Raw genomic sequence first — 72,089 nt, forward strand, 5'->3', positions numbered from 1 at the left:
TGGTTGGGCTCAAAACCAATAGATCTAAACTTTTGGGTCAAGTTGGTGTTCACTGATGTGTATCAAACCCACCCATGGGCTCCTCCGGCTCCAACAAATGTAACTTAAGTGTTGGCATAGAGGTGATTGCCTCGAAAATTGTCTGGGAAATTTGAACATGAAAAATCTCCATGAAATATTTTCCTGATGCTTCTGATAATATTTTTACCATTCATGTTCAAATTCATATTATTAAATATTAATCATCACTTCTCTCCATTCAAATCCTAGAAATTTTAATCCATTAGACTTACTCTGATACATTTGAGAATCTAAGCAGCATATGGATGATTGAAGCCTAGGCAAAAAAAGTATTTCTGTCAACTAACTACAAAAACATGTACCATACATTCATATACATATTGTAGATAGTTTATAAATGTGTTGATTAGAATGTTCACGGTGATCCCAGAACACAAAAGCTGGTTGGAAATCATAATTGTGCAGTCTGTGTAAGTGTAGGCAGCACATACAACTAAAACACTCAAGGCAGGAAAAATAAACCATACTAGACAAAAATTGCAGAGGAAAAATATCTGGATCAAAAGTCAAAACGCATAAAGGCCTAAAACAAATAATGGACATGGAAGGCCAATAACACACAACCAAGCTACTCAATCTACTGCATTCCAACCAGGGAGGGAAAAAAATTCAAAATGCTTTTTCAGTTTGGCCAATATTTTCTCAGAAAACAAAGGGAGCATATGCCAACAAGAATCCAACCTTTGGAGGACGAAGAACCACACTTTGCACTCGCACTCTTGCCTGTTCTCCTTCTCTTTAAGGAAACAGAGAATCTCCTCTCCAGCTTCTGAACCCCAACTCTTTTCTTAAATCCACGCGCAATTTCCTTACTTTTGCGCGTCTTCTTACCGCCAGACCGAACCCCAGTTTGATCCGAAGACCCTTCACTCGAAAACCTAAAGATTGCATCTTCTCCCGTTGCAGAACCTTGCTTGTCAGAACTCAAATCGTTGGATTCGGCAGGAATGCAGGGGATCAAACTTTCGAGGTTTGAGGACTTGCCGCGACGTACTCGCTTCCTGCAACGCTCGCGCTGCCGGCTCTGTTCCGGAGCAGCATCGGTGGCAGAATCGCCATTGCCATCGGCGTTGAATAGATGCTTCGCAAAGAGCCCCGATCCTGCTACTGCTGCAGCGACCAGAACTTGCCACATTCTAGAGAAAAAGAAAACTAGGGCTTCTCCTGAAATGAGCAGAGAGAGAGAGAAAGAGAAAGGATCAGAGCTCACACCCCCATCAGGACTTGACAGTCAACAGAATGTAAGAAGCAGAGTAGGGGGAGAGAGAGAAGAGAGAGAAGAGAGAGACGAGTAGGTGGTAGTGTGGGAATGAGGTGCATGGGAGCAGATGAGGCCGCGCATCCAAGCGTTCAATTGTTTGACCGGTGAGCCAGTGGCATATTTCCCGCCCTCCAGCAAGTTTTCAATTATGGGGGAGTTGGCTCGGCTCCATTTGGTCTGCATTTTTTACGTTGACAAATTAGTAATTACAAAACGACAGCGTCTGAGTCTTATCATGAGAGTTGATGCTGGGGCGTGATCAAAGTTGTGATTTGCCAGTTAATTTTACTTGATTTAACGTATAAATAATGATAATTCCAATAATCACTGCTATTTAATTCTTCAGCAATAAAAGTTTTGAAGTGCTTAGCAAATCAGGCTTATTGCTTTTTAAGAATGTCTTTTTGATATAAATAAGCTCTTTCTAAAATTAATATGCATATACACACATGGTGAGAGTAAAGAGAAAACTTTCATATTTGAAGTTTTTTATTTTAATTAATTTTTAAGAAATTATAAAACAGATGTAAAATAATAAAACCCTTTTTTATTGTGCACCTAATACTTAAATATTTGATTTATAATTTATTTTAGTCATTGGAAAACTCATACGGTACTGGACTACACAACGGGAAGTAGTTCATCTATTATCTTATATTCCTTCCCACCCTTCACAATACTTGAATTTACAAATCTCGAATAAGAATTGTTGCAGCCAAAAATTGAACGACCTTCACGATCCCTGATCACGACCACCTAAAAAGAGATAAATAAGCAAGACTTGGAAGACCCGGGGTGTACTATAGGGGATCGCTCCGATGCCTAAGTCAGGGATTGGCTTGAAAGGTTTTTTATGCAACAGTAAAGTAGAGTTTAGAATGAGATACCTTAACCTCTTCTCTGAATCCCCATTTATAGTGATGGAGTTTGACCCAAGGGTGATGTGTCATTTATTAGTAAATTATGGTGCAAGTGTGAATCACTCCGGTTGTTATAACGTTGGCATAGATTGTTCTAGTCATCATAAAGCTGGCGTCAATTGCTCTTCCTGAGCAGTTAACTTAGGTGGTAATTGCCCTCATCAATGTTGGGCTCTAGTCTCCTTTGGATTTATGATAAGTGATATATTTAGGGTATATCAGTTGTCCCCCCTTCAGTTTCGAATTTTAAAGGCTGGCTTCCAAAGTTCGAAAGTTGTATTTTTATTTTTATTTTTGTCGAGCAGCTCTTCTTGAGGCATTTTGGACTGCTTGTGGCTTCATGAGTCGTGCTCTTCTTTTTTGTCGTTTCTGGCATAATAAGCTATGCTTATATTTTGGGTTGTTTCTGGGCCTCACGAGCATTGCTCGTCAGTTGGGCCGATTCTTCTTTGCCTAATGAGTTGTGTTCATTTTTTGGGCAGTCTTCTGGCCTCAAGAGTGTTGCTCGTCAGTTGGACCGATTCTTATTTGCCTAATAAGATGTGTTCATTTTTTAGGCAGTCTTATGGCCTCACGAGCGTTGCTCGTCAGTTGGGTCGATTCTTCCTTGCCTAATGAGTCGTGCTCATTTTTTGGGCAGTCTTCTGGTCTCACGAGCGTTGCTCATCAGTTGGGCCAATTTTTCTTTGCCTAATAAGTTGTGCTCATTTTTTGGGTAATTTTCTGGCTCAGTTGGGCCAATTCTTCCTTATCTAATGAGTTGTGCTCATTTTTTGGGTAGTTTTCTAGCTCAGTTGGGCCGATTCTTCCTTACCTAATGAGTTGTGCTCATTTTTTGGGCTATATCTTCAGTAACATTTTGATAATTTATGATGCCGGGATGGTTGTTCAATTCAACAGGTTCTTGCAATTTTGATTTCATTGGGGTTAAAGATGTGAGTTCTATTACTTTCAATATCAGTTAGGATTCTTAATTGGTTCAGGATGGATTTGTTTCAAAGGGTTTGGATGTGTATGCACAAAGTGTTTGATCATTTGTGGCAAAGGGAGCTGCAAGTAAGCGTGCAATGTTATAGATTTCGTAGACTATTTTTGTGTTGTATGTGTCATATGTGGGGTCTATAAACTCAGATTATTCGACTGTATCCCAGTTGATTCGTGAGTCCCATGTTGGATGAGGTTGTGAGTGCAGTGGCAGATTAAAGTTTAAGATTGAGATCTGCGAGATGTCTACCATTGACGACGGTGATTTTGTTACTGTTTGTTTTGATTATGGTGTGGATTATTCAGCTAATTGGGCTCTAGGTGCTTGACTGAATGTCACTAAGAAGCTCAGTTTTGCTATTTGGGGTTTTGCCGATTGCAGTTGCTACAATTTCAGTGTGCATTGCAATTTCAACTCAAATTTCCAATTGTAATTTCAAATTCACTATTTAGAGCATTGTTTAGTGCACATGAATGTGCAAGAGTCATTATTGCTGATCCCATGGTGCATTCGGCTAACCCATTGAAATTATAAAGCTTGGCTTTGTTTATTTGATTGACAGTGTAGCTGTCATGACCCCACTATGCATTTAGTGCATAGGTCACTGTTCAATCAATTAAATATCTTGAACATCCTATTAATTATTATTAGCCATTAAGGTGGAGCTCTTCAAGCGTTGAAACTGTGGCATCTATTTATTTTATTTTTTTTAGAATTATTATTGTATGATGGAAAAAAAATCATACCTTGAGAATAGGCATGATGGCTACATAAATCTTGTGCATAAAACATCAATTGTAGTCAGATTGGTATTAGATTCGGAATTTCCCAATATCGCAAGCTGGGTCCCAGTTATTCGTCCGTCAATTTTCTTACTTGGCTCCTTCAACACGAGTAAAGCGCCATTGACATGCTTGAATGTAATAAACTCGTACCCTTTACTTTTCCCAATGACCTTGCTAAGAATCGTGACGGCCTCTTCGAGGTCACTGTAGGTGGAGAAGAGATTGTGGAGGTTCTTGATGGTAGTGTCCCATCCAATTCCTCGAATGAAAAGTTTGCACTGGGTAGGGTCCCAACTGGCGATGGATCGGACGGCGTCGAGTACATCTAGGTGTTGGATGGTGGCATTTTAGACGATCTTAATTGAGCCAATGCATCGACCTTCAATTATCTGATGTAGTCATGATCAAGGATTGAAAGAGAAAACCTCTCAAGAAGTTCCCACAGACGGCGCCAACTGTTGTAACCAAAAATTGAATGACCTTCACGATCCCTGATCACGACCACCTAAAAAGAGATAAATAAGCAAGACTTGAAGGACCCGGGGCGTACTCCGGGGGATCGCTCCGATGCCTAAGTCAGGGATTGGCTTGAGAGGTTTTTTATGCAATAGTAAAGTAGAATTTATAATGAGATACCTTAGCCTCTTCTCTGAATCCTCATTTATAGTGATGGAGTTTGACCCAAGGGTGATGTGCCATTTATTAGCAAATTATGGCGCTAGTGTGAATCGCTCCGGTTGTTATAACGTTGGCATAGATTGTTCTAGTCATCATAGAGCTGGCGTCAATTGCTCTACCTGAGCAGTTGACTTATGTGGTAATTACTCTCATCAATGTTGGGTTCTAGTCTCCTTTGGATTTATGGTAAGTGATATATTTGGGGTATATCAAGAATATCTCAACTTCTATTCTTATTTTTCTAAATATATAAAAATCACCTGACTGAAAAAAATGGTGCTGCTCAAACATGGCAATCACCTATTTTATAACTAAAAAGGATGGTAGTTGCTCTAACATGATAATTACCTAAACATTACGTGCATAGTCATATGGAAGGGTACCTGTTATCTCCAACTTTTCCTAAGGTTATGAAAGTTATGAAAAGCAATAAATGGAAATTACATTGCACTTATTTTTAGTCGAGGCCTTCCGATATATGCATGCGTATATGTGCATAATGTCGATTTTAACAAGAACTTCAATTTGTCTTTTTGTGTACCTAGTTTAATAAAAACGAGGTGATTGGAGTTCAAGTTCTTGATAAATCCTCCAATGTTAAAAGCTTGAGTGAATGGATGTGGGTGGTGCTTTATTTCGTCCTGATCATGCACCTTGATTTGGGGTTCTATTGAGAAATATTTTCAGATTAGTTATAGGTGGTTTTTCAATAACTAGTTCAATTAAAAAGTTAAGACAATAGTTTGAGCTGCAAATTAGTGGATGGCTTAAAGATAATTAGTTTATATAAGCATCATCATTCCATGGTGGTTCCACATGTCTCATTGAGATTTTTCTAAATTAAATATTCCTTTAGACTATTTTCATTTTGGTGGGTTATGCAAGGCTAAGGACTCTTAGCCCATGTTTAGTGCAATACTCTAGTGCTATAGATTGGAGAAGAAAGGATACTACTTAGCCCATATATGTGGTATGGGATTGGTCAACACACCCTCCCACCAAAAAAAACAAGTCAATCCAAATAAGTCATTATCACAACTAAAAGAAGAAACTTCAACACAACCACACCCCTTGCTCAAGCTCATACATAGCTAAAACAATATACAAGTTTTAAAACTTTGATAAATTTCTGTCCACCTTCAAAGACAAATCACCTCCCTACTTTCAAATCAAGAAGAAGGGTGCAAGTTGAACTTGACTTTGATGAATGAGCCAAGATAATAGATAATAACATATGTGTGTGTGTGTGTGTGTGTGTGTGTGTGTGTGAGAGAGAGAGAGAGAGAGAGAGAGAGAGAGAGAGAGAGGTTGATTTTAATAGATAAAGAAGTGCCTAACAACTTTTGAGAGTTGTTCACACTTCAAGATTAAATATCAAAGGATGAGACTACTAAAAGTATGTGCAATTTTAAGATGAATGAGAGGAGTGTTCCAAATGTCTACAACATATTATTTAATTTAAAGACAGCCAAACAAAAAAGTATAAGTGGGAACAAGATAAAATTGCTTAAAAAATTTCAAGGACGAAATTTTTATAAGGAGATGAGAATGTAGTGATTCCAAAAAAAAGATTAAAAAAATTAAAAAACTAAAAAATTAAATAATTAAATAATTATTATTAATTAAATAATATAATATAATATAATATAATATTATGATATATATATATATATATACACAATCCTGAAGGATTCAGATCCTTCAAGATTAATTCTTGAAAGCAGAGCCCCCCCTTTCATTCTTGTCATCTCTCTCTCTCTCTCTCTCTCTCTCTCTCTCCTCATGGCTTCATCTCTCTCGCCTCTCTCTCTCTCTCCTCAATTTCCTCGACCAAATTTGCATCGATTGAAAAACAAAAAATATCCCTGGGTTCCATTTTCCGCCACTGACATATTAGCCAAAGTGGATTTGTCATAGGAGCATCGTAGGCACCACTCTTAGAATAAGGTAATCTCTTTATCTCTTCTCAATTATTCTCAAATATTTAGCCAAATCGACGATCGAACACTACATGGGGTAATAGTGTCAATCCTCGTCATTTTAGTCGAAGCAGATTTTTAATTTGGATTTCTTAGGCACCACTGCAAGGCTATGGTAAGGATAATGAAATTATATCCATTAATTATTTTTAAAGTTTAAATAACCAATGGGAGTGTGTGAGCTTAGGAAATACTAAAATAATTATTATTCTGGGGTTGAGTTTATTGAATTGAGGAAAAATGATTTCAAAGTTTTGAGTTCCGAACGCCGTGGGCGTGGAATTAAGAATTTTAGCAAGCCTCTTAGTAAGTCAGGTAAGGGGAATAAATTATAACAGTTATTTTTAAAATTAGTGGTTGAGCAAAATATGTGAAAATGCGAATTTGGAGTATAGTTTTGGGAAAACAGTGATATGAATATTTTCCTTGGAAACTATATATTATGATATTTTCCCTGTGAATATCAAACGAAATTGTGTGGCATGAGGAATGTGAAATAATATTTTATAGTGGGATTGCAATAAAATGGAATGTATATATATATGTTATATGGAAATGTTTTTATATAGACATGTTAATGTGACAAACCCTGATATGTTTGATACAGACATGAGATTTATATGGATATAATGTATACAAAAATAATGAAATATGAGATATACAATTATGTTTTACAGAGATATGATAAAATGTGTTATACATATATGTTTTAGTGGAAAAATAATATATGTGATATACACAGAGCTGTTATAAACAGAAAATGTTGAGTATATTATTGATATGATGAGAATGATACAGAAAATTCTGAGAATATTATTAATATGATGGGATATACAGAAATGATGAAATATGAATACAGAAAGGTGAAAATGAGAACCCTGATGGACCATAGTATTCAGAGTACGGTACCGTTGCTAGCATTGTTTAGTGCAACCACACGTGTGGTACAAAGTGTGGCGAGACAGTCGATTGGGCCTGAGAAGGGTGGGGTTACCCCTTGGGGTCCGGACCAGGATTTGGTAGGCCAATCATAATACAGACGTGTTTCCTGTTTTGATCTAATCGGGCAGGCCAATCGCGATTAGGTCCAGCCTTCGGGACGCACAACCCGATCATATGGGGTGAATACATGACGATATAAATATCCTTAGGGTAGCCATGAGCTACAGACACGGCGTGTATTACATACTAGTGGATGCTCATAAGCTAGAAAATGTTATGAAAAGTGAAAAGTAAAATGAACAGTTGTGTGTTACAGATGCGTTGTGTTATAGGCTGGTGGATACCCATGGGCTAGAAAATGTGAATATGATCATGAGAAATGAAAGAATGTGAAATTGATATGAGAAATGAACAGTTGTGGGTTACAGATGCGACGTGCTATATGCTGGTGGACACCCATAGGCTAGGAAATGTGAATATGAATGTAGGACATGAAAGAATATGAATATGAATTTGAATATGAGGAATGAGAAAGTATGTAAATGATATGAGAATAAATGAGTATGTATATGACACGAGAATAAACGGGTATGTATATGATTTGAGAACTGGAAGTATATGTATATATGATTATGAAAATAAAATGAAAGCTTTTAAAACTATGATACACATACTTATGTGATTATGAGTACATATATGTATATATTTTTCCCAATTGATATATTTATTAAAATGGAATGTATTATGATATAATTAAACTCATGTGCCACACACTGTAAACAATTTATTCCATTTTACTGAGAGGTGTCTCACCTAGAATCTAAACATTTCAGGTAATTAGGACAGACGAGTAAAGAGAGCTCCGAGATAAAGGGAAGCTGGTACCCTGATAGACAAGGTAAGTGTTTTGAGTTAGGAGATGTGATTTGTGAAATTCCCTGATATATTTGGGTGGATTCTTGGAATTGTATATTTGTATGTATAAATGGGCAGTACTCTGGTATTGTATTGTATTTGGTTGGTATTGTATATTGGGCTCAGTTATGATATGTATTCCGCTACATAAGTATTGTGATTCTGGATGGGCTGATCACTCGATAACCCACTTCAGGTCGGGTCATATTGACATATGGTATCAGAGATGTTTGTGATATTGATTAATTATTGTTGTTTATTAGAAAAAAAAATGGTAGAAAAATCAGGTCGTCACATATATTATCTGTCAGGTAAGAAGTAGTAGATCTAAATCTAGCCATGATTTCAAATTTTAACATTAATGGATATTTTGGTCTTTTGAATGAGTAGCCTATTCAATGGATATCTCAATCCAAACAAGGGATGGAATAATATATGTATAGCCAATCTAGTGTTGTCATATCCAATCTAGTTTTGGTCTTCCCATTATATTCCTCTCCAAACTCCAAGTATAACACTCAATCCAACCTTGATGTGGTTATGTAATTTATGATCGTGAGCATCTCATGTAGGGATTCTCCCTTAGACTAATAATCTTTTTATGACATTAGATAAAAAAAATTCAAAATAGTGATTATTATTTTCATATGTAGACACTCTTCTCATATTTCCTTTCTTATTTCCTATAGCATCGTACTATCACTGTAGGGACCCGAATCCGAAAAATAAAAAAAGAAAAGAGAAGGGAAATTAAAAGGGATAAAACAGCAGAGCTCGTCGATGAGGCTCCTTTTCTTGTCGACGAAGTCTCTTCTGAGCTCAACGACGAGACATAGGAGCCCGTCGACAAGAAGATACCGAGGGATTTTCGAAAATTCTGAAACCTCAAGCTCGTCAACGAGGTCACTCTCTCAACGACGAATGCCCTTCTTCGGCTCGTCGACGAGAACTTCAACTCATCGACGAGGCTGACTGGGTCAACCTAGTTATAAATATAATATTCATTGCTTCATTGCTAAGTTATCTCAAGTCTTTCTCTCTCTCTAGAACACGAACCAGCCCTCTCTCTCTCTCTCTAAGATTTCGTGTCGTTTGTTTCTGGAATCAACGATCCGACGTCGCTACATGGATTAGGAGGAGAATCTCTACAGTTATACTGGATCAAATCTTCGTTCTGAGGATTTTTGGGTTCCCTAAAATCGAGGTAAGGATCTGATTTCGTTTTTGGTTTGGTATATATGTAGTAGTTGAGATTATAATGAAGTATTGTTCTTTAATTTTTAGGTTTTGAGATCCCGTGTCATTGTTTTGGATCGATTCGTTCGCGTTTCAATTTTCGGGATTAAGGTAAGGGGATTTGTTTACATCAGTTGTTTTTGAAAAGTAAACCTGTAGAACTGTAGCCTATGCTATTATGTATGTTATGACTACTTATTTGCAAAGTTTTAACAGGTATAAATGTTGGTTCTTACAATTTTACGGTTTTACAGTTTTTGGCAAAAATGAGGTTTTTGGCATATAATCTCCAAATTTCTTAAAATTACTTTATTTGCACTAAAACTAAAAGTAGGAGATATTGAAACTCTTAATAGCACCAGAAATGATATTTAACGAACTAGTTTATATGAAATGTTTATTTGATCAAATAGGTGTGACTTATGTAATGAAATGATATGAAATGGAATATACTTAATTGTTTGGTATATTTATGAAATAAGGGCACCGAAGTTCCGAATGATTTTCAGGAAAAACAGGTGTCGGTTAGATATCGTGCCATATATGAAAAAAAAAAAAGAGATAAAACCGAGAGGGTATGTGTCAGTTTTTACCACAGTATGAATGGAAGATAGTATGTATGAAAGATTGCATAAATGAAATTGTGAAAATATTGGAAATGCATAGGTTAATATGTTTATGGTAAATTGTATATATGATAAGTAGGACCACAGCTTGTTACTCAGAGCATAAGAAGCTCAATAGTATATGAAGCCTTAAAAAGCTTATATTATGTAGGTGCGATACCATTGCCAGATAGATACAATGCAACCACGCGCATGTTTTTAGTGTGGGTATCTAGTAGTCGGCTTGGTACGAAGGGCCACTAGTCAAAAGGGATTAGGGTGGTGATGGCCAATTTGGGCTGCAGTATGTTATGATGCCTGACATTGCTTGCACGAACAGGCTCGATCAGTGTTTTCTTATCGCAAAACCCTTGCCACGGGGAGTTACTGGCATAGTTATGATAGTTTCAAAGCTGGATAGTGTTCTAAATATGCATATATATGATTTAAAAGCTTTATTAGGCAAAGTCACAAGTTTGAGTACCGGGCGAAGGGATTGTGCAGTGTATGGACCTGTACCCTACCCTAACCTCGGGAACTCTGACTTGTAATGATGTTGAGTTATTTATTTCTTGGGAATATATATATATATACCTTATGTATACTACAGTATTGAGAACTTGCAATCTATGTAACTGCTTTCAAACAGGAATAAAACTTTACAATCACACACTGATGTAATATCTTTCTCCTTACTGAGAAGTGTCTTACCCCAATCTTACAACCTTTATTTCAGGAGTTACAGGAAATCAGTCATAGTCTTGTAGAGAGACTATGGAGCGTAGAGTCTTGTTAGTTAATGTAAGTTTCTGTCTGAGTATTGGGTTGTTAGCCTGGTTAGGTTTTTAGGAATGTAAAACAGTTTATGTTTTATGTACAGATGGATGTATGTAAGGAACAATTAGATACTCTGGTAGATATATTAGAATCTATATGAATGTTTATGTTTTTCGAAATATATGAAAGTAGAGATCAGTATGATATACCCGTATGTCCCTGTTTAGGGCGAGTATTTGATGTATGTTATCTGATTGTACATGTTATGTATGTATAGTAGCACTCTGGGGTCGTACAAAGGGCTGGGGCATTACAATCACTATAATTAATTAGATGATTTTATTAGGACACATGTCAGTCATCTAGTGGAGGTTCATTGAACAAGGCTTGTTTAGTATCCTTTCTTCTTCTATTCATTTAGACACGAAGACATCAATGTAAGGATCTTAGGTCGTTGGTTTCTCCTTTTTAAAAATTTTTTTCCCTTTACATAGAATTCTTTATCTTCTCTAGAGTCCATCTCCTTTAAGGTTTTTTTAATGATCCAGTACTACTATTTATCCTTTGCCTTTCACTTTTATCCAATAACACTGTTGTAATATGTAGCTTATATATTGAGTGGAATGCATGTACAAAGATAACATCGTGAAAAAAAAAATGGAGAAACTGACTTGCAAGAAGAAATCGACGATGATTTGTCTGAAACCGTCGACGGTTTTGTTCGGGTGTAGAAGAGACAGTTGACGAAATTGCAGTGTTATATCGATTGTTTGGCCTCGACATTAAACCATCGATGGAATCGTCAACGGTTATTCTAAAATCGTTGACGCTTTTGCTCAGTTACTCAGCGTTGGTTTTCAAATTTTGAATTGGAAAGTTGAATAGGTTGGGTTTCGAGGGGAAAAACCTCTTGGAGCGTTATATATACAATGTTATATGTTATAACTCAATGTCTTTGGACACAAGATAGTGAAAATTCACGGTCGTTTGCTCTCGTGGATGTAGGCATTGTTGAACCACGTAATTTTTCGTGTCATTATTTTATTGCTTTCATATAATCTACGTGATTGTGTTTTCTATATATTTCATTATTGGTTGCTCCATTATGTGATTCGATTTTTTCGCTATGCATTGATTTGCACAACAAACACCTTCCTTCGCCTCTTTAATGGTTTTTTCATGTGATACATTTTCCTTTCTCAGTCGTTGTGTCTTATTCGCTACATGTTTGCTTCTACTTATATGTTTAGTTTTTATTATTCATCCACAACTAAAGAGTTTCTTTTTCTTCTTCTACTTTTGCTACTTCTTCCTTTCACCTTCACTCACTTCTTATTGCATGGAAAATTATCCTCAACTAGGGCTTCTTCTACTTGGGGATGGTGAGTGAGGTTTCCTAAGGGAACTTTTTGGCGAGGCCCAAAGGCTTAACCTTCTTGATCCTTGGGCTTCTCCTATGCCAATTGGAAAGGTTAAGACCTTTGTTAATTTCAAGGAGCTCTTGACAAGGAGTTGGAATGTAGTAACCCGAACCAAGAAAATCAAAGAAATAAATTAAAAGAAAAGAGAATGTTGGCCTTACAAGGCTTAAAACCTTGTTATCTTGTTTTGATGCTAACAAACAAGTGAAATTTAATGTATTTGTGTGAGTAATGATATTTCAGGGCTCATATATGAGAAAGCAAAGGTTAAAGTGCTCAAGAGGATCAAATGAAGCTTAAAAGAGTCCAAGCATGGATTTAAAGATGATATATTAAATCTTGAAGAATATGATGACATGAATGAGTTGTTGAAAGCCAAGGAATACTAAAAGATCCAAAGAAAGGCAAAGTGATAAAACTCAAAGAATATGAAAGCTTGAAGAAAAGATGGAAGCTTGAAGAAACAAAACATGAAGACTTAAGAATGAGAAAAGTTTTAGAAGTTTTCATGTAAGTACTTTAAATGTTTAAAATATCGTTTGCAATATTTTGAAGCTCTTAGGTAACTTCTTGGACCCAAATACCTTTTAAAATATCTGTAAAATAATTTTATAAAGTCAAAAATTATTTTAAAAGGGTTAGAATCATTTTTGAAATAAAAAGCACCAAAAAGGGTTTTTCTGTTTGCTGTCAATTTTTATACAGCCGTATTCAGGTGTATTTTTCACTATTCAAAATTCATTGTTTTAAAAAGTGATGAACACGAAAGTTTTAGGATTTTCTCTTATATTTCTTTTGACACCAAGAACACCTAATTTGGAGTTATACATAAATAGTTATGGCTAAAACACTAAAGTGGGATCACTGCTGTTAGTCAATTGAACACTGTTCACTGGAGGGACTTCAGATGACTGAACAACTGACTTCAGTCGACTGAAGAATAAGTTTAGCTGACTGAAGTATTTCCAGAACAGGCAGAAAGTTGCAGCAGTGAATTCAATCGACTGAACTTGTGACTTTAGTCAACTGAACACTGTTCAACGGGCAAAAATTTTAAAACTCTTGTTTTTAAAATATAGCCGTTTGAGCTCTAAACTTTTTAAAATTTTAGGAAACTCTCAAAGGAAGCTTTTGCAACATGGAAACAAGTTTGAAAGCCTATAAATACATGGTTTTGCAAATCAAACCACATCCAAGAATTGAAAAATCTGCTTGTAAAGCTGAAAGTATTCTTGTTCTTCAAAAGCTCTCTTGCCCACTCATTGAAAAATTCTTTTGCTGAGAATTCTGAAGTGCTAATTCTTTCTCCTCTGAATTTCTACTACTAATCTTCATCTAAGAAGGATATTGGTGAATTCTACACTTGAGTTTCATTGTATTTCATATTGATATTTTACATTCAAAGTATATAGTGCTGAAATTGTACTAACTTGCTCTTTGAGAGAATATACTTGTATGCAAATCTTATCTTGTGTTTCTTATAGTTCTTGAACGTTCCAAGGGTCATTTGGATCGTTGGCTAAGCAAGGGGACATTGCTTAGAGAGGCGGACTCTAGCTTATGTAAGGAGTGACCGAATGAGGGAATATCGTTTGGAGAAGGCGGGCTCTAGCCTTAACCAAGGAGTGTTGTAAGCGGTATTGTTCCACCCGTCAACGGAACTGAAATAGTGAATTCTTTGGTGGTTTGCCAAAGGCGAGGATGTAGGTTGGATATAAGCCAAACGTCGTAAAAAATCTCTGTCTCATTCTCTTTCCCTTACTCTTTATTTTCAGCATATTTAAATTGCGTGGATGGTTTATTTGATAATCATATATACTACGTAATATTTGGAAACCAAACAAACTTAAGGTTTAATTTTGGTTCGGGTTGCGGAAATTGAAAGGGAGTACGTTGGTTACACCATATCTTGCGGAAACCTTACGGGAGTACGTTACTTGGTAAGTAAATTGATTGTTTGACTTGAAGATATTGTTTAATTGATTGGTTGTTTAATTGTGTTATTGATTGGATAAAAGAATTAAGTTCTCGATTGATTAAAGAATTAAACAATCAAGTCAAGAATTGGTTAAAAGAAATAAAGGAAGTTTAAGGTATCTCAAAAGGAATTAAAAGAAAATTTTAAAAGCCAATTCACCCCCCCCCCTTGGGAAGCTATTCCTAATTTCAGAGAAGAAAAGAAAATGAAGGAAAAAGGGTTTGGCTAGGACCAAACCGTCGACGGTTTAGAGAGACCTAGAAAAATCGTAAACGGTTTTCCTACAGGGCAAACTACCGAGAGCATTATGCAGGCATTTAGGTTTGGTAAGTGGCCAAACCGTGCGGGCTGAGTTACTTAAGGGCTAAGTAACATATTTTTTTATCATAACTCACATTTACTCTGTCACACCCCGAACCCAGTATTGGGACCCAGGGGTGAAATAGTAACCTAACATGTCCCTATATCATACAAAATACCAATGACACAATAATGAATGAGGGTCCAACCCTATGGGGTTCCCGTACACCTTATACACATTCGCATACATGACATATACAGAGCGAAAAATATTCTTTCTATACATACATTGTACCATATCAGAGTCTATACAAAAGGAGTCTAAGATCCAATACACAAAACATAAACCCGGGTGCCAGCCAACACCCAAAAGACAACCCGATATAGTTCTAGTACTTACACAAGTACTTCACGCAGTACACCGACCACTGCACTCCCAACACAAGGATGCTAGTTCCGATTACTCGAAGGACCTAAAAAACATGTACGTGCGATAGGGGTGAGACACCTCTTAGTAAGGCAGATCTAGGTTATATTGGTGTGTGGCATATGAGTGTTATCATGACCTAAAACATACACAGTTCAATACAGTTCCAGTATTTTCAAAAAACAGTTTCAGTATAGTGCGCATCACACACACACACATGATCAAGTAACCCGATGTTGTCACACCCTTCGGCTCGAAGCCAGCCTGTATTACACGGCGTTCCTGGCACATGGCGTAGCCCTAGGCTCCCATGGCATCGTATTGGTACAACTAGTGGATCCACACCCTTCGGTGATCAGCCAAAAAGGCTCACGCCCTCGGATATAGAGTCGGACACTCTTGCCACTGGCAGGTGGTATTTCACACCCTCGGATATAGAGTTGGACGCTCTTTCACAACCTGGAACAATTCGGAACCCTGTTCCTATATCTTATTTCAGAAAATCACAACTCATGCATGTTCATATAACAATTCATTCCACACTCATTTGGTAATCTCAACAATCATGATTTTCAAAATACAGTTTAAATCAAGTCAAGGCATGACCATCTCCATAACACAATATATATCACAATATATCCATGGTTTTCCAATGAAACTAGAGATACAACCTAATGCCCCCTTTTTCCCACAACTGTAACGTGAAAATCCCATAATTTTACCCATTAGATTTCCCCAAATGAGTAGTCAAAATACACACAGGACCATGAACCACAGTTCTACCGAATTCGATTTAAAAAATAATCGATATAAACAGAATCCCCTTAACTTTCCTCAAAAATCCAAACCCAAACTCTATGGCTCCTAAACAGTGAACTGACTTCCCAAAACCTATAAATCACAGTATAAAACATACTTACAATTCCATTCCCTACAGTACTACCAAAATGGAAATGAAAACTGAGCCTTACCTTAGTTTCGGGTCAAATCCCAAAAATCCTCGAAACGAAGACCTGTTCCACAAATCTCGAAGAGAATCCTTCCCTGATCCTTGTAGTAATGTCGGATCGTTGATTCTAACAATGTACGACAAAGAAATCTAGAGACAGAGAGAGTGAAGTTTGAGTTCTTAGAGAGAGAGAGAGAGAGAGAGAGAGAGAGAGAGGATTTTGATATCTTAGCCATGAAGCAATGGAAAAAAAATATTTATAGCACCTTTGATTTGGCCAGCCTCATCGACGAGGTGGCGTCTTCGTCGACGAGTCAACAAAGGGAGTTCGTCAACGAAGCGGTGACCTCGTCGACGAACTTGAGATTTTTGAATTTTTTGAAACCTCTCGGTTTCTCCTGGGTCAACGAGCCTCTGCATTTCATCGCCAAACAACAGAAGGGCCTTCGTCGACAAACTCTTGCTTCGTCGACGAAGCCTACTCAATTTACTATTTTGCCCTTTCCTTATTTATTTATTCCAGATCTCATGGATTGGGTTCTTACAACCTCCCCTCCTTACAAAATTTCGTCTTCAAAATTTGTAATCTCCCATTCACGAACTCATTCACACCTCCAAACACAGACTCGACTCTAGAAAGAATCAGCGGCCACTTACAATGTAGCCCCATCACAATACATACATATTCTCACTTATGGCGGAGGAATACTGTAGTTACATACATAAAAAGTCTCTGGAGTTCACAGTAATACACACTCCCAATGAGTAACCACCTATCCCAATACAATAGTAGGGTAACATACACATACTCCCTAATTCTACTATCAAAACCATAACTCAGAACAACTGTGGATACTTCCGGCGTATCTCCGCTTCCAATTCCCAAGAAGCTTCCTCAACCTAGTGATTCTACCACAATACCTTTACTAATTGTATATCCTTGGTACGTAGTTTTTGAACTTTACGGTCCAGAACCTGAACGGGTATCTCCCCGTACACTAAAGTATCCCCAATTTCTAAGTTTTCGTAACTAATAACATGTGACAGATTCAACACGTACTTCCTCAACATGGATACGTGAAACACATCGTGGATCCTTGAGAGCGCTAGGGGTAGTGCAGTCCTGTAGGCTACCATACCCACTCGCTCAAGAACCTTGAATGGTCCGATATACCTCAGACTCAGCTTGCCCTTCTTCCTGAATCTCATCACCCCTTTCATCGGAGCGATCCTCAGAAATACCTTACCCTGACCTCGAATTCCAACTCACGGCGGCGAACATCCACGTAACTCTTCTGCCGACTCTAAGCCGATTTAATCCTATCTTGGATCAAACCCACCTTTTCAGACACCTACTGCACGAGTTCAGGTCCTAACACCTGATGTTCACCAACCTCATCCCAGTACAAAGGAGACTGACACCTCCGACCATACAAAGCCTCGAACAGTGTCATCCTGATACTGGCCTGGAAACTATTATTATAGGCAAACTCTACTAGTGGTAGAAACTGCATCCAACCACCACCAAAGTCTAACACGTAAGCCCGTAACATATCCTCCAAGATATGTATTGTTCTCTCCAACTGTCCATCGGTTTGGGGGTGGAACGCTGTACTGAAAGTAAGTTTCGTCCCCAGTGCTTCCTGCAAGCTCTTCCAAAAATGAGAGGTAAACCTCGAGTCTTGATCTGACACAATGGACACTGGTACCTCGTGCATTCTACCTATCTCATGCACGTACAAGTCTATTAGCCTACTCAAAGGGTAGCTAACCTTTATTAGTACAAAAAGAGCAGATTTCATCAACATGTCCACGATCACCCAAATGACATTCTGCCTATGAAGCGTTGGTGGCAATCCGTTCACAAAGTCCATGGAAATATGCTCTCATTTCCATTCCGGAATAGCTAAGGGCTATAACGGCCCTGACGGCCTTTGATGTTCAGCTTTCACCTGCTAACACGTCAAATATTGCTCCACTAACTGAGCAATCTGCCTTTTCATACCACTCCACCAGAAGGTCTCGCACAAATTCCGATACATCTTTATGCTACTTGGATGTACTGTATACAAAGAACGATGCACTTCCTCCAGAATCGTCCTTCTGATCTCGTCGTCGTTTGGAACACACAGCTTGGTTCCAAACCTTAACACACCTCCCTCATAGATGTTAAAATTCACAGCCAACCCATATTACACTTTCCCCATAGCCTCAACTAACCCCGCATCACTAGCCTACGCGGCTTTAATATGCCCAAACAAAGTCGATTGGATCACCAAGCTAGTAATGAAAGTCTGCTGATCACCGGCCACCAACTCTATACCACGACTTTCCAGATCCCGTCCGATATGATGCTGAGCTACAATTGCAGATAATGTCGCATGCTCTAACTTATGACTCAACGCATCAGCTAGCACGTTAGCTTTTCACGGGTGATAACCGATGGTGCAATCGTAGTTTTTTATCAGATCTAGCCACGGTCTCTACCTCATGTTTAACTCCTTCTGCGTGAAAAAGTACCTAAGGCTTTTGTGAACAATGAAAATCTCGCACTGAACACCATACAGGTAGTGTCACCAGATCTTCAGTGCATAAACTACAACAACCAATTCCAAATCATGCATAGGGTAATTCTTCTCATATTCCTTGAGTTTTCGAAAAGCATAAGCTATTACCTTACCCTGTTGCATAAGCACACATCCCAATCCCTTCACAGACGTGTTGCTATAGATCATAAAACCACCATCCCCAGAAGGAATGGTCAAAACCGGAGTAGAAACCAATCGTTGTTTCAACTCCTGGAAACACCGCTTACAATCCTCAGTCCAATCAAACTTCACCCCTTTCATGGTTAATCGTGTCAGGGGCCCAGACAATTTAGAGAATCCCTCCACGAACCGATGATAATAACTCGCCAATCCTAGAAAACTCCGAACCTCCTACACACTCTTCGGTCTCACCTAGTTAACCACAGCTTCGATCTTGCTAAGATCAACTGAGATACTGCCCTTGGACACCATATGGCCTAAAAATGTGACCTGATTCAACCAGAACTCACACTTCTTCAGCTTGGCATACAACTTCCTCTCCCGCAGAATCTATAGCACCAACCTCAAATGATTTTCATGCTCTTCTGAGCTCCTCGAGTATACCAGAATGTCATCGATAAACACCATTACAAACTGATCAGGTACTCATGAAAAACCCTGTTCATCAGATCCATGAACACTGTCGGAGCATTCGTCAACCCAAATGGCATGACTAAGAACTCGTAGTGGCCGTATCTGATTTGGAAAGTAGTCTTCACAACATCCTCAGATCTAACCCTCACCTAATGATACCCTGACCGTAGGTCAATCTTCAGAAAGACTTGCATCCCCTATAGCTGGTCAAGAAGATCATCGATATGAGGCAATGGGTAACGATTCTTCACAGTCACCTTGTTGATCTCATGGTAATCAATGCACATGCGCATCGACCCGTCCTTCTTCTTCACAAATAATACTGAAGCTCCCCAGGGCAAAACACTAGGTTGGATGAAGCCCTTGTCTAGTAATTCCTGCAACTGCTCCTTCAACTCCTGAAGTTCTACTAGAGCCATTCGGTACGATGCTTTAGAGATTGGTGCCTTGCCGAGCAACAACTCTATCGCAAACTCCACCTCATGATTCGGAGTTAAACCGGGTAAGTCTCCCAGAAACACATCCGGGAACTCGCTAACCACTCGAACATCCCCAAGCTTTAATTCATCTTGCAATGGTTCCCTCACACAAGTTAGGTACCCCTGACATCCATCCAAGAGTAACCTCGTTGCCTGTAATGCCGATAGAACCTAGGGCATCAAACGCACACACGATCCTACAAACTTGTTACCACATTCCCCGCAAGCTCAGCATCCGCTAGAGTAAGCGAGTATACCCTTGCCGGAGCTGTGTTCGCCTGATAAGTTCCCTAAGATACCTGATTACTTCCCCAACTCTAACTCGGAGCAGGCGTACCCCTCTTTGGTGCATGACAATCCCAAGCCATAAGACTTGACTAACCATAGTTGCAACAGTTACCCCCAAACGATTGGCATTCACCGCTATGCCATCTATGGCACCTGATACAATGATAACTCGACTGATTTACCAGAGAACCCTGATGCTCGATATTCTGACGGTAACCCGAGCCCTTGTTCTTCTTCTTCCATGATCCCTGGAGAGATCCAAATTGAGAATAATAAGGTACTGGCCTCTTCTTCGGTTCCTGGTCCACCTCATCCTCCCGGATACCGGTCTCGATCACAATGACCTTATCCACTAAAACCAAGAACTCACGGATCTACAGCATACCCACCAATCTGCGGATGTCTTTCCTTAGGCCATTCTCAAACCTCCGAGTCTTCTCGTACTCGTTCGAGATCAAACACAGCCTGAAACAGGATAGCTCTATATATTGAGCAGCATACCCCTGCACCGTCATATCTCCCTGTGTTAGAGCAGAGAACTCATCTGCCTTAGCATCGCGTGTGGAAGTTGGGAAGTATCACTCAAAGAACACTTCCTTGAAGATGCTCCAAGTCATCTCTATAGGACTGACTCTTTACTTCTTCAGCAGACTCACCGCAGTCCACCATCGCCCCGCCTCCCCAGACAACTAGAAGGTAGCGTAGAGAACTCTCTACTTATCTGTGCAGTGTAGGACCTCCAGAATCTTTTCGGTCTTCTCGACCTAGTCCTCCACTATCATCGGATTGGGTCCTCCTACAAACGTCGAAGGGTGCATACGTGTAAACCTCTCGATGGTACACCCCGCAGCAGTAGGAGAGCGTTCACGTCTCCTAACACTCCGCCCGATTTCTCGCATAACCTACCTCGTTAACCCTCGAGGCACAGAAGAAGACTCATCGCTTGCAGTCTCTTCGGAGCCACTTTCCAAGTTATTATCCTTGGACTCCATTCTGAAAATACGATAGGAATCTATTAGCACTCCTACGTCACGTACAGTTAATGCAATCATTTACAACTAATCATGTTCACTACCATCTCACAGGTCCAGGTCTGTTCTATCACACCGACATGAAATCATCAATGGTTTACCATGATTTTACTAAAATCATCATTCTAAGAAAAGCACAGAACACCACCAACAAGTCCCTCTCTAGACACAAAACCACCCTCGACCTACTCTACCCATTTCCTACATCCTATACTCTAGTATGTACACATAGCTACGCCTAACCAAGTCTACGAGACCTAGCAACCTGGTTAGCTCTGATACCAAGCTATCACGTCCCAAACCCGGTAATGGGACCCAGGGGTGAAATAGTAACCTAACATGTCCCTGTATCATACAAAAAACCAATGATACAATAATGAATGAGGGTCTGACCCCATGGGGTTCTCGTACACCCTATACACATTCGCATACATGACATATACGCAGCAGAAAATGTTATTTCTATACATATATTGTACCATACCAAAGTCTATACAAAAGGAGTCTAAGATCCAATATACAAAACATAAACTCGGGTGCCAGCCAAAAACCAAAAGACAACCCAATATAGTCCAAGTACTTACACAAGTACTTCACGTAGTACACCGACCACTACGCTCCCAACACAAGGATGCTAGTTCTGGTTACTTGAAAGACCTGAAAAACATGTACGTACGATAGGGGTGAGACACCTCTCAGTAAGACAAATCTAGGTTGTATCGGTGTGTGGCATATGAGTGTTATCATGACATAAAACATACACAGTTCAATATAGTTCTAGTATTTTCAAAAAACAGTTCCAGTATAGTGCTCATCACACACACACACATGATCAAGTAACCTGATGTTGTCACACCTTTCGGCCCGAAGTCGGCCCACATTACATGGCGTCCTTGGCACATGGCTTAGCCCTAGGCTCCCATGGCATCGTATCGGTACAACTGGTGGATCCACACCCTTCGGTGATCAGCTGGAAAGGCTCACGCCCTCGGATACAGAGCCAGACACTCTTGCAACTGGCAGGTGGTATTTCACACCCTCGGATATAGAGTCAGACACTCTTTCACAACCTGGAACAATTCGGAACCCCATTCCTATATCTCATTTCAGAATATCACAACTCATGCATGTTTATATAACAATTCATTCCACACTCATTTGGTAATCTCAACAATCATGATTTTCAAAATACAGCTTAAAACAAGTCAAGGCACGACCATTTCCATAACACAATATATATCACAATATATCCACGGTTTTCCAATGAAACCAAAGATGTAACCCAATGCCCCCTTTTTCCCAAAACTGTAACATAAAAATTCCATAATTTTACCCATTAGATTTCCCTAAATAAGTATTCAAAACACACACAGGACCATGAACCACAATTCTACCGAATCCGATTTAAAAAATAACCGATATAAACAGATTCCCCTTAAATTTCCTCAAAAATCCAAACTCAAACTCTACGACTCCTAAACAGCGAATCGAGTTCCCAAAACCTATAAATCACAGTATAAAACATACTTACAATTCCATTCCCTGCAGTACTACCAAAACGGAAATGAAAACCGAGCCTTACCTCGATTTCGGGTCAAATCCTTAAAATTCTTGAAACAAAGATCCGTTCCACAAATCTCGAAGAGAATCCTTCCCTGATCCTCGCAGTAACGTCAGTTCGTCGATTCTAACAACGTACGTCGAAGAAATATAGAGAGAGAGAGAGAGAGAGAGAGAGAGAGAGAGAGAGAGAGAGAGAGAGAGTGGAGTTCGAGTTCTTGGAGAGAGAGAGAGAGAGAGAGAGAGGATTTTGATATCTTAGCAATGAAGCAATGGAAAAAGATATTTATAGCACCTTTGACTTGGCCAACCTCGTCGACGAGGCAGTGTCTTCGTCAACGAGTCAACAAAGGTAGTTCATCGACGAAGCGGTGGCCTTGTTAACGAGCCTGATATTTATGGATTTATCGAAACCTCTCGGCATCTCCTCGTCAATGAGCCTCTGCATTTCATCGCCAAACAACAAAAGGGCCTTCGTCGACAAACTCTGGCTTCGTCGACGAAGCCTACTCAATTTACTATTTTGCCTTTTCCTTATTTATTTATTCCAGATCTCATGAATTGGGTTCTTACATACTCTCTCTCTCTCTCTTTCTTTCTCTCTCTCTCTCTCTCTCCCTCCCTCCTAAGCCTTCCAGATCACTCTCGGGTGCTTCTTGATCCTCTTTCCCTCCATCCGACATGTAGGTCATCGATCTTCGGTGGATTCAAGCAGTTAGGTTTTGTGCTTTTGAAGGTTTTAGGCAGTTTCTTCTAGAACATGTAAGGGGATTTGATTGTGTCAGTTATTTTTGGAATATGAACCGTTTAAATTGTTGTTTATATTTACATAAACAGTATTTATGATTTTCTGAATGAATCAGACATATGAAAATGGTTGTTTTGACTTTTATACGTTTTTAGGGAAAACTAAGGTGAATGGATTGAACGTCTCCTATTTTTAGTAAAATGTATTGTTCAAGTTAAATTAAACCCTGGAAATGCTCATACCCCTATGTTCAGTAACTTATATGTTTCCCAGATAGTTATGTATATTTATGATTTACCATATGAAAATTTGTGTCGCATGAGAATGATTTAAAATGGTATAAATGAACAGAATGGTTAAATAGTTATGATACGATAGGATATAATGGCTATTAGTCGAGATATGATGTGACAGCTATAGCCGATATATGTTATGCCAGTTAAACACCGAGACAGTTATGTTATGATAGACATGATATGATAGTTTAATTTTGTTTCCTGATATGATAAACTTTGCTTGAATGATTGGAAATTGTGAAAATACTGGTATGGTTAAAGTAGGTGAGGAAAAAGGCCTCGGGGGATGGCGATACGTAATGCCCCGATGATGATTATTAAAAAAGGTCTCAGAGGACGGCGATATGTAATGCCCCGATGATGATTACTGAAAAAGGTCTCGGGGGACGATGATACATAACGCCCTGATGATGATTATTGAAAAAGTTTTCGGGGGACGGTGATACGTAATGCCCTGATTTTCAGGATTTAACCCGAGAGCTTTCTGATGTGAGGGACGACGAGACGTAACGCCTCTCAGCGAGTGCCCGACGAGTATGGCTGGATTGAGGGATGGCAAGATGTAACGCCTCAATTTCGGCAAATGTGAACCTTGAATGGATCATGTAGAGTGTAGATTTATTAAACTGTATTGTACTATCTACAATAGATTGTTGAATATATATGCATGTTGGTAGGTTTATTATGAATTGCAATGATATGTGTGTCATGAATTTTATAGTTATGATTCAATTATATGGAAATCATATTTAGTAAGGATAACATAAGAAATGTTTATAGATAATTGTTGCAGTAAAACTCATCTGCCACACACTAACAATAGTTTAATTCACTTTATTGAGAAGTGTCTCACCTCATTATCCATCTCACTTTTCAGGTCCTACAGGGAACCATACCTAACTTACTTCGAGGCTGGGATTAGACTTTTGGGAGTGGTATACAGAGCTGGTGAGCCACCAGCTATTATGCTTGTTATTTTGGGTTGTATTATATTATCAGGAAGTCTAACATGTGTTTTGGGGACAGATAGAACTCTGGTAATATGATTGAAGTATTTTCTTCTGCCATATGGTTGTATTATTAGTATAACAAAAACACCCGGTTTTCCCTGGTTAGGGCAGGTGGCGGTATTATGGTATCAGAGAATTTTATTTATTTTATTTCACAAATAACACTCCTGGCTCATGTGGCGGGTTGGGGCGTTACATGGAAGGTTATTTGGCTAAGCCTAATGTCCTAATTTATAAGGATATTCCTTGTTTGCTTAATATGTTTCATTTTCTAGAAGTTTTATCCTTATTTTCTAAAATCCAACATGCAAGCCTATGAAAAATAGCCCTAAGGAGATTTGTGAGTATAAAGTTGCTCTTTATGATGGATTTAGGCTACAAGCTGCTCCCTTCCTTGTGGACATCCTTAGTCACTATAATATTTCCCTTTCCTTAATTTTTTCTAACTTTGTTGAAATCATTTGTCATTTTTTTTAATGAATGGGACATCTCCAAAAATTTGACTTTTTCTACTTCCTTTTTTCTTTGCATAACATTCGAACTTTAATTTTGCAAGTATTTATAATTTTGCGTCAAATCTAAAAATATTTTCAAGGCAAATGTTGTTACGTCCATCCATGATTAGAAAGATGAATTCTATTTTGTTGTATATGATAGGCAAGTGCCCATAAAAATTTAGTGAAGCGACTAGGTGAAGGACGTACAATTAGTTCAATCACCATTAGGCCAGGCTCAAAAGGCCTAACTCAACAAATTGTTCTAGATTTCAAACCCCTCTTTCTCCTTGTAGTTGATTTAGGAATTGTAATGACTCAAAATTTCTACCATTTTTTTTAATTTTTTTTTCCAATCTCTGATACCATAACTGTACGACCCATACCACATTGGGGTACAGGTTTACCTGTCCAAATCACATTTTCATAACCAAGCAGCGGAATCATAAACATAAAATCCCAAATACAATACTAGAGTTCTAATATCATCATATTTACATAAATACTCCCAAAACCTTATTACAAACCCACTACACAAAAACATGTCTAACTGTATACATGACAATTCTCACCATTACTTACTTTCGATAACACTATATATATACCCCACTCTGAAGTGCTAAACTCGATTCCCACGAGGTCTTGAAATGTTAAAATATTTGTTGGGGTGAGACACCTCTCAGTAAGACAGAATAAATTATTATCAGTGTGTGCAACATGAGTTTTAGTGTATCAAAACACATCCATTTAATCTTAACTTCAACTGATAAAAATATATATAATTGTACTCACGCATACGTACATGCGCGTGCACACACACATGCACACACACACACACACACACAAACACACACATATAGATATTTTTGTTAATACATACTTTTCTCAAAACACATTCTAACTCAACAAATTTCTCTGTGTAAATAAATCAACATATATAGATATAAGAACTTACCTTGTAGGGCTAACTAGCTAACAACATGCTTCCCCCCACGTCGGGTTGTGCGGCCCGAAAGTAAGACTTTACCATGGCTAACCTACCACTAGGTTAAGTCAACTTCAACATACGTCTGTAGTACTGCCTACCGCGGTCTAGTTCGGACTCTAGGGGCAGTCCACAACACTCCGCAGGCCAAATCGACTATCTATCACTAACACTATCATACCAGACCAGTGTGGTTGCACTCTCTGCCATTTCATTGTAGCTACGGTATGGTGCTCTATACATAATTGGTCCACTAGGGTTCTTAATTCATATATATTGCAATTTACATAGTATTATATAATAACAATATAACGATCTCCTTATATCCTATCAACGTTATATTGTTATTTATATAACGAACAATATAACGTCCTCCTCATAACCTGTCAACGTTATATTGCAATTTTCATAACCAACAATATAATGACCTCCTTATATCTTGCCAACGTTATATTGAGGTTTTTCATAATTTTATATAAAAACAATATAACGAACTCCTCATATCCTACCAACGTTATATTGCAATTTTCACAACAAACAGTAACATAATCTCATTTTCATAAATCTGTATAAAACTAGTCAAATCACTTTTTGTTATAAAACCATCATTTCTTGTCTCAGTATAAACCGACATATCATAACTTGGCAATATAGCCGTCATATCATAACTTGGCAATATAGCCGTCATATCATAACTAGCAAAATCATCATATTTAACCAAGCCATAAAAATCATCCTCATGCCACATAATTTTTGACTGATAAATTATAACATTATAACTACTCAGGAAAATATAAATTTTGTTGAAATAAAGTATCATTATCTCTAGGGTTTTTTCTTAAATTCAAACACCATGTTTTTCTCAAAAAAAAAATACGTATAATAATACCAAATTTCCATTCCCACATGCCTAAATATTCAGAAAAACATATATAATATTTCTATAAGTATATGCTTATCTTTAATTGGTTGAATTTCTGAAAATGCTTGACATGACCTATTCCCCTTACCTGTTTATCGAGAAAGTGCCTGCAGGGATCCTTAAACCAACGCCTGCGTCGTTTGGAGTACAAAATCTTGTAATCATATATTTTTCGTTTAATTAGCTAAATTTTGAAATAATTACTATCCTACTATCCCTAGGCTCTCACGCTCCCGTTAACCGGTTAAATTCTAAAACAATAGGCATAAATCATTTTTCTTACCTTAACTTTGGAGTGCTGCTTAGGATCCTCAAACTACAAATATGTTCCAATTAAAATGAAGAGGATCGAAATTAGGACCCCGTGGTGGTTTTCAATCGCTAATTTGGCAAAAGATTTAAGAGAATTTGAGGAGAGAGAGAGAGAGAGAGAGAGAGAGAGAGAGAGAGAGAGAGAGAGAAAGAGTATTTTTACAGCCCTAAGAGAGAGAAGAGAGAGAGAGAGAGTATTTGTTTTCAAACTAAATGAGCTTAAACCCTTTATATATAAGTTGCTGCACAGGAGAAACTGTTGACGATTTTCCTGAAACCGTCGAAGGTTTGGATTTTTAACTGAACCATTTTCTACTATTTCCCCTTTACTAAGCCTCGGTAAATTGAAACTGTCGATGGTTTTTCCGAGACTCCCCCAAACCGTTAACGGTTTGGTCTTGTGTCAAACTAAATTTTCCTTTTTCCTTATTATTTTTATTATTCTATTTTCCGGGTCTCTACAGGAATTGCCTAATAAGATCCCCTTAGAAGCAGGGATCTCGTTAGAAAAACCCTCCCTCGGAGCTAACACGGGCGAGACTTGAAAAGCCCATTGTCTTTTGTAAAATCATAGGGGCACACCCCTTTTAAAAATTGAGAAAATATTTTAAGAAAATAGCTTCCTTATTATTTCAAAATTTTTTGGGGATTTTTTCAAGTATTTATAATATTTTCCAAAATTTTTGGGAGGTTGTTGAAGTTTTTTCCCCATTTTTCCTTGTCAAAAATGAATTAAAATATTTTCTTGACCTTAAAATTTTCAAAATTTTTTTGCGATTTTTCTACTATTTGTACCTATTTTTAAAATCAAATAAATAATTTAATAATGAAATAATTAAGAAAATAAAGAAACCGATTTAGACCGATTTGAATCGGGTCAACCGGTTCAGGAGAAAAGGGGCCAGGTCAACGAAACGGGCCATGTGTCAATTCCGGGTGAAGACACGTGGTCTAACATGAATATATGTATCACTATTAAAGGGGGCAAGAGTGGTGACGTCACAACAATGTCACTTGGCCACATGTTGACAAATGGATGGATGAGAGTTGGTGTATGTGGATCAGTGACATGGCACAATCCGAACCGTCCTAAGGAAACACAAATCGGACAGCCAAGGATTGACCACGTCTCATCAACAGGCGCAGCTGAGGTTTTGCCACGTTGATTGAATATGTTATTTCCAATATAATAATAGCATACCCATTTATCAATGTATATTGGCACCTAAAATGCTTAATGAGCATATAAATTCTATGGGTCTAGCCAACATTCTTTAATTCGTATGGGCACATATTATTGGAATGAAAAAGATAAAAAAAATAACTATGGTGTTTTGACATTATTATGGGATTAGTGTATGTTATGAACATAAGTGAATAATTCATATTCTTCTTTGTATAACTTATCTAAATGAATGATAACCATGTGATATATGGAAGAAATTATGCCAATTATTGACATAAAATCACTATAATCCATACTAGTTATTTATTTAGCTAATTATATGGTGAATGCTAATCTAAATAAACGGTATACAATTCTTAATGTGATCGTATGATCAAGTGTGATCTTCATGATGATAACATGTCGTGTGTATGTATATATAATTAATTAATTAAGAATTAAGTTATATCTTAATTCAATAATAGATAATAGGTACATCAACCAAAATGAAGTAGTGTGTTTACTGATGAGTAAGATATAATGACCAAAGTCATGTATCCTTAATGCATGGTTACTGATTTCATAATCAATGTGTCATTAAAGAATGAATCAGATTAAATCAAAGAAATTAAAGGCACATTCATATTGAAAGAAGAAAAACACAAAGTATATATTTATGACTTTTGATGGATTCAGTCATAATATATAGAATTATATAAAAGCTCTTGATGAAACGAATAAAAAAAGAATAAGTGTTTGCATCAAATTTCGATTGCCTTAATGAAAATTAATTAAGCAATATCATCAATTACTTTCTATATCCTTATTTGGCAATGGTTAATAAAATAAGCTACACTTTCTTATGGAATTTTTCTAACAAAAGCACCATAGGTGGGTTCTGATATGCATATCTGTGTACAGGTAGAGCTAGGCATGGTTGAAGGGTTACTCGGATGGTTGCTACTCCCCCATGGAGAGAGAGAGAGAGAGAGAGAGAGAGAGAGTTGCTTCTGCAGTGGCATTGGAAGGCCATAGCTAGCATGGTTACCAGCAAAAGGTAGCGCGGCGTTGTCGTTGGCAAAAGGGTGGTGCGGTGTACGTCGACTCTTCATGCGCATCCCTACTATTTTTACCCCGCAACACTTAATAAGCGGTGGTATTTAGATATCACCAATTAGAGGGGTTATTAGTTTAGCAAAATCACTTTGAGTTCATTCAATGATTTTTTTAGACTTTCTAATTTTTCTTGTGATTTCTTTTATTCAGTCAAATTGTCATGCTTACATCTATTTTATGTTTTACATATTGTCGACATGTTTTTTGTTATCTAGGTTGTGCAAAATATGATGTTTTCTTTTTGTTAGTTGTTTTCCATACACGTTTTTTCGTCCATGCCCATAGCAAATCCTCTTAAAGACCTTTGGGTGTATGTTTTGTGCATGTCTTTGGGTCTAGAGGTGAGGAGAGTTTTTGTCTTGTGTAGGGCTTCCAAAATTAATAAAGATAGTAAATTAATAAAAAGAAAGAACCAAAATTTTGATGAATTAAATTTGAAGGCGACCTTAGGCTAATTAAATAGTGCTCGGGGGATGGGGGAGTTTGTATCTTTCCTTCGCATAATTGTACTCCTAAACCTAATCTAGTGACATAGATCTTGACTATTGATTTCCTTAGCCTTAAGTTTGACTTCAAGACATTAGTAGTAATTATCTAACCATATTTAAAAAAATAAAATGTTAGTAATGATTTAGTGAACTTTACAGATCCCGCTTCCTATAGTTACATCATTTCCATGCATATTATGCCCATTTTTCACATCAAGAACACCATGCCTCGAGTTGAAATATCCAAGGCTTGTAAATAATTCATAAAAAAAAAAAAAAAAAGTTGAGGGAGCTACTCAATCATGGTAAGGTAACTTGCTGTCCTAAGATTAGGAGAACCATGCATGTTGCTTCAATAGGGATAATAAAATGGGACAAGGGATAGTAAAATGGGTGAGCCCGTTTATTTAAATAGTTTCAAAGGAGTAATCCATTTATATTCATGTCGAACCCAACCCAATTAACTAATAAGTTGTATTGGCGAGTTATCTATTTAAGATGCAATCATTTCGATTTTGAATGGCGAAATTTTTTCCACATATTTGATAGTTGAGAAGTAAAATTTGGCAATAGTGGTATTAGTACATTTGGTTATTTGCATATTAGAGGGGATTGTTAATTTTGAAAAAAAAAATTAACTTTACATTTATTGAAATATTAAGGGGAAACATAATACATAGCTAGGTGTCATGTTTTGAAGTACAATCTTAACTTAAGATATTATAGAGAAAAATAAAAAATTGGTATTTTTATTAAATTTTAACTCATGCCTTAAATATTTAAGAAATGATGTAAAATAAATTTATTACCAAATATTTATCCATAATCTCTTAACTAATTAGTTGAATACTAATAACTCGATCCTACTGCCCCATTTTGTACCTTATTCACATCTACCATTCCAATTTTCATAATGGGACTTGCTTTAAATTGCTTATGTTAGGTCGAAACCAAGAGGAAACTTCATGCTATATTTGGTTTGCAAAATAGAATGGAATAAAAAAGTAAAGAAATGAAAATTTAAATGAAGAGTATGGTTGAATCAAGTGATAAATTCAATTATGCTCTCATGTGCCAATCATGTTACTAAGAAGCTTCTAGTGAGATAAAAATGAGAGGAGAGAATAAGTGTTAGTTGATTTGCTTGATCAGTTTCCGCTCGCCAAAAAGATTAGTTCTTGGTTTGTATTCAATCCAAATTCATTAAAGTCCAACCCCAAGTTCTAAACTGGAGCTCCCAAACAGGGGAAAAGAATAATAGTTCATTAGACCCTAAGCACATTAAAACTATTTTTGGAACTTGAAAAACACTTAGAAAAGAAAAGTACAAAGAGATTCATATTTTCATGTTTGATTTTCAAGGAAAGTGATAAAGAAAAAAAAAACATCAAATCTGTGAACAAAATTTTGATTATACTAAACATTAATATATGATTTTTTTCATATTTTCAATCATATTAAAATAAACTTTCATTTTCAATAGTATTTAACAAAAAAGGATAATATAATGGGAAATGAATTTCCTCCTCTTTTTCCTTTTCTTTCCTTTTCTCAAGTAAAATCCTTGACCCAAACGGACCCAAAGAGAACCGAACCACATAGAAGTTCATGAATTTGGCACCCATAAACAGATCATAAAATGAGCCCAGATGAAGTCGTGTTGTGTTTGCATAAATGGCACAACACAGATTATAGAAACGCCATATATGTGATTGAGAACTGGAGAATATCTTTAACAGTTAAGAGTGTATAAAGAGAGGCAGATAGGCAGATTTCTTGCATCTTTCTTTGAATACAAACTTATGATGTATAGAGGGGCAGATTTCCTGCAGCTGTTCTTTCAATAGAGAACATCCAGGAGTATCCTCCTAGTTTGCTTTCTAATTATATCGTACCTCTAATCCTTCCAACATACTTCCTGAATGATAGTTCTACCAAACAAGTATGGCACTCTGAAGAATCCTGGATCACAAATTCAGATAAGTTCACCTGTAAAAGTCAGCATGATAAGTATTTATAACCATGAATACACAGATAAAAATAAGACAGCAAAATGAAAATAAATAAATAATTGAATGCCTTCAGTCATCTCGGTTAAGAGGCTTGAATAAAATTATTCATAAAAAATTTAAAATCATATTCAAATAGAACCAATTTAAGACAAGAATAAGACAATTTTTTTTTTTCGGAAACTTGGAATGCTAAAAATCACAGAACTCCCGAGTCCCAAGAGGAGTTGCAACTAGTGGCTACAAAACCTTCAATTAAATGGTAAAACCAAAAACTGCAAAGCTTTAGTGCACGGATGGTCAGGCATAACATGTGCTAGAAACCAAAATTCATTAAAGTGCATAAAAAAGCTTTTCTTTTTTTTTCGTGGTAGCATAATATGACAAGGTATTGTGTGTTGATTGCTCAAGGAGATAGAAATTGAGTTCTCTTGATCACTGTCGTGGAAGGTCAGCTAGAAGTAACAAAAAGATTGAATATCACCGTACAAGAACCTAGAGCCTCAAATTCAAGGCCCATGGGTCTTATTTCTTGCTCCTAAAGATTTGAAGTACTGAAGATTTCTGGTACAAGCCTTCAACTCCATATGAAAAGGAGAAAAGGCAATGTTCCACAAGTTTAAGTCATCAAAGCAACGAATGATTTAAGTGACATACATATGTAAGCATCAAGGTCACCTAGAACATAAATCATTATGGTACAGGGAACGAGAACAAAAACAAAATTGGTTCGTATGGAACATAATATGGCTAAGGTAGAGGCTCCTTTCAGCCTGCTTGGTCGAAATTTACAAGCTAAATCCACTACAAAATGTAACCAACTATCGTGTCATGGTGTCACAAAGAATGACTAAATAAAATCAAGAAATTTCACTATTTCCTTTCCTCCTCTCATTTGTCAGCACATCAGCACATGTATCCCATAAATCTCATCAAATGTTGACTATAACATTTCAAATCGCTAATAATTCACATTATAGATCAAATTCTTTAAATAGCAATTCACTAACTCTATGTTTGGAGAGACCTTGAATTTGGAGTTATATTCAATTTGAATAAGATGTAATATAAATTATATTAAATTTGTTGAAAACCACCCAAGTACAAATCCAAGATCCAAAATCCATGCTCCCAAACTTAGCATAAGGGGATAACAAATTATGGCAGAATAAGAATTTCAAGTCCATCAACCTTTTAGAAACCATGAAGAAATTGAGACCACATGCCAAGATCGGTATAGGCTTCATGAGAGAGAGAAAGAGAGAGAGAGAGAGTAAATGCCCATGAACTAGATCCATAAGCTAAAAAGAAGATATATTGTCATTATACACACACATGCACATACATATAAGGATAAATTTTAGTAATCAACTTTTGAAACTTCCTTTTTTTAAAAATAACTGGAGTAAGATGGATAGTTATTTATAATTACAGACCCTCTTAAAATTTTGAGTACTTAACTATTATATAACCACTAAACAAAATTGTGACGCCAAACTTTCAAATTAATAATAATAGAAATAATAATATAAAACTATTATTGTGATTAACATAAAACAAACCCCATTCCAGAAAGAGTAAGATCTCATTTCCAATTTTTCAAAGTTGGTTGCAAAGAAATTATAGGGGTATTAAAATCCATTTTGAAGCCGCTTTCAAGTAGGAAAAATATATTGTAGAAATTGTGAGAAAATATTGATTACAATATTTTTTTTTTTATAAATATATATTTTAATTGACTTCACAATATGTGTAATGTAAGTAAAATAAGTAAAATTTTAAATTTTAAAATCTTTTCAGATGATAGCAAACGTTTAAGAGATAAAATATCATGAGCTAAAAGTGAGAATATACTTGCGGCAAAAAAATAAGGTTGAGATGGAACAGTCTACAAAGCAAAAATTAATTATATAACTACATCCTACGAACAAATTTCTAGTATCTCTTGTTCAAGTTGTGTACAGGCAAACATTGTTCAAAGAGAGCTAAAATTGTCATTTGATTAAGCATTACTAACCCTTTTAACAGTGTCTTTAATCAGGAGATTAAGGAACTGAGCACATTAGTGTGAAAGGGTAATAAACCTGAATTGTCCCAGCAATTTAACCAGTAAAAACATTGGCCACTCAACTTCCCAAAACTTTTAACTCCCATTCCAGCATTCCCCAAAGTAATCCAATACATATATTTTATTATGCACCCAAAATAAGCTCATAAAACACATTTATTTTACCAAAGATCAAAGACACTATTTTTTCTTAAGAGACAAATACACAATCACTGAAAAATGACTGATTCACAAAAAATAGACACAAGATGTGTAACAAGAAGACAGCATGTCAGAGTATATCTCCCTTTTGAAACGTTGATTGACTCTCAGATGCAATGCTGAGTTATGGCTGGAGTTGAGAATTAAAATTGAAGGAGCTTGAAAAGAAAGAAATAAGGTTTACAAGTACTGTGGTTGTTTATTATGATTTTGGTTCATTTCCTTATTTGGTTTATATGGGCCAAATATTTCATAATGAGGTGAATGAGAGTGGGTAAAGATTTATCATGGTCTAACATTATCCAAAAAAAAAAAAAAAGAAACAAAACAAAGACAAAAACAAAAAAGAAAAATGCTATACATCTCTAACTAGTAAAGAGGTGTATGAGAATGGGTAAAGCTTTAACATTTGTTGATTTTATTCCCAAAAAGGTAAAAAGTGAACAACATCTCTATTTGGGAATGTGATGCATGAGAGAAAATTTGAAACTCTGGAACTGATTTTATTTTTATTTTTTTTAAACTCTGAGAGCTACAGCTCTAGACCTAAATATGCATGTAACTGTGTAAGATGCACTGATGCGCACTATAACTTCCTAGGCTTAGTTGAGTCGCAAAACACTTTCAGCAACCATCTTTAAAAGTTATTATTCTGATTGGAAACAATGCACAAAATTTCCTTGATCTAAGCACTAAGGCATAACTGATGTATCAACAGAACTCACATACAGGTCACATGTGACAAATGATTAACAAAGTAAGAAGAAAAATAAAAGCCTGTATAACTGTGGGAATGAAAAATTTTTTGGACCAACCCAAATGTCATAAGTTAAATTAAATGGGTCCAAAAGAAGCACTGTATTGCTAAAGATATCCCACTAATTTACATTAACGAACAATCCAAGGCTGTTATGTCGTTAAAGTAATCTAAATGAATGCTAGTGAGGACAAATAAAATTTTGCTAAGTTTCTGGTGCTTCGTTAAAGATGATGGAGTCAAACCAATAAATTAGCACCATGAATCATTAATTGATGCCTTAAGTCACATCATGAGACCAAGAAAATAATGTCATAGTCACTTAAGCCCTACATACGTCAAGATAAGTATCCTATTCCATTTATCTTTATTTTTTATTAAAGATAAGAAATAGATGAAGTTTTATAAATAAAATCAATGAGAACTAATTAACTGCTTATTGAGGAAGTCAAACCAAAATAGAATTTTCTTTTCCTCAAACCATTATTAGGGGGTGAGCAGCTGAGCATGGTTCAGTTGGGTCAGTCTAATTATGGAAGCAAAACTAAACCAACCATTGGCAGCTTCGAGAGATTATAAACCAAAACAAACCATAAATTAAACTGGGCATGCAAAACAAGTCAATATAAAAATAGAGCACTATAAAGCATATAGTTTATGACAAAATGCACGAAAATGTGTATATAAAAAAAATACCTTGTCAAAGATCAACCTAAGACAATACATCATAGAGTATAACTCTAAAAAAGTAAAATCAAAAAATCAAAAACATATCTCCAAACATAGGGAATAAGAAAAACAATATAACAACAAATCAAGCCTTAAGTTCCACTAAGTGGGGTCAACTACATGAATCATTCTCCACCAATTCACATGATCAAAGGCATTTTTCTTGGACAACTTAAGAGCTATTGAATCCCTCCTCGCTATCTCATTCCATGTTAATTTAGGTTATTCCAACCCCTTCCATTACCAGTAACAGTAATTAGCTCACTCCTCATCGTTGCACTATTTAGCTTGCGTTGCAAATACCCAAATCATTAAAGCGGACCCTTCCTTATCTTCTATCAATGCTATGTCTAACTTATGCAAATAATCTCCAAAACATGAGGGGGTAATGAACTATAAAAGTTGGTGCGATATAGACATTTGTGAGCACATAGTGTGTGTGTGCGGGCGTGCGCGCACTTATATAAATATTAACTACAAAAGTTGGTGAGTCAACACATACTAAATACACTGTTAGTTTGGGTTGATTTTTACATGCTCCAAACTATAACCCCAATTGAACCATTGGTTCGTCAAAAATTTTAAATCGTAACCCAACATTGACATTTTAAAACTAAGGGATTGTTTGGAACCATTTATTTAGAAGTGTTTTTTTTTTTTTTTTTAAAGAAAATGTTGAAATTAATAAGTGCTAATGATAAGTGCTAAATTGAAAAAGTGTTGAAAGTCATAAGTGGTGTTTGGGTGTATTTAAAATAAGTGCTGATTATAAGTGTTGATGAAATGGATGCTCACTTCTGTCATAAGTTAAGTATTAATTCATATTTTTATATTGCATAAATAACCATAAAATAAATTTAATTAATATATAAATATTTTCTATTAAGTAAAACAACATTTAATTATTATTTAATTAACAATAATATTGTAATTAGAGTATTTACATCAATTAAATTAACATCTTTACTTTAATATTAATTTAAATTAATATGCCCTTCAGATTTGAATATGCATTCTTAGATCCCTATAAGAAGGTGCAGCGGTGCCGGTGGAAGCAGCGGCAGCACTGTCGGCAACATTGATAGCTTGTGGAGGAAGAGCGGTGGCAGAATCGGCGCTGATGGCTTGCGCAGGAGGAGATGGAGGAGGCGGCGATGGGGTGCAGTGGCACTCTACAAGATTTGGAAAGTAAAGGGTTTGGGAGGAAAGAGAGGTGACCATGTTCTACAGATCTAGACAGACCAGTCGCAGAGCACCACTGGACGGTCCGGACGATCAGAGAAATCAGTCTCAATGATGGAAGAGAGAGCTTGGAGAAGTTGGGGGAGGGAAGGGGGAAGAGAGACATAAAGAGAGACAGCAAGAGGGAATCTGGAGTTGTGCAGTAGCCTGCGCAGAGAGAGAGGAGGAGAATTTTTAGATAGTTACGAAGTTGCTACAGCCTCTCGACAGCATCCACTTTTAAGTGGGCGAAAAGCAATCCAAGATGGCATTTCAAAATTCACTTAAATGTGCTAAAAAAAAGTAGTTGTACAGTACCACTTTTTACAAAAGCACTTATTGAAATATCAACCAAACACCACTTTTTAAAAAGTGCTCTAAGTGATAAGTGCCATAAGCACTTATTTTTTAAGTGCTACCAAACGGGGGCTAAAACAGACTAACCCAAAGTGCTTGGTTTGGTTAGTTTGTTGGTTTGACCCAAACCAATGCTAACCTCTATAAATAAAGGTGACTTTAAGGCTTTCAAACATATTCAACCCCCCGAAGCCCCAATAATTTCAACCTTCACGCTCTCAAGCCTTCAAGTAAACCAAGAACAAGGCATCTCAAATATTGCACTTCTAGTTTGTTCGTGAGTTCGAAGCTACTTCATTCTTTTCTAGTCAACACGGAGGAGGTCTTCTACATAAAAAAGGGCAGCCCGGTGCACAAAGCTCCCGTGTATGTGGGGTTTTAGGGAAGGGGCGGACGCCGCAGACCACAATGGGTCTATAGTATGTAGCCTTACCTTGCATTTTTGCACGAGGCTGTTTCCACGCCTCGAACCCATGACCTCCTAGTCACACAGCAACAACCTTACTGTTGCACCTAAGCTCCCCTTCAGGAGGTCTTCTCCGTATGTTTAAATTTTGAAATCAAGCCATTCAAACCCTTGATACAAATTTTTAAGAAGAAAAGAATGAGAGGAAACTTTTTATAAAGAGATTTTCAGAGAGTATTGTAATTCCATTCTCAAAAGCAAAAAAGCAATTTGTCACTTAATTTTCTTGACAATTTTGACTTGAAATTTGTGTACGGATACCGTTATCAAACCTTTTTTTTTCTAAAGATTTCACTTAAATATAAATCAAAAAAAATGAAAATGAAGAAATTTCTTTGTTATAGGGTCATTTCAACAGTCAGCAAAATTCTTAAAAAATAAATTTCAAAATCCATCCTACTAAATGTTTGTTCTGCATCATTTTCACTTTTTTTGTTTTCATAAACAAAATACATGTTCTTAAAACAACTGTACACATAGGAAACTCAAATATTAATAACTCTAAATTTGCTTTCAAAGAGAGCACAAATTGGAAGCAGGAACAGTGAGGGTTTGAGCTCAAAAAGCACCATTGTATCTATTAGGACTTCAAAGAATAGTGCATCTATGATAGGAGGAAGAAAGAGCAGAGTAGGAAGACTAAGCCATATGAATTTGCTAGAAATGGATGATATTTGAATCCTCGAAAATGCTGCCAGCACCAAAGTGTTTGGGTGAGCTTATGACAAAAAAGCTCAACCAACATGAATATGCTTACACATTCAGTTTTGTAAGCTTAAGTTAGGTAGCATTAAGACTTGTCAATGCATTTACAAAATGAGAATCCAATGCGGCAACACCTAAGCTTTACATATACGGGGCAAGTAAGTCTTGTTATTTATTAAGCATTTGAGTTTCTCCTTTTTGAATGGCTAGCAGGCTGCCTATTAAAGTTCCAGCAGCACTTTGTTTTATCTGTTACATGATCTAAATTAGTGGTCTACCATCCTCTTTCCATTGCATCCAATGGGTAACTGACATTTCCCAGCCCAAACAAACTACTATTATTACAACTAGATCACCAAAAAGAGTTGAGGCATAAGCCATCTACTACAGTAATATCCTCAGATAAAGGTCCAGAAACTACTGACGGAGATCTAGATACCAAACAACACAAATCGTGAAGATATTCCAATTCAATATTGAGACCTACTTTTGTGAACTATAGCACGACAATGATGTTAATGACCCTGCAAAAGAACTGTGCATTAAATAGTAACTGGAATGTGGTCGAAACATTACAATCATGGATTACAAAATAAATCCTGTACACAAAAAATAATGCAGCTCCCACCCCATGTTGTGTTTGAACTTTGAAGTCAATAATGTAGAGTACCTGCTCCATTGCTGCAATTTTTGTTTCCAAAATATAGTGTGTTTTTTATTTAGTACCTAGAAGGATAAAAGAAAGTTTGCCAATGGGAAGCCCTCTGAATTGTATGTAACACCGAACAAATTCGAAATACACAGCATGACAACAACAGCAACAGCAACAACAGATGCAACAATAAAGTCTTAAGTTCCACTTCACTGGGTCAGCCATATGAATTTTCTTCCATTCTGCTCGACCCAACACAAAATCCACCAAAAAGATGAAAAGTCAACAAATCCTTTCTTGCTAACTCAGTCTAGGTTTCCCTAGGTTTACCCCTCCCTCTCCTATTGCCTATGAACCCAATCAACATTTTCTTAACCGGCACATTATGCAGTCTCTTGCAAGTGTCCAAACCATCTAAAAACCCCTTCTCTTCTCTCATTTTATCTTCTACAAGTATTACTTCCAGCTTGCTACAGATGTGATAATTTCTTGAATTATATTTGAGACATATCACTCATTCATTTTAAAAGAATGCAACAGTAATAGTAATACAGACATATATATATATATATATATATATATATATATATATATATATATAGAGTGTCCAAAGTGGAAGAGAGATTGCATGACAACACCAACGACGCATAGATGGCATGCCATTGATACATAAACAGTTGAACTTAAAGTCAAATAATAAATTCTATTTCATTGACAGGCTATAAACAAATTATTCAATAAGAGTTTAACGAATAAGCAGCGATTATCCTCAAAATCCACATATTACAATAATAATAGTGTAGAACAAGAAGTCAAATGGAAACCACCTACCTAATTGATCTTCCATCATTCGCACTTGCAGTTCATATCTTTTCTAGCAGCTCTGGCATTGTCGTACTCGAACTTTAGCACATTGGGGATATGAGAAGTATCCTTGACATAAAAGAACCTCCCGAACGCGCTCTCTTCGATCATCGGGAAAAAACAACACAGAAAAGAATTGACTACCCAGAACCACAACGCCCCAAGAACAATCCCAAGAGCAGCCCCGGCGAAAACCTGCGCAACGGTGTGGTACCCCAGATAAACCCTGGAGTACATAGTGAAAAGGGCCAAAAACCAGGGAACAGAACCCAGAATCCACTTGTACTTCAGCGTCCACAGCCCCATCTGATTTCGCGTGAGCAGAGTGATGTAGACGGCGAAGAAGAACATGTACTGGGAGTGGCTGGAGGGCCAACCGTGGGAATCGCACATCTCGAGCATCGCGCAGGTCTCGGGGCGGGCCTGCTGGACGGATGTCTTGATGAGCTCGTTGATGAATTGGGAAATTATGAGGCCGAGGGCGAAGAACATACCCTGTAGCTCGCGACGGAAGATGAAATGCGTGATGAAGCCGCCGAAGCTGATGAAGACGGGAATCAGAGACACCCATGCCAGGAAGTGACCCAACCGGTCGCCCTTCTGGTATCGGACATGGGTCAGCGACACGGCTTTGTGCGAATGTGCGAGCATGGCGGATTTTTTCAAAGGGGAAAACAGCTAGAGAGTCAAATATTTGAATTGGGATTGGTTTGTGGGGGAAATGAGACTTTGAATGATCTTGATTGTGGATTTTGGGAAAAGGGTCGTGAGATTGGATCTGGATTAGGGACGATGGGTGTTGCAGGTGGAAAACGAAATGGTTCTTGTGGTTTTCTGGGCGGCTTCGCTGATCTTTCTTCTTGCTCTAGGAGGGGGAAAAAGAAGAAATGAATGAAAAGGAAAGGAGGAACAGTGGCGTGAGAGAAGGAAAACGAATGTGAATGCAATAAAGGCAGGCATTGGAGGCAGGTCGAAGAAGGAAGGCCCATAGAGGATGTAACACATGGTCATGTGCTTATTGGGCTTATGAGGCCCAGGATCAAAGTTTTGGGCCTTTGGCCCTTTTGGGCTTGAACTTGGGCTTTGCCCTGGACTTGGGCTTATGTAGCCCAACTTGATGTTTTCATTATCTTAAAAAATATTTTATTCTGCGACTTTTTTTTTTTGATTTAGCTCATATTTAGGCCAAACCAATATATTTACAATTCCGGAATTATTATTTTTTTAAATATCCAAACTTATTGTACATGTGTTACACACATTGCATGTAATTGTGTGCTTATAATTTTTAATAAAGTTTTCTAAAAAAAAATAAACAATATTAATTAATTTACATATATTAAATTATACATATTTAATTTTATTTAAATTTATAAAATTTAAATATAGACATGAAATATTGTTATAATGCCATACAAATGCATTGATAAGAAAAATCTTAAAAATGCCCTCAGGGCGTGGTTCAGGTGGCAAAGCGTTTCCTGGGAGTGCCGCTTGACGGTCAACTTGTAAAAAGTCTCTCGGGTTCAATTCTCGCCCCTGAGCTCCTGAATTTACCTTCTCTGTAGTGTTATGGGGCCAGCTCCACAGGGCGTGGGAATAGTCACGGAGCGTAAAACGCACGTGAACACTTGGCGATATTCAAAAAAAAAAATCTTAAAAATAGATACGATAGAAATGTTTTATAGTTACTATTTTTGTTTAATTAATGATCAACTAATGAGCTTTATTTTTTTAATTTTTAAATAAACTATCTCGAAGTGGGTACTTCTTGGTTTATAATTTTATCATCAAAATTTATTTTTCAAAATTTATATAAGTACTTATCTATACGATCTTAGATAATTCATAGTGATTTTAGAGGATGTTAGAAGATTTATCTATTTTAATTAGAGATATACATTTTATTTAGTATTCATAGCACCATTATATTTATTTTATTTTTAATTCAACAGATTTTTTAAGATTCAAATGTTAGCCTATTTAAGATAAAAAAAAAATTTAAATGTAAATTTATTGTAATTTTTTTTAATTTAGTATTTTTCTTAAAGAAATGCTTGGTCTTATTTTTAAAAGATTATAATAATTTTTTATTTACGAAATTATTTACACTATTTATACATTTATCATACTGTCTTAGTTTGTTTTTTAGCCAAATGAAGTTTCTTTTTTATGTACAAATATTTAATTTGTCTTAAGTATATTTTACAAATAAATATAATTTTATCTAATTTTGATTAAGTTTATTTCTTTTAGGAATATTGTCTTTCTTTTAAATACAAGCATATTCTTTTAGAATTTTGATTAAATTCTAGTCATTCTAAATATAATTTTTTCTAATTTTGGTTGAATAACTTTATTCTATTTTATTGCATAAATTTAATTTTTTAGGAATATTATATCTTACTTTATATAATGAAAATTTATTTCTGTTAAGAATGCTTAGTCTTACTTCTAAAAGATTAGGATACCCTCACTTACAAATTGACTTATACCGTATATTTCTATATACAACACACAAATTAAATTTTATAAGAAATTTTTTGCCGTACTTTATAAAGATATATAATGATACCATTTGTACACAAAATATGATTTACACTATTTGTGTTTTTATAATAGTATAAATTAATATAGGTTTTCAAAAATTTAAATATTTAAACTTATATCAAATTCATAAAATATAAAAGTGGAAAATTTTATATATCCGTATACTCATATTTTTAAACGTATAGTTTATACAATAAATTACTTATTTGGATTAGTTTCTAACTAGTTTTTAAGCTCAAGCTTTGGGTCAAGTATATTGTAGCCTAACAAAATTATTGTTTGAGTTCAGCCCAGCCCAATTTGCTTAATGCTTAAGTTGAACACCGAGACGTGCAAGGATTTGTCACCACCTTTTAGTTAGATCTAATACAAATATGTACAAGAATTCATGTTCATACATGCACAATTGTATTTACAATCGTGTACATGCATACCAACACGAATCTACACATGTATAAAATGAAGTATACTATTTCAATAGGCTAATGAAAAACTCCGATTATGTGAAGAGATGACTTAAAACTAAAAATGTTAACTACACATTAGAACATATTGTATTTTGGAATCCTTTTGAAAAAATGAAAAGGGAAAAAACATGGTAGTGCTCGATATGAGCAAATTTAAAATTTTACTTTTATCTTTTGTTATGTATTCATGAAATTTGTAATTTCATATATGTTCCAAAAACCACATGAAAAGCTTAGCCTTCCCATCAGTACCGCTATATGTACAACCCCTAATTTTTCAATATGCCCGCCTGTTTTGCTACATAGTATTATCAACTATTGTAGATCACTATAAATGGTTACAAGATAAGCATTCATGAAAAAACTAAAACCTCACATGTGTTCAAATCCAAAAAAAATAATGCGAGCCCTTTCCATCAATTCCTAGTTGTTCAATTTCTCAACCCAATATGATGCCAAACCTCATTGGCGGATGTCAAATGCAGCAAATGTGAAAAAGGGAGAGAGAGAGCAGAAGCGGCGAAGAGAGAGAGAGAGAGAGAGTGTGTGTTTAAATATTAGTGGGACATGTATCATCGTATGAAAGCTGACACGTGGCACAACTAGGATTACGTAATTGAAGAGTAGCGTGGTGCAATCCTGGTCGTCTAATGTGTGTTTTCTCTAGACCATCAGATCATTGTCACGTCATCGATCCTTGTTAAATTCTCAGAGCCAATCGGACACTGCCACGTGGCAAATAACATCATGCTGCTATCACCTTACTATAGAAAATTCAATATATATATATATATATATATATATATATATATATATATAATAAAAAAGTAGTGCCACTTGTCACCATTAATGGCTAGCATGTGGCTGACAATCTTTCCCCAATTTGGTCAACTCGATTTGACCTGCTTTAGACTGGTTAAATCGGTTTGACCCGTCTAAGCTGCCGATTCATTTATTTAATTTTAAAATTAATTTTAAATTTTTAAAAATTGAGAAAAAGAATAAAAATTTTGAAAAAGTAGAAAAATATTTAAAAATTAGGAAAAAAAAATTATTTGAGTTATTTTGACTCAAATAAAAAAATGTAAAAATAAAATTACCAAAAAGGAAGGAAAAATGTTTTTAAAAATCCCACAAAACTGCAGAAAAAAAGTTAAAAAATTTTCAAAAAATTCTAACAAAAATTTTGAAAATTTTGGGAATGTTTTAAAGACTTTTTTTTTTAATCAAATTTTATAATTTTTTTTATTATCAGTATATTCTATTTTTTTTTTTTTGTGCGTTGTAATGATTAAACAAAGGGTAAATAGGTATTTCAGACCTCACATGTATTAATTCTGAGGGGGGTTCATCTAATAAAATCTTCTCATTTTGAGATTTTATTATACATTCCTAAATCGCACCTTAATTTACTTTTTAGTTTAAAATTTTGGTACTTATTTATTTTTATTTTTTATGGAGTTAATTAAAGACCATTCAATTTAGGGATAATTCATAGTTAATTAAGTACCATTCGTAAAACGGGTATGTAGAGGGTGTTAGTACTTTCCCCTTACATAATTGAACTTCTGATCCCAACTCTAGTAAATACAAAATGAGACTACTGGTTCATTAGCCTTAGGATTAGTCTAAAGACCAATCAACGAGTAGTACTTAAGTGAACTACCCGTACCTAGAAAAATAACAGATTAATGGCGACTCCATCAAACTTTCAATATTATTATTGTACGCCATTCTAGACCCTTCTCCGGGACGTTGCGACAACTTGGTGACTCCACTAGGGACTTAGAGAATCGAGTCATTAATTAGTTATGAATTATCCTAAATATGAATTTAATGGTCCTTATGATTACTCCATGATATTTGACTTGTAAATATAAATATTTGCTATGTATTTGTGAATATTTTACTAGTGTATATAACTTTTATATGTATATTGTGGATGAACGTACAAGTATATACATGGTGTGATAATGTGTTGGGATTAGCGGATGGACTTTTAAATCTATCCGAGTACACACACTTTCATGAGCCCTATACCCAAGCTTTACCCTTTTAGGAATGGATAGAGGTGTAGTACTGTTAGCTCCCATGAGACAAGGTTTTTGAGGGCATGTGAACCACTCCACTTAGTTTGGACTATGCCCAAGCTTATTGGGTAAGGATATAGGACATTTTGGCAACCTATAGTTGATAGGAGATAGAGCTTGAACCACACACATCCAACTAGAGATTTCTCCCTTAAAATAAAGCCTTGAAGAAAATCCTACAAGCAATAAATACACTTAGGGTTGGGACAGGGGCTTCATCCTTCTCAACATGACTTAGTCCATTCTTTTGTTGAATTTGTTTGAATTCATTTGTGTTGTTTCTCGCATTTTGCATTCAGTCTAGGCATATGCATTACTTTGCTAGAATTTCAGGATAACCCCAAATCACCCCATGAACAACTCAGTAGTTGTATACAAGGAAAAAGAAATAGAGGTTTAGTAGTATTTTGGAGTCTGGCAAAGTCATTAGAAAAGTAGTTGGATTGAAAGAATTAAGGTGATTGAAGAAAGAATTAAGGGGCAATCTAGTCAGGTTGGTGCGTCAATCAAATTAATCCTCACATATTTCCAAACTATAGTATCCTTAGGTAGTTCCTTCTCTTCATATGGGACTTTTAATTGCCAGGTCTTGCCTCAGTTTTTAACAAGAATGGAAGTTCAAAGAAACATTATGGCTACTGGAAAAGGCAGGGTTGCATGAAAGATTTCTTAGTTAGGGAAAAATTTGTTAGTAGCCGAATTGAATGCTTAGAAGATGGGATAGTTATTATGAGCCAATAAAGGAAAGAAATGTATATGCAAGTCAAGGAGTACAGTTCGATTCTCTAAACTGCATTATATATATCAAGAGCTAGTTTGGGCATTTTCATTAATTAGGTGATATGGTTTCTCTAAGAATTTTGGCAAAGTGATTATTTTAGGTTGCATTGCATAATCATTCATGTATACATAAGCATTGTCCATGGATCCTTGCTCACATTCCAGTTGCAAACAAAATCAGTGTATTAGAGTGGCTCATTCATAACTATAACTAAGTTTGATCATAATTCTGGGGTTCCAACATTGAGCAAAACAAGGCAATGTCCCTGCATCCTTATAACACCAAATGAAAGGCCATAATCACAGGTGAGCATTTGGAAAACCACATGATGGGACTTAGGCAAAGCCACAAGAAGGTTAGTCAAGATGTACAAGAGATTAAGGAGCAAATGAATAAATTAATGGAGATGCTCACTACCATAAACAAGGGGAAAGCTGTGCAATCTCCAAAATCTGTGATTGAAGAAGATCCCTTATTTCCACCAAGATCAACACATGTCAGCGGACATCCTCCGTCATAAACTAGTGAATATGACAAAAGGTTCGGGTCTAAGCAGGCACCCGTTCATTCCAACAACACCAATCCCAAGGTTCCAATTGATTGGGAATACACAAGCACCATCAATCATAATTATTGATACTGAAGAAAGGGGAATGGTCAGGGAAACAATTAAAGAAAATACCCCTAGATTGGAGGTGAACTATTCGTATAAAGTATTAGAGGAGCGCTTGCGAGCCGTGGAGGGTACGAACGTGTTTGGATCAGTGGATGCGTTAGACCTATGTTTAGTGCCTAATGTGATTTTACCCCTGAAGTTTAAAGTCTTGAATTTCGAGAACTTTAGTGGGCCCAAGTGTCCAGTAACTCATATGAAGATGTATTATCAGAAAATGGCTACATATTCTGATAACGATAAGTTGTTAATCCATTATTTTTAGGATAGTTTGACTAGGGCAACCATGAGATGGTATATCGAGCAAGGTCGTACAAAGATTCGTACCTAGAAGGATCTAGCTTATGCTTTTATTACCTAGTATAGGCATGTGATTGAAATGATTCTGGACAGGTTGACTTTGCAGAATGTGGAGAAGAATACGAGTGAATCATTTAAAGAATATGCTTACCGATGGAGAGAAATACTAGCACAAGTTTATCCTCTGATTAAGGATAAGGAAGCAATTTCTTTATTTGTCAACACCCTCAAAGATCCATATTTTGGTCATCTTATTTGATGCACTCCCCAGAATTTTGTAGTTTTGGTAACCATCGGAGAAAGAATTGAGGGGGAATTTAAGATGGGAAGGATGAGCAACTCTAGTATTCGACATGGGACTGTGAAGAAATGAATAGACAAAAATAAAAATGGGGAGGTATAAGCAAGACAAGATCACCCTTATGGAGGAATTAATACCAGAGGGTACTAGAATGTTCAAACATCAAAGAAAATATTTCCAAGGGAGATAAAGAGAACAAAAATTTAGCCTATCTTAATGACTTATGCAGAATTATTCCCGCACTTGATGAAAAGTTAGTTTGTTGTTTTAATACCAGGAGTGCCAGCATAACCCCCTTACCCAAAATGGTACGATCTAAAGGGTGCAAGCTTTGAGGGATGTAGGGTGGCTATCTTTTGATGAGGTACCTAATGTGCATGGCAATCCATTGCCTAACCATGGTGAGCCGTGATAAAAGGGAAGTAGTAAGGATAGGAAGGAAAAGGCGGTCACTTAGTAGAATTCCATGCTAGGTTGGAAGATTTTCTAGTTGTCAACTTTGGTCGTGGATCAATATGATACATAACTAATGGTGGAAAAAGTGGAGTAGATAAATGACATGTGCTTGTATACCCAATGGTGATGGAATCCACGAAATACTTCATTATTGTCAATAAGTGGACAATGCCCCAAAAATTCTTTTTGTTCAAATTATTTTGAATTTAAATGAAATAAAATGCATTTTAGTATCATTTCATTATATCATCCTTTGACTCTCACCTTTTGTTAAATTTTGTCTTTTTTTTGTTTCATGTAGGGATACAAGAAATGATTTTACCAGTACGGAAGACCTGGAACTGATAATTAGTTTTCAGAATCCATTCAATGGGGCAGAAAAAAATGAAAAAAAAAAAAAAAAAAAAAACCCTCATGATTGGTGTTTAGTAGGAATCTCACTCCAACAATGCACCCTCAATAATTTTAAGAAGATGAACTAATCCAAAAGAAGTTTTTGACAATCTATAAGAATCCCTGTGGGAAATGACTTTCAAACTATGAAAGGTCTTATCTAGAGGAGCTCTATTGTTAAATTGATATAGATGGAGATGACCTACCACACTCTATCAACTCAGATGCTGTAAAAAAAAAAATGCTTGGTGACAAGTGTACCTTTTTGATAAGTAAGGTTCCCTAACTTTTTATTCCTAATTTGGGTTAGTATCTTATAGGTGTAATGATTGCCTCCTAATCAAATGATTGGTGACCATATTTAACCGGCCAGTATACCCAAAAGAGCCAAACAAAGCTTAGATTTACTACTTGGTAACCTGTTTGAACCTTAAGTTTAAACCAATTTTTCTTAAAAGTCAATTTACTAAAAAATATTAACTTGGGTTTGGGTCCTCTAGTGTTTGGCAATTCATTTGAGGCAATGGTAATTGTCAAAAGGATGGTAGACCATCTTTCCGCTACCCAAAATCAAATAAAAAATCCCTTGCTAGCCTTGTTGAGCCTGAAAAATTTATTTCTTAAATATACCATCAAAGGATCACCCCCCAAGCTGAGACAATTTCAAGAAGATTAATATAAAATCCCAAGTGCATCCCAAATAAAATGCGGAACTATGATTCCTTCATAAAAGGAAAAGAAAAGGATATAGTAAAAGAAGGGAAATATAAAAAAAAAATAGAAAATAAAAAATTATCAGGGGCATACTTCATGTGATCTTTAATTAATGTTATCCTAGTAAAATTGATGGATTTGAGTCTTACTAAATCTTTTTCTTCTTTAGCCGATACCCTTAGCTTAAATTACGATCTAAAAGGAAAGTCCTAACCTGATTGATATGTGTCAGTACCTCAAATAAATTGTCAAGTTCATTAAAGTTTGAACTATGATATGACCTGATTCTAATAAGGTACGTAGACAACTTGTTCAGGGAACAAGTTTGATCAATTTTTTGCACCACTAGGGGCCTAAACTTCATTTTTGGGAGGGGGTTTTTTAGCCTTAGTTTTCCTATTCTCCTGGAAACATGCATCATTAGCCTACATTTCGTCTCATGTTTTGAAGTCCACCTTGAGATTGAATTACTGATCAAAACACCCGATATGACATTGATTACAATTCAAGATGGAAAGACAAAGATGGGCTACAGAACACAAGTCAAGATGGTATTATTGGAAGTTGACATCAAATTTATAGTGGAATAGTGAAGAAGTGGATGCAGTGGATGGGCAGTATTGGTTTAAATTTTCCCCATAAAGAAAGAGATTTTAGGATTAAAGAAAGGGGGGGCATAAAAATTAGAGGTATTTTCTCGTTGAGTTGATTCTCTAAGTTAACATTAAGGCTACACAGTGTCAAAGTACTAATAAAGTCACTTTTTTTTAAACAAGCACGAAAACCCAGTAAATAGACATGTTTGAGCATTTCATTTGAATCCCTGATGAGATCGTGCTATCCGATTGCATACTTATTCATTTAACTTCATGATTTAAACATTAAGAGTGCAGTCCTTAAGGTGGTGGTATTGTTAGGAAATTTTAGTGAAGAATTGGTTAATCAACATTCTTGAGATAAATAGGTCAAGTTGAATCACTTGATCATAAGTGGCTTAGGGCATATGTCATGCCAACTTTTGGGAGACAAAATCCCAGGACACTCACATTAGATAATGCAAGCGATTGAAATTTGAAAAATGGTGAGCAAAATTTATTTATGGCAAAGATGGGTTTCAAAATTTTGTCTATTGATTGGATAAAAGTTGGTTCACACGCATACCTGAAGAGGAAGTTTGTGCATCTTCATGCATTGCACGCATAACATCAATAGTGATAGGGAGAAATATACTTATATTTTGTAAAAATCATTCCATGAGTAGAGCTAGGATGTGTCCTTACTTCATTTATCATAATATTCATATCATACAAATTTATTTCATAGACTTTGTGTGTAATGACCTAAAAAATTTAATTAATAAAAATAATAAAAAAGAGAAAATTGAAGAAAAAGAAATATTTTAAAGGGGGTGTCAATTTTAAGCACAAATTTAACACTCCTATATATTATATGACATGTGTGTGAGTGTTGGTGTAACGACCTGCTAAATAAACTGTTATATATTTTTTTTTATACCATAACATTCAACATACTCTAATACCATACTAGGATAACCCAACCTTAAACCTAAGCAGCAAGAAGCGGAACTGAATAAACATATCTATATGTAAATATATACAATACCACACCACACAATACCAGAGTACTACATGTTTTCCAAAATATATATATACATACGTTTATTCCCCAAAATACCCTAAACTGGCTAGGATACACAAAAATACTCCCAAAATGAACTCACTCTCCATTGGCAGGGCAGTACAGAAGCCCCTCTATCTGCGAGCCTGGTCTGCTCGCCTACCTAAATCACCTAAAAAATGTTTCAATACTGGAATGAGCCAACGCTCAGTAAGAAGAAATATGTTATTACTAGTGTGTGGCAAATGAGCTACTATATATCATGAAATCTGTTTTCATATAAACATGAATAACTGAACACAAAAATACAGTACAAATAATAAATTACACCACCCCTTTCCATGTTGCTTAACATAGCCGTATTATAGGTTATAATTCAAAGTACTTCTAGTGTACATAAGTATGATCCCTGTTTCTGTAAATCCGTACGTATGTAATAATAACTGAAACTGTTCCATGTGACTATCTGTGTGTCATGACTTGCCCCCTCATGACAGGGTTGTGCAGCCTGCAGGCTGGATTTACCCTGGCTAGCCAACCAGGAATAAATCATTGTACTCCGTCAATCGATCTGCCCACCTCAACCCATATCTGGATGGGGAGCCTAACCTCTTCAAGGGCCTAGGTGATCGACCTTACCATGTATTATCTGAATAGGTGGTTGCACTCATAAAGTAACATAATATCTGTAGCAACGGTATCGTGCTCTATAGCTGCAAGTCCAACAGGGTCAGATATCATATAATATATTTCTATACATATCTATTTGATTTACCATGATTCTGAAGTATTGAAATAATCATGATGCTGCATAAATTGTAATTGTAGTTCGTACGTAATACTGAGAACTGTATAATCATAACACTGTCATCTGCATAATCATAATACTGAAACTGCATAATCATAATACTAATATTCGTATAATCATGGTACTAAGATTCATAAAATCATGGTACTGAAATATCATAAAATCAGAATACTGAAATATCGTAAAATATACATTCGTACTATATTCATAATCAAAAGTCACACGATACAGTAATACATAATTTTCATCAATTAATAAACTGCATAATATTTTAAAAATGCCTAGCATAGCATATTTCCCTTACTTGACTACTGGAAAACCCATAGGGAATACTAGCCTAACACCCGCAGGGCCTCCTACAAAACACCCTGAAAATAATATATGTCAGAACATAACATCAGTATTTCTCCACCTACATCATTTTCTATAACTATTAGAAAGCCAAAATTGGGCTAAAGGGTTTTACCCTGAATTTTGGATGAATCCAACTTGATCCCACCGACGATCCGTCCTAGCAAACTTGAAGAGAACTCTACCAGGAATGTCATGGTGGCTTCGGATCGTCAATCCGGCATCTGGCAGGGCCGGAAACGAAGAGAGAAGGGAGAGGGTTCGTAGAGAGAGAGAGAGAAGGGTGAAAAATGGGTTAAAAATCCGGTTTTTATTTATTTATAGGGCCAGATTCGTTGACGAGACACGCCACCTCGTCGACGAGTCCTTTATTAAATTTGTCGACGAGACCCTATATTCGTCGATGAAATTTAGAGCAGCCAAAAATCGTCTCTCACTATTTTCTCGTCGACGAATTTTCTTCTGCACTCGTCGACGAACGCTCGGCGTTCGTCTACAAAGTCTACGACCTCCTTTTATTTCTATTCTATTTCTCTCCCCTATTATTATTATTAAAATTCTATTATTCTTCGGGTCACTACAGTTGGGACTTAGAGTCTTACTGAAGTCGTTTTGAGATAGTCCCAAAAATATGGTGTTTCGTTGACTGAAGGGTGCCCTGAGGTCATTCAGCCCCTATGGTCATTCTACGGTCTTGTTGAGCTTACAATTACCTACATACATGACATGCAAAGATTATTACAGACCGTTATGAATTATTACAGACCAATATAAAAATGAATGCAAATACAATTGAAGATAGGTCTTCATTCCTTTTGCTTCTCCAAGCGCCATCAATGAATTTTGATCTTCATAATTCGTATGACTTGCTTAAGTTCCTACCAACAGTGCATGCTAAGGATAGACCTGTTCAAGAAGCTCAACGCACAAGTGAGAAACATTGGTTTTGTTATAATCAAAACAGGATCAGACTCATAGAGTCAACAATTCTTCGGGTCATTACATTCTAGATTTCTATTAGTTTGAATCTTTGAAACCCTAAACTAAGATTGAGAGTTTATCATTGCTTAGTTTCAAACATTAGCTTGTATAAACACTTATGTGCTTGACTTGGGATATTCACTATACTAAGTGTTGATTACACATGTAGAGCACCGAGCTTATAGTTCATACATTTTTTAGGTGCATTGATTATACTGTGCATATTGTAGTACATATCAGCATGTGTAAAAAGCATTTTTTTGTACATAAATTTTATATCATTGATTGTATTTCAAGCGTGGGTCTGAAGAGGGAGACTAGCCTTGTTGAATAGTTTCGGACTGACTTAAACTCGGTTACGAAAGTTAGATGCATCATCCGGGTAAGGCACGGTTGAGGTCAACCCCATGAATTGACCTGGTTGTAACCGGTGCCGCTCCACCCGTTAAGTGAGCATTAGTGGAATCCTCGGGCTTGCGAGCTAGAGGTAGAGACATAGGCACAATTGGCCAAACCCCGATAACATATCGTGTGTGTTCTTTATATTTTCGCAAATTTATTTTCCTTAATTTTATTTTTAGCACATGTATGTTGTATGCTTGATTCATTCTATGTAGTGCATGTGTTGATTAGGTTTATAATTAAATAGAAAGACCCTAGGTTTGTGTAATGCTACTGCTAGATTTGGATAAACCTAGGTAGGACAAAATTTTAATACCCAATTCACCCCTCTCTTGGGAATACACCAAAGCCAACAAAGTCAGAGACGTTTGCCAAGTTTAAATTGTGGAAAGCTAAGGTAGAAAACCAGATCGGGAGAAAGATGAAGTGCCTCAAGTCAGACAATGGAACTGCATACACAAACTTGGCTTTCAAGGAGTTTTGCGAGAAATGGAGACATTTTACAGTATGCTAGATACCACAACAAAATAGTGTGGTGGAAAGGATGAACCAAACCCTAACTAAAAGGGCTCAGTGTCTCAGGTTGAACGTTGGGCTCGTTATGAATTTCTGGGCCGAGGCGATGAGTATGACTAGTTTCTTAGTTAACAGATCACCAAAGGAATCACAAGATGGGAAAGTTGACGAGGAGGTGTGGACAGGTAACGACATAGACTACTCTGGATTGAGAGTGTTCTAGTGTCCAGCCTATGTGCACATTCCTAGTGATGAGAAATCAAAGCTAGAGGTGAAGTGTAGACAGTGCATCTTTCTGGGATATCAGAAAGGTGTGAAAGGGTTCAAGCTGTGAGATTTGGTGGCAAACAAGGAGGTGATCAATAGGGACATGGTTTTCGATGAGAGAGTCATGTTGTGGCATACTTAGTAAGAAGAAAAGAAACAAATTCCAAAAAAATGTAGCTGCAACAAGCATGTTGTGTAAGTGAAGTCAAGGACTTAGAGAAAAAATACAGGGAGTTCTAGCTGGAGAAATCAGCAGGCGATGCAAGTGGAGTCAGAGACTCAGGGTGGAGATGATAATGTTCAGAACACAGGGAGTTATAGCTTGGATGACTAATAGCCACATCATAGTATAGCTGTAGATAGACCTAGACATATCGTTAAGTCACCCCCAGGTACGAATTTGACAATATGGTGTCTTATACACTTATCACCAACAACGGGGATCCTACTACCTTTCAAGAGGCCATGCATAGCTAGTAGAAAGGTAGCTGGATGGATGCTATGGTGGAGGAGATGGAATCACTACATAAGAACTAGACATGGGACTTGGTGGAGCTTCCAACTGGGAAGAGAGCGATTGGATGCAAGTGGGTGAACAAGAAGAAAGAAACAGTTTCAAAAAAGGAGAAAGAGAAGTTCAAGGCTTGGTTGGTAGTAAAGGGATACTCGTAGAGTAAAGGAGTTGATTATGATGAGATCTTCTCCCCTATGGTCAGGTACACTTCCATCAGGGTAGTGTTGGGATTGGTGGCGCAATACGACATGCATCTGGAGTAGATGGACATAAAGACGGCATTCCTCCAAGGTGATTTGGAGTAGCTAATTTACATGACATAATTAGAAGGGTTTTTCCAACTTGGACAAGAGTAATTGGTTTGTAAATTGAAGAAGTTACTTTACGGGCTGAAGTAGTCTTCCAGGTAGTGGTACAAACGGTTAGATTCCTATATGATCCGTATCGGCTACAGAAGGTGTGAGTATGATTGATGTGTCTATGTGAGGAGACTTGAGGACGGTTCTCTTACATTTCTATTGCTTTGTGTTGATGACATGCTAATTGCTGTGAAAGACATGACTAAGATGAATCAGTTGAAAATTTTGTTGGGTAAAAAGTTCGATATGAAAGAATTGGTTGCAGCCAAGAGGATTCTTGGCATGGAGATTCACAAGGACAGAGCTGTAGGGAGATTATGGTTATCTCAGGGCAGCTATGTGGAGAAGGTGTTGGAGAGGTTTAACATGGCTAATGATAAACCAATGAATACACCATTAGCGAGTCATTTTAGATTGTCTACTGCCTAGTGCCCAAAGAGAGACGATGAGGTTCGTGACATGTTGAAGGTCCCTTATACCAGTGCAGTGGGGTGTCTGATGTATGCCATTGAACATACAAGGTCGGACATGGCACATGCTGTTAGCATGGTGAGCAAGTTCTTTTCAAATCTAGGTCGATGGCATTAGGATGTAGTCAAGTGGATTCTTAGGTACTTGAGGGGTACAACTGGATATGACATTATATTCAGCAAACAACAGAGTGATCCATCAGTGGTAGGATATGTGGATGCTGACTACGCAGGAGATTTGGATGACAGGAGGTCTACCACAATGTACGTATTCACCCTTGTTGGAGGTCTATGGTGTAACAACCCGAATAATAATGGGATTTAAATAATAAAGAGGAAGGGGAATGGAAAACAGTAACAGAAGAAGGAGGTCGACTTCGTCGACGACATTGCACTTTGGAAGGATTCATCGAAGGGAAATCATCAGGGCTTCGTCGACGAATCCCCTGTATTTGTCGACAAGGGCTTAAGAAAATTCATCAACGAAGACTGGATTCGTCGATGAAGAAATACCGAGAGAAGATTTGAGCTGACTGAATTTCTTCGACGAAGACTGAATTTCGTCAACGAGATTATTGAAGAATTCGTCGATGAATGACGTGGCTCGTCGACGAATTCCCCTATTCTATAAATATGAAAAATCCGATTTTTATCTTCCTTATTAAGCTAACTCCTCTCTCTCTCTCTCTCTCCTCCCTTCGGTTTTCTCTCTCTCTCTCTCTGATTTCGTGTTAAATTTACGCCGAATCAACAGTTTGAAGCCGCCACGATGCTCATTGGGAAGTTCTCTCCAAATCTGCCGGAGCGGATCGTTGGAGAAAACAAGTTGGAAATCATCACATAGTTGAGGTAAGTTTTTTAAGCCAAATTTGGTCTCGTGATAGTTATAGGAAATGATATATACGTGGAAATACTGAAGTTTAATACTAGGGGTTTTCATTTTCAGGGTATTGGTTAGAAAATCTTACGGGAGTTAGACTAAATCGTTTTGGAGGCTTTCTCAGTAGTCATGTAAGGGGATAAAATAAACTAGTTCTTTTTTAGAAAATGTATGTATATATAGTATTTGATTTCTGGAAAGTAAATATGTTTATATATATATGATTTATATTTAGGAAAATACTGTTTAAATGATGATATATTGAATACGTGAAAAATCTGTTCAGTGTGGCATGAATATAAAATGTTGTGAGATACTGTTTTCTAGAATGGGATTATGATGCGGATTTTTATAATTGGGAAAAACCGGCATACGGGCCAAGATATATAATATATATATATATATATTTTTCAGCGTACGGGCTGTTCTATGATGTGATTTGCCAGCGTACGGGCTGTGCTATAATATGTTTGCCGGCGTATGGGCCGTGCTATGATGTGATTTGTCAGCGTATGGGTTGTGTTATGATATGTTTGCTGGCATACAGGCCGTGCTATGATGTGATTTGCCAGCATATGGGCTGTGCTATGATTTACCGGCGTATGGGCTGAGTTATGATAAACATGTAATACTGGCGTACAGGCCGATGATTTTCATGATATAGGTATATATATGCAAAATGATATGATTGATCTGATAATTAATGATATGAGATATCCATGTATCACAATTTCAGTATATGTTATATGATATCAGAACCTGGATGGCTTAGTCTAGGCTAGCATTTGCACGGTACCATTGCTATGTGTCCATAGTCTTCGTGATCATGATATTTGTGTTAACGCCGTTGTACGGAGTGGTATGAAATTGGATGGTCGATGTGATTTTTAAGAAGAGTGTGATCGCCCCTAGTGTACGGACCAGGTCAGGCAGACCCATCGGACTTACAGACTGTACTGTTGACTTGGCAGTGGTCGGCGAATCATTGTCAAGTCCCACCTTCGGGCCACACAACCCAGTCATGTGGGGTAATACATGACAACAGCCAACTAACCTACCAGGAATGTTTTATGTTATTATTATTATATGAGATGAGATTTGTTTATGAAAATGCATTAGGTTCTGCTATGATTTGATATATATATATATATATATATATGTTTTCCCAGACTTGACTGAACAGTTACTGAATATATTATTTATGGTATATGTAGAACACGAATTAGTCATATTGCCACACACTAGTATTAGTTTATTTCCCTTACTGAGAGGTGTTTCACCCCTAAATTTTAATAACTTTTCAGGAGCCCCTGATGAGAGAGCGGGTAAAGCCCCACTGATCTAATATAATAGATCTGCCTCTTGGAAGGGTTAGTTTTGTAGGGACAATTAGATTTTGTGGGAAATACTCCTAGATCTCATTGTTGGGGTTGTATATATGGAAATACAGTGGTTATAGTGACTCTGGTAGTTACGGTAATGTGATGGATGTTTCTGTATTTATTATATTGTGGTTGTATGTTTCCTGCTACTTAGACTTCCGTTTGTGTTCTGATGTATCGCTGGTACCCACGGGCTCAGGTGGATTATGATCTGTTGAGCTGGGATATGAGAAATGTGACATTGATGTTAAAAAAAAAAAAATATAGTGAAAATTAAGCAGGTTGTCACATATGGTGTTGTCACTTGTTGTTTTATCTACTACTAAATTAAAGTACATGGTAGTAGCTGAGGTTGCAAAGGAAGCATTGTGGTCTATGGGATTGGTCAAGGAGCTGGGTGTCCAGCAAGGTGGAGTTCAGTTGTAGTGTGATAGTCAGAGTACCATCTACATGGCGAAGAACCAGGTGTATCATGTAAGGACCCGAACCCGAGTGGGTTCTTACATATAAATTTTTCAGCGGACACAAATAAATCTAAATTATTTTTATTATCAGAGCACTAATTAACTTTATTACAAATATATGTCTCAACTATTAAAATGCAAATTTCTAAAATTCTAAAATATACAAACATATTCTAAATTGTATTATGCTAAATTTCTTATTCTACTCTTTTCTTTCTATTCCCACCCATGCACTTGCTACTCCAGATTTCTAGTACGTTCCTCAAAGTGATCTGAAGAGTAAAATAATGATTGGGATGAAACGACGTTTAGTAAGTAAATAAGATTATTATTAGTGTGTTGCCAAAATGAGCTTTCAAAATATTTTAATTTCGTAAAATAATATTTAATACTATAACTTTAAAAATGTTTTTAAAATAAATGTAAATTTAAAAATTTCTGCACAAAAACTTTTGTCATCAACTACAACAGTAAAATTTTATAATCATATACTATAACTGTTAAATTAAATTTTTGACTTTAAAAACTGTAATTATAATTTTTAATTATATACATATATATATTTTTCCTTATACGTTTCCTTCAAATCATCATTTAGGCACAATAACGGACATGTTCATATAAACTTATACTTTATCTTTAAATCATCAATAACTTTATACACGTAATTAAATATGTATATACATATACTATAAAAATCACTCTTAGGCCTGTTAATCGTAAGTCATGTTTACCCCCATGACTGGGTTGTACGATCCGAAGATTGGACTTAGCTAGCTGGTTGACCAAACTAAATCAACGTACGTAAACATTAAGTGAGATTTTCCCTATTAAACCTGGTCCGACCCAGGTGTGCACTCAGGAGAAATCCACTACCATATAAAACCACTTTATAAACAGTGTGGGTGCACTCTGATCCATTTAAACTTTAAGTTGCGGTACCGAACATTTAGAACTTTGAACTTTCTTTGCCATAAGGGGTTTTAAAAATATTTTTACTATATAATTTGTACAATTAAAAATAATATCATTAAATCTCATTTTCACTCATATTTTCGTGAAATACGCAACATAAAAAAATCAACTCATGTAATTTTTACTTATATTTTCGTGAAATATGTAATGTATAAATAAACTCATGCCACACAATTTTCGTGTTAAAAATATTTTCTTGTATAAAAATTAATGATGTAAAATAGCTGAGGGATTTAGAACATTTCTTTACTCAAAAATAAATGCAAGTATATTAAAGATAAAACTAGTATAATTAAATATGCGTAAAAAATAAACTCAAGAGAATTTTATGAAATTAACTAACATAATCGAAATTTACTTACAAATAAACTCGTGTATAAATTTTAAATAAAAATACTAATATAATCAAATTTACTTACCTCTTCCTTTACTTTGTGTTACGAAAACAACGAATATCTCTAAAAATGAGATCGAAAAGAGTGGGTGAGTGAGAATTTTAATTATAGCAAAAATTCTCTTTTCACCTCTAATTCTTTCACTCACTAATCTTTCTCTTCATTTGGAATTTTTTTGTAAAAAATGAAGGTTGAGAGCTTCTTATTTATAGGAAAATTTTGGGGAGGAAAATTGAATTTGTAAAAGTGTAAGAAGAGGGGTGAAATTATAATTTTTTTTAAATTAAATAATGGACAAGGGATGGGCTAAGTATGAGTTGAGTATGGGATAGGGATGAAGGTCACGTGGGAGTGTTTGCAACCACTCCCATTTAATAAATTTTTTAATTAATTACTTAATTAATTAATATTTATTTGTTTATTTATTTTATTTTTTAAAATTTTTTTAAATTATTATTATTATTATTATTATTATTTTTAAGCCATGTTTTAGTATTATTTTTTAAAAAAAATTAAATTCGAATTTCGAAAACTCATGTAGGCCCCGCATGGTCTTGTGGGTCCCACACAACTTCGAGACCCAAGTGGGTCCTACGTAACTCCAATAGTTATCACACGGTTTATTAGTCCTACATAGTTTCGGGACTTATATAGATCCCACACGACTTCGGAACTCATGTGAGCCCCACATGATTTTGTGGACTTCACACAACTTTGAGACTCAAGTGGGTCTTACGTAATTCTAATAGTCCTCATACGGTTTTATGAGTCCTATACAGTTTTGGGACTCATGTGAATCCCACACGACTTCGGGACTCATGTGAACCCCACATAGTCTTATGGGCCCCACATAAGATACTTATATTATTATTATTATTATTTTACCATGTATTTCTACAAATTATGTCTGTCAAAACACTATTTTATGTATATGTACTTATTTACGTGTATAAACAGTGTTTATCCTATTTATCCTATGAAATTTCATTTTGACTAGGCCAACCTCTAGGGAGCGACTGAGCCGTAATGGTTTCTGAGCATTCGCTAAGATAAGGTATTTCTTAGGCATCAAACATGAAATCAAGGATCCTACAGAAAACACTTCTGTATTGATATTAACTTAATAACCATTTTTATTATTTTATTATTATTATTATTATGCTTTAATCGTATATATATTTTTGGGTCATTACATTCTCCTCTCTTTATAAAATTTCGCCCTCAAAATTTACTAATTTAAAATGAGTACTGTATAATTGGTTGTGCTATTTTGAAAGAGCAAATTGATGAATGATTTGACTAAATCTTAGAATAGATTGATGGTCAATTTGGAGAAATATTTTATTTTGGGAACTGAAGTGTGAATCGTCGGTCTAATAGGGGTTGAAATGGAAAAGAAATTTAAAAGATGTGGAAAAGGATAATTTTATATATATATATATATATATATATATATTATACATGTCCTATAAATTAAATATATATATATAAAACAAAATGAAACAAAATCTGGCCTTTAGAGTCTTAGCTCAATGTCAACATCTATCGAAGTGCTAATTGTGTCATTGCTAACTGCCTGGGTTATTTCTTGGCAGAGTTGATCTCTTGTAATGTCGCCGACTTGGGTCGAAAAAAGGGAGAGAACGCCCGTTTGTTTAGCGAGGGAGGAAGAGTTGCCATCTTCTCTTTGTGGCCTTTGGTGGGGATGCTCATAACGAGTCATCGGTGGCCCGTATATGAGTCTCAATGCATTTTGGATCTCTTGGCAATGGTGGAGTAGGCCAGCATTATCACAAACCCTTAGTGTGGTGACTGCGATGCTGCCATTGTAAGGGTTATGGTTCATTGATGTGATGTTAGTTGTAAGTTTCATAGACAAAATATTGTCGATAGGAATGAGGGTACAAGTGGTTGGAAAAATGGCAAGGGCGCTACTCGGGGCGGTAGTGGCGTTGGAGGTAAGATGGATAATTGGTGGGGCAGTAGTTAAAATAGTGGCTTCTTCAATTGATCCCCACTTACGCCTACGGTTCTCAAACCAAAAGCGTACATTTCTCGGCTCAATTGGACCATACCTTCGAAGTCGTGCTGCAAGCAAGATAGCCCGCTTCACAGAAAGGAGTTCCACTTGACTTCCGCGGAAGGCCTCCTCTAAAATCTCCAACTATACTTTGTTGGGTTTCCATCTTTGGATTGACAATCTAGTGCTGCTCTCAGTAACTTGAAAAGTTGGGTGATTTGACAACATTTTCGAGTAATGAGACAACCAAGAGAAAAGTTGGGAAGAACTAATCTCTGCAAACTGAAATGTGGTTGTTTAAGATGGTAGAAAGCTGTGATGCTTAGAGTTCGAGGAGGGCAAACCCTTTTTATAGGGGAATGGCTGCGTGTTGTGGAAATCAAGAGAAAGCAACGTGTGCTGCGAGAATCGAGAGAGAGCGACGCGTGTCACGGATATCGAGCGACGCATTTTGCACAAATCAAGGGAGAATAACGTGTGCAGCGAGAATCGAGAGAGAGCGTGTAACACCCCGACCCCGAGGGGCCTGGGATATTAACTTTTTACTACTCATTTACAGCGGAAGCAAAATAAACTCAATTTTTATTAAACCAGGGCACTAATCATCCATATTACAATCATTTATTTCAAAAGAAGAAAAATTACACAAACATAAATATCTGAAACCATACTAATATTTCTAATCAATCTTTATTTTTCTAATCCCCACCTGCATGCTTGCTAAGCCTGGTTTCCGACATGTCCTTCAGAGTTATCTGAAATAAAATATGATTGGGGTGAGACGACGCTCAGTAAGTAAATAAGATTATTATTAGTGTGTGGCCAAAATGAGCGTTTAAAGAATTTCGTAAAACAATATTCAATACTATAACTTCAAAATTTCTTTTAGAATAAATATAAATTTAAAAATTTCTGTATAAAACTTTTGTCATCAATTTTAATAGTAAATTTTTATAATCATATACTATAACTGTTAAATTAAACTTTTAACTTTAAAACTGTAAAAATATTTAATGATTAACATACATATACTTTTCCTTATACGTTTTCCTTAGATCGTCATTTAAGCACCAAAATGATCATTTTCACGTAAACTTACACTTTCCCTTCAAATCATCAGTAACTTTGTACACGTAACTAAATATGTATAAACATATATTGTAAAAACCACCCTTAGGCCTGTTTGCCGTAAGTCATGTTTACCCCCATGACTGGGTTGTGCGGTCCGAAGACTGGACTTAGCTGGCTGGCCGACCAAACTAAATCAACGTACGTAAACTTTAAGTGAGATTTTCCTTATTAAGTCTTGGTCCGGAACCAAGTGTGCACTCAGGAGAAATCCACTAACATAAATAACCACTCTGTAAACAGTGTGGGTGCACTCTGATCCGTATAAACTTTAAGCTGCGGTACCGAGCATCTGTAACTTTGAACTTTCGTTGCCATAAGGGGTTTGAAAATCATCTTATTATAGTTTATGCAATTTAAAATAATATCGTGAAAATCTCATCTTTACTCATATTTACATAAAAATGTAACGTAGAAATAAACTCATGCCACACAATTTTTGTGTTAAAAATATATATAATTTTATTTTTGAATAGAAAGAAATGCTGAAAATTTACCCAAGGGGATTGGAACATTTCTTAACCCAAAAATAAATGCAAGTATATTAAAGATAGAACTGGTATAATTAAATATGCGTGAAAATAAACTCATGAAAATTTTGTGGAACTAATTGACATAATTAAAATTTACGTACAAAATAAACTCGAATATGAATTTAAAATAAAAAGAAACTAACATAATCAAAATTTACTTACCTTCTTCCTTACGAACACTGTAACTATCTTTAAGAAATGAGATCGGAAAGAGTGGGTGATTGAGAACTTACTCAAAAATTCTCTCTCCACCACAATTTCTTTCACTCACTAATTCTTCTCTTCCTTAGAAAATTGTTGTGAAAAATGAAGGTTGAGAGCTTCCTATTTATAGGAAAATTTTGGGGAAGAAATGAAATTTATAAAAGTGTGGGGAGATAGGTGAAATTATAATTTTTAAAAATTAAACAATTGGCAAGGCATGGGTTGTGTATGGGATAGGGATGGAGGCCATGTGGGAGTGCTTGCCACCATTCCCACTAAATAATTTTTTAATTAATTACTTACCTAATTAATTAATCAATTACTTAATTAATTATTTTATTATTTTATTATTATTATTTTTCCTAATCATTATTATCATTATTATTATCATTGTTATTAATTTTAAACTACTTTTAGTATTTATTTATTTTATTATTTATTTTTGAACAAGAATTAAATTTAAAATTTGAAAACTCATGTGGGCCCCACATGGTCTTGTGGGCCCCACACAACTTCGAGATCCGAATGGATCCTATGTAACTCGAATAACTCTTATACGATTTTATGCATCCTACATAGCTTTGAGACTTGTGTAAACTTCTATACGGTTTCGGGACTCATGTGGGCCCCACACAGTCTTGTGGGCCCCGCATAGGATACCTATATTATTATTATTTTATCATATATTTCTTCAAATTTTATCAGTTAAAACATTATTTTATGTACTTATTTACGTATATAAACAGTGTCTTGTGGCTCCGGGACTCATGTGGACCCCACATAGTCTTGTGGGCCCCACATATGATACCTATATTATTATCATCTTATTATGTATTTGTACAAATTATGTCTGTCAAAATACTATTTTATGTATATATACTTATTTACGTGTACAAACAGTGTCTATCCTGTTTATCCTATGAAATTTCATTTTGACCAGGCCGACCTCCAGGGAGCGACTGAGCCGCAATGGTCTCTGAGCACTCGCTAAGACACGGTCTTTCTTAGGCATCAAACATGGAATCAAGGATCCTACAGAAAAACACTTCTGTGTTGATATTAACTTAATGACTATTTTTATTATTTTATTATTATTGTACTTTAATCATATATATGTATTTTTGGGTCATCACAGAGCGACCTGTGTCACGGATATCAAGCGACGCGTTTTGCACAAATCGAGGGAGAGCGACGTGTGCCGCAAGAATCAAGAGAGAGCGACGCGTGTCACGAATATCAAGCAACTCATTTTTGCAAAAATCGAGAGTGAATGATGTTTGTTGCAAAAATCGAGAGAGAGTGATGCGCGCCTCAAGTGACACATTTTTTAAAAATTGAGAGAAAGCGATGTGTTGTAGAAATCGAGAGAGAGTGACGCGTGCCTCTAGTGACACATTTTTCAAAAATCGAAAGAAAGCAATGTGTTACGGAAATCGAGAGAGAGTGACGCGTGCTGCGGAAATCGAGCGAGCGACGCGTATTGCAAAATTTGCGGACTCAAAGTTCTGTTCTTGTTTTTACATCTTTATTAATCCTTTAATTATAATTAATTTCATACCCAAGTCACCACTTAAGTGAGTGGCCTAGTGGTAAGGAACCAGCTGTGCATCCATGTGATCGCGGATGATTTCCACCTATGAGGCTATTATTATTATTATTATTATTATTATTATTATTATTATTATTATTATACCATATAAAGTTTTATATATATATATATAGTAAAATTTAAGTTGTATTAACTTTTATAAATTTATACAAAATAAAAATTAAAGATTTCTTCAAAATTTGTACTCCTAAATCAAACTTGGATACTTAATGAAAATTTTTTTTTTTTTCATATTTAACTTGCACATGCTAAGTGATTTTTTTATTATTTAAATATAATATAGTAACATTTAAATTGTATTTAATTCCTTATAAACTAATACAAAATTAAAATTAAAGATTTCACCAAAATATATATTCCTAAATTAAGCTTGAATATTTTGATAAGAACTGAATATGCAACGTAAAAATACATTTTCATATCCAACTTGCACATGTAAAGAAATTTTGGGTAAATTCAAATTTTAGAATAAATCATTTATTCATATCTGTTTGTATGTGTAGCATCTCCAAACATAATAGGATCTAATGTGTTACTTCTTATATTATTAGTGAAAATAATAACAGCGAAAATAAATAAATCTTATATATTATTATTTTAATATATTTATATATATGAAAAATTTAAATTATTAATGCATATGATCTAGCAATTAATTATGAGTGATTAATATGAATACGTGTTTCTACAAACATAAATAACATATTTAACTTAATTAACGTATCTTCAATAATACTACCATTTTTCGTAGAAAATATAAGATTGTTACCTGTCCTTGGGAGCTTGCACATTAATCTCATTTCTTCCAATGTTACTATCTTTAGGATCCATTCTTAAACAATGATCAATTGTTATTTTAAAATCATAAATCTATTATTAACGTATAATAATATAACAAACTAAAAGAAATATTTTAAACTACTCAATCCTACCCAAATCATATTTTATGCTTAAATTCGGGTGAAATTTATATGTTAGAGTATGCAAAACCTATATCTTATTCTCTGATACCAATTGTAAGGATTCGAACCCGAGTGAGTTCGTATATATAAATTTTTCAGCAGACACAAATAAATCTAAATTATTTTTATTACCAGAGCACTAATTAACTTTATTACAAATATATGTCTCAACTATTAAAATGTAAATTTTTAAAATTATAAAATATACAAACATATTCTAAATTGTATTGTGCTAAAGTTCTTATTTTACTTTGTTCTTTCTATTCCCATTCATGCACTTGCTACTCTAGATTTCTGGTACGTTCTTCAAAATGATCTGAAAAGTAAAATAATGATTGGGGTGAGATGACGCTCAATAAGTAAATAAAATTATTATTAGTGTGTGGCCAAAATGAGCTTTCAAAATATTTTAATTTCGTAAAATAATATTTAATACTATAGCTTTAAAAATGCTTTTAAAATAAATGTAAATTTAAAAATTTCTGCACAAAAACTTTTGCCATCAACTACAATAGAAAAATTTTATAATCATATACTATAATTGTTAAATTAAACTTTTGACTTTAAAAACTGTAATTATAATTTTTAATTATATACATATATATATATATATATATATATATATATATATATATTTCCTTATACGTTTCTTTTAAATCACCATTTAAGCACAATAATGGTCATGTTCATATAAACTTATACTTTACCTTCAAATCATCAATAATTTTATACACGTAATTAAATATGTATATACATATACTTTAAAAATCACACTTAGGCCTGTTAATCGTAAGTCATGTTTACCCCCATGACTGGGTTGTGCGGTCCGAATACTGAACTTAGCTGGTTGGTCGACCAAACTAAATCAACATACGTAAACATTAAGTGAGATTTTCTCTATTAAACCCTAGTCTGACCCAAGTGTGCATTCAGGAGAAATCCACTACCATATAAAACCACTCTGTAAATAGTATGGGTACATTCTGATCTGTTTAAACTTTAAACTGCGGTACCAAACATTTGTAACTTTGAACTTTCTTTGCCATAAGGGATTTTAAAAATATTTCTACTATATAATTTGTACAATTAAAAATAATACCATTAAATCTCATCTTATATTTTCGTGAAATACGCAACGTAAAAAAATCAACTCATGTAATTTTTACTTATATTTTCATGAAATATGCAACGTATAAATAAACTCATACCACACAATTTTTGTGTTAAAAATATTTTCTTCAATAAAAATTAATGATGTAAAATAGCCGAAGAATTTAGAACATTTATTAACTCAAAAATAAATGCATGTATATTAAAATAAAACTAATATAATTAAATATGGGTAAAAAATAAATTCAAGAGAATTTTATGAAATTAACTAACATAATCAAAATTTACTTACAAATAAATTCGGGTATGAATTTTAAATAAGAATACTAACATAATCAAATTTACTTATATTTTCCTTTACTTTGTGCTACGAACACAACGAATATCTCTAAAAATGCTGTCAGAAAGAGGGGGTGAGTGAGAATTTTAATTATAGCAAAAATTCTCCCTCCACCACTAATTCTTTCACTCACTAATCCTTTTCTTCATTTGAATTTTTTTTGGGAAAAATAAAGGTTGAGAGCTTCCTATTCATAGAAAAATTTTGGGGAGGAAAATTGAATTTGTAAAAGTATAAGGAAATGAATGAAATTATAATTTTTTTAAAATTAAAGAATGGGCAAGGGATGGGCTAGATATGGATTAAGTATGGGATAGGAATGGAGGTCATGTGGGAGTGTTTGCCACCACTCTCATTTAATGAATTTTTTAATTAATTACTTAATTAATTAACTAATTTTTTTTAAAAAAATTTTAAATCATCATCATCATCATTATTATTATTATTATTATTATTATTATTATTATTATTATTAAGCCATGTTTTAGTATTATTTTTTTTAAAAAAATTAAATTTAAATTTTGAAAACTTATGTGTGTCCCCACATGATCTTGTGGGCCCCACACAACTTCGTCGAGACCCAAGCAGGTCTTACGTAACTCTAATAGTCCTCACATGATTTTATGAGTCCTACATAGTGTCGAGACTCATGTAGATCCCACATGACTTCGGAACTCATGTGGGCCTCACACAACTTCGAGATTCAAGTGGATCTTACGTAATTCTAATAGTTCTCATACGATTTTATGAGTCCTATATAGTTTTGGGACTCATGTGAATCCCACACGACTTCGGGACTCATGTAGGCCCCATATAGTCTTGTGGGTCCCACATAGGATACTTATATTATTCTTATTATTATTTTACCATGTATTTCTACAAATTATGTCTGTCAAAACACTATTTTATGTATATGTACTTATTTACGTGTACAAACAGTGTTTATCCTGTTTATCTTATGAAATTTCATTTTGATTAGGCCAACCTCTAGGGAGCGACTGAGCCGCAATGGTCTCTGAGCACTCACTAAGACAAGGTTTTTCTTAAGCATCAAACATGGAATCAAGGATCCTGCAGAAAACACTTTTATATTGATATTAACTTAATGACCATTATTATTATTATTATTATTATTACGCTTTAATCGTATATATATTTTTGGATCATTACATATCATGCTAGGACAAAGCACAATTGACATGTTCTTAGGATTAGGGAACCGGTTTCTTCAGGTGAACTTCTACTTGAGAAGGTCCACATGTTTGAGAATGTAGTTGATATGATGACAAAACCTGTCACAATAGACAAGTTCAAACATTACTTGGACTTGATCAACGTCTCCACGTGCTAGACAAAAGGCGGTCTAAATCTACTATCCAAGGTGGAGCGGCGAGTTATATTTTCATATTTCTCCTAAGTGGTGAATATTCACCAAGGTGGAGATTGTTGGATATGTGACTCATATTAAGTGGAACCCATGCGCCGGGAAAGTATGGTGATGCAAAGAATAAGGAAGTTGGTCATAGGAAGAAAATGTTGACTATTTGGTCGACAATTTGAATGATGGTTTGCTCTCGGTATCAAATTGTTAACGATTTCAGTCTGCAGAAGAAACAGGTCTCGGTATTTAATTGTCGGCGGTTTGCCTGAAACCTTCAACGGTTTCATTCAGCCTAAGTTATGAATTTTTGAATTTGGAGATTAGTAGATTGGGGGATTTAGAGGTATTTCCTTTGAAAATTGCTACAAAAGTGTTTTAAATTTATTCTAAGCCTTGTGTGCGTATAGGGTTAGAATATAAACATTATTTTGTAACCCATGATATAAGCTTTACAATTTAATAGTGAAAATTAGTCGTTTGCTCTCGTGGACGTAGGCACATTGCCAAACCACATAATTTGTTGTGTCATTGATTTTATTACTTTCCTTTATTCTCATTCTGATTGCTTGTTTCATATATTCATCGTTGGTTGCTTGCATTACTTGTTCCGATCTAAGTTATGTGTTTCTGCTGCGCATTCAAATCAACAAGTTTTATTTCAATATTTGGCAAATGCTAAATTTTGAACTCAAGATTCAATAATTAAAGCTTAAATAGAAATTAAGTTTTTTCCCAAAAAATATTCCAAATAAATTCAAATATTTGATTCGAATCTGACATGAAAACCTAAGTCAACTTAACCTGGGTCCAAGTCAACTGACCCGAATACCCAACCTGAGCCTAACCTAAACTCTTTGACTCAAGTCAATGTTGACTTGGGCCAGCCTAGCTCAATCAGCCCATTTCCTTTCTCTCATGGCCTAAATGGGACTAACTTTAATTTAGCCCATTTCAAAAACCATTCCCCAATTAGTCTGTGGCCTAATTTCAAATCCAAGCTTAAATTGGGCTTAATCTAGCCTAAACTCTACCTAAATCTCACGAACCCCGTGCCCAACCTAATTCCAACTTGACCTAGCCCACACTTAATATAGCCCCAAGCCCAAAATGAGTCAAAGCCCCAATAAGCCGAAGCTCAAGCCTAAAACTAAAAAACTAAGCCCAAACCATAAAACCTAACCTAACCAAACCCTAAAAACATGCCCTAGCTTAACCCTAAATCTAACCCTTGTCAATCAACTCTCAATTTCAATTTGGATCCTAAAAAAATGCAGGAAAATTCAAGAAAAATCATAATAATCGCATAATAAGAAAAAAAATCAAAAAAGGGGGGTGGGTTCTCATCTTTATGGGTTTGGATTTGTGGCGCGCTGCTCCTATTTTTGAATTGAGGCCTGCAAAAGAAGAAAATCAGGAATATAGTTAGAGAGATCAATAGAGAAAAAGAAAGAGAGAGTGAGAACTGAGAGGGAGGTTCATGCAAGAAAGAGAGAACTGAGAAAAAGAGAGAGCGAGATAGAGAAAGGAGAGATAAGAAAAAAAGAGAGTGAGATTCATGAGAGAGAGAGAGAGAGAGAGAGAGAGAGAGAGAGAGAGAGAGGGAGAGAGAGAGAGAGGGAGAGAGATTTGTGTGGAAGAATAGAAGCAAAGAAAAGGAGTGAAAGGGAGAGAAGAGATAAAGGGAGAGAAAGAGCAGAAGCAGAAAAGTGAGAGAGAGAAAAAAGGTTTTGCATATATTAGTGGGATGTCATAGTATGAACGGTGACAAGTCGCACAACTAGGACCGCATAATTGGGGAGCAACGTGGCGCAATTCTGGCCGTCCAACGTGTGTTTACTCTAGACGTCCGGATCGTTGCCACATTAGCAATCCTTGTCAAATTCCCAGCACCAACTGATACCTGCTCCTGCTGCAAAAAATTATACACACACACACACACACACACACACACACACACATAATATAGTAAAAAAAGGAGTGCCACATGTCACCATTACTGATTGACACGTGGTCGACCACTTTTCCCCAACCAGGTAAACTCAATTTGACTCGGGTCAACTTGAGTTGACTTGTTGACTTGGTTTAGGTCAATTGAACTCGTCTGACCCGTCCAAATCGCTGGTTTATTTATTTAATTTTAAAATTAAATTTTATTTTTTAAAACTTGGAAAAAATAGTTAAAATGGAAAAAAATCATAAAAATATTTAAAAATTAAAAAAAAGATAAATAAAAATTAATTGAATTATTTTGACTCGAATAATAAAAAAATGGAAAAATAAAAATGAAAAAATGAAAAAAAAAATGTTGAAAAATTTTCAGAAAATTCTAAAAAATATATTTGAAAAATATAAGATTGTTTTAAAGATTTTTTTTTTATCAAATTTGATGAATTTATTTGATTATTGTTTATATATATATATATATATATATATATATATATATATATTTGTAAGTGTATCACAATGATTAAACAAAGGGTAAAGAGGTATTTCAGACCTCACCTATATTAGTTTTGAGGGGGTTTAATAAGATCTCCTCCTTTAGAGGTTTTATTGGGATTCCTAAATTGCACCTTATTTTATGTTTTCTTTTAAATTTTTAAAATTTATTTATTTTTTAAGAAGTTAATTAAAGACCATTAGATTCAGTTTAAAGCTAATTAATGGTTCATTAGATACCATTCGTAGAACGGGTGTGTAAAGGGTGTTAGTACTTTCCCATTGCATAACTGAACTCTCAATCCTAATTTTGGTAAATGTAGGATGAGATTACTGATTCATTGACCTTAAGATTAGTCTAGAGACTATTAACGAGTAGTAATCAGGTGAACTAACCGCACCTACGAAAATAATAGGTTAGTGGCAATTATATCAAACTTTCAATATTATCATTTCTCGTCATTCCAGACCCTTTTCCAGGTTGCTGCAGTAGTGGCATCATACTCTAAATAAAATTATGAGAAATTTTAAATTTTAATATTTATATAACATTATAGATAAAAAAAATTAATAAGTATATTTTTAATTATTTTTTGTTGTATAAAAATCTCAATATATGGATTCTTCCCATGAAAATATTAAGAACTTTATTATTATTTCTAAATTATAATTTTCTACCTAAGATCTTAATTATTGTTATTTCTTGTTTACTTATGATTAATTAATGAGTCTTTTTACATTTAAAATTTATTATTTGGAGGTATTTCTAGGTTTGTAGTTTCATTTTTAAAAAAATTATATTATCATTTATCTAAATGATAAAATACACTTCAAAATAATTTTAAAATGCATCATAAAAATTTACCTATTTTATTTTGGGATATATACTTTT

General features: G+C 35.5%; 2 protein-coding genes across 3 annotated transcripts in view; both read right to left on the minus strand.

Moving 5' to 3' along the window:
- LOC131168623 (uncharacterized) overlaps positions 1 to 1,324 on the minus strand; it is a 14,183-nt gene extending 12,859 nt beyond the window's left edge. The window contains exon 1 of one of the 2 annotated variants that reach the window (XM_058128205.1): positions 763 to 1,324. In XM_058128205.1, the coding sequence (XP_057984188.1) occupies positions 763 to 1,216 (454 nt within the window). In that variant the 5' untranslated portion in view covers positions 1,217 to 1,324. The remainder of the gene's footprint in view (positions 1 to 762) is intronic. The other variant, XM_058128206.1, reaches the window with a different exon arrangement.
- Positions 1,325 to 31,955: 30,631 nt separating this feature from the next.
- Positions 31,956 to 41,310, minus strand: LOC131168624 (lipid phosphate phosphatase gamma). Its single transcript, XM_058128207.1, has 2 exons — positions 40,312 to 41,310; positions 31,956 to 32,304 (listed from the first exon to the last, which is right to left on the minus strand). Exon 1 carries the CDS (start codon positions 40,993 to 40,995, stop codon positions 40,327 to 40,329), a length of 669 nt encoding a protein of 222 aa, XP_057984190.1. The 5' UTR covers positions 40,996 to 41,310; the 3' UTR covers positions 31,956 to 32,304; positions 40,312 to 40,326.
- Between the last annotated feature and the right edge of the window lie 30,779 nt (positions 41,311 to 72,089).

The sequence above is a fragment of the Malania oleifera genome, chromosome 11, assembly GCF_029873635.1.
Source record: "Malania oleifera isolate guangnan ecotype guangnan chromosome 11, ASM2987363v1, whole genome shotgun sequence".
In the NCBI taxonomy this organism is placed as follows: domain Eukaryota; kingdom Viridiplantae; phylum Streptophyta; class Magnoliopsida; order Santalales; family Ximeniaceae; genus Malania; species Malania oleifera.

What these genes read in the sequence shown, in the direction of transcription:
- LOC131168624 (XM_058128207.1), bottom strand. Translation starts at nt 40,995, where the DNA reads ATGCTCGCACATTCGCACAAAGCCGTGTCGCTGACCCATGTCCGATAC.